At 35.2% G+C, this 61,284-nt stretch overlaps 5 protein-coding genes across 8 annotated transcripts; 2 read left to right on the forward strand and 3 right to left on the reverse strand.

The window, feature by feature from the left end:
- The first annotated feature begins 12,053 nt into the window (after positions 1 to 12,053).
- On the forward strand, positions 12,054 to 13,611 carry LOC121238494 (phospholipase A(1) DAD1, chloroplastic-like). The gene has a single exon (XM_041135382.1). The coding sequence runs from the start codon at positions 12,115 to 12,117 to the stop codon at positions 13,399 to 13,401; it is 1,287 nt and encodes a 428-aa protein (XP_040991316.1). The 5' UTR covers positions 12,054 to 12,114; the 3' UTR covers positions 13,402 to 13,611.
- Positions 13,612 to 24,648: 11,037 nt separating this feature from the next.
- Positions 24,649 to 35,440, reverse strand: LOC121238495 (protein VASCULAR ASSOCIATED DEATH 1, chloroplastic). Of its 3 annotated transcripts, none has more exons than XM_041135383.1 (18): positions 35,085 to 35,436; positions 34,050 to 34,109; positions 33,494 to 33,544; positions 33,156 to 33,221; positions 32,210 to 32,305; positions 31,965 to 32,105; positions 31,051 to 31,151; positions 30,776 to 30,957; positions 30,112 to 30,152; positions 29,867 to 29,954; positions 29,665 to 29,751; positions 29,438 to 29,492; positions 28,027 to 28,093; positions 27,191 to 27,290; positions 25,881 to 25,942; positions 25,741 to 25,783; positions 25,324 to 25,622; positions 24,649 to 25,094 (listed from the first exon to the last, which is right to left on the reverse strand). In XM_041135383.1, exons 1-18 carry the CDS (start codon positions 35,274 to 35,276, stop codon positions 24,846 to 24,848), a joined length of 1,980 nt encoding a protein of 659 aa, XP_040991317.1. In that variant the 5' UTR covers positions 35,277 to 35,436; the 3' UTR covers positions 24,649 to 24,845. The 3 variants fall into 3 exon arrangements, with proteins under 3 accessions (XP_040991317.1, XP_040991318.1, XP_040991319.1); XM_041135384.1 differs by having other exon boundaries at positions 31,965 to 32,066; positions 35,085 to 35,435; XM_041135385.1 differs by lacking the exon at positions 24,649 to 25,094 and having other exon boundaries at positions 25,356 to 25,622; positions 25,730 to 25,783; positions 35,085 to 35,440.
- A 2,300-nt stretch (positions 35,441 to 37,740) lies between these two features.
- LOC121238496 (beta-1,3-galactosyltransferase sqv-2-like) lies at positions 37,741 to 38,820 on the reverse strand. Its single transcript, XM_041135387.1, has one exon. The coding sequence runs from the start codon at positions 38,720 to 38,722 to the stop codon at positions 37,832 to 37,834; it is 891 nt and encodes a 296-aa protein (XP_040991321.1). The 5' UTR covers positions 38,723 to 38,820; the 3' UTR covers positions 37,741 to 37,831.
- Positions 38,821 to 44,088: 5,268 nt separating this feature from the next.
- Positions 44,089 to 49,994, forward strand: LOC121238497 (serine/threonine-protein kinase D6PK-like). 2 transcript variants are annotated; one of them, XM_041135388.1, is made up of 3 exons: positions 44,089 to 44,589; positions 45,522 to 47,017; positions 49,044 to 49,994. In XM_041135388.1, exons 2-3 carry the CDS (start codon positions 45,570 to 45,572, stop codon positions 49,921 to 49,923), a joined length of 2,328 nt encoding a protein of 775 aa, XP_040991322.1. In that variant the 5' UTR covers positions 44,089 to 44,589; positions 45,522 to 45,569; the 3' UTR covers positions 49,924 to 49,994. The 2 variants fall into 2 exon arrangements, with proteins under 2 accessions (XP_040991322.1, XP_040991323.1); XM_041135389.1 differs by lacking the exon at positions 44,089 to 44,589 and adding an exon at positions 44,606 to 44,805.
- Positions 49,995 to 52,539: 2,545 nt separating this feature from the next.
- Positions 52,540 to 58,183, reverse strand: LOC121238498 (nitrate regulatory gene2 protein-like). Its single transcript, XM_041135390.1, is given in 5 exon segments — positions 52,540 to 53,602; positions 54,865 to 54,886; positions 54,889 to 55,087; positions 56,453 to 56,637; positions 56,899 to 58,183. Coding segments are annotated over 5 exon segments (2,352 nt in total). The 5' UTR covers positions 58,058 to 58,183; the 3' UTR covers positions 52,540 to 52,815.
- Positions 58,184 to 61,284: the final 3,101 nt, after the last annotated feature.

The raw sequence follows: 61,284 nt of genomic DNA on the forward strand, positions 1-61,284 counted from the left end.
TGCTAATTAATTAATTACTACTATTCGAGTTCCCAGTAAACATGATGACCTGCTAACAACATTAATAACTGTTCTACGATCGATTGAGCTCAATTTTCCAAGTGCTAAACCTACTGACTGATCAAACGTATTAGATTAATAGCTAGCAAACAGATCGTACTATTCATCAAATGTGTTTAATTACTAGGGTTTCTTAGGCTATACATGATCATGTGATGACTTAATCTAGACCAATATAATAATAAATGCATACCCAATAATATATATGTGGAAATCCAAGTAAAAATCAATAGATCATAGAAGAACCCGTGATGAAGGACAAATTGAAGTACAAAAGAGGGTTTGAAGTTCATACATCCTAGATTTGGGGCTTTGCTCTGCCTCGTCTTCTTGGTTTCTCCTGCGAGGGTTATGGGGCTACCACTTTTCGTATTATAGCACCCCGATCTGTGGCTGCCATTTCTGTCCGTTGGATGAATCTATTAGTCTTTTTTTTTTTTTGCATCTTTATATGTTTTTGTCTGATCAGTTTACAGGTCGCTTCTCGCCGATCGAGGGTGCCAGAGTTTGCATGCTAAGAACTAATAAATGAACGACGCTGGCCTGTAAATTCCGGCTCACAGCTAAAAGGGTTTAAATCATTCTGATTTTTTTTATTTATTTTTTATTTATATATATATATATATATATATATATATATATATATCATTGGTGGAGTACTATGTCACCCACGTACGATATCGATCGGGTCTATGGATCTCTCTATAAGTCTCTACTTCGTAGTTTTTTTCCCCTACGAAAGATATATAGTCATCATGTGTTATATTGGATATATTATCCAAGCCATAAATATTGGAGGAGTGGAGATTCCCTAATAAAAAAACTACCATATATATAGCAAAAAATCGAGACTTTGACTCCATTTAATTTGCTAGCTCTCACCTGTGATATTAATAATTATCGAAGTTTAATGTCGAAGCTCGACCTAAAACAAAATGGCAAAGACTAGAAGTCGAAGACTCTAATAGGTACTCTATCTCATTTGATCCCCTCAATTCCTCACTTTCTATGTGCTCGATCCCTCGATCGCCGTCCACTCCATGGCCCCTCAGTCTCGCTATATGTCATTTCTCAGCACAATTTAGCCCTTATAATTACCGATTTACCAGCTTTCGGCATTCTCTTTATGCCAACAATGTATAAATCTCAAGTGATTTCTTGGGGCGTATGAGTTCCATGGAAGATTACACAAAAAAAAAAAAAAAAAAAAATGAGGCTACATACATATATATATATAGGTTTTTTTTCTTCTTTTAATTTCTTAACTGAGCAAGACGAATCTCATGTCCAGCCCCAAGTCAAGAATCTCTAAATCCACAATTCCAAGAAGGTCATCACGATCAACAATATATAGAGGATTCTTAATTAGGAGATATTGAGATCATGACATGAGAAATCTGTAAATAGTAATGAAATAGTTTGAGTTAAGATCAATATTTTATTAGGTTTTGAGAAATGAAAGAGAAAAAACTAAATAAAAATATTATAAAGTTAAAATATTCTTAGAATATAATTTTTTAATATAATTTTTGTTTTAGAATTTGAAAAAGTTGAATTATTTTTTTGTGTTTTGTTTGGAAGTTTGAAAAAGTTGTAATGATTAGATAAGAGAATTGAAAATTTAAAATTGAAAAGTATTTGAATTTGAGTGATATTTGGCAATAAAATGAGATGAGATAAGATGAAATGAGATGGGTTGAAACAGCTATCCAAACGATGCCGCTTACTGCTTTAGATTTACATTTGATTTTCTTTTTTTATTGGACGATTTTTGCTTCTGATTCTAAGATCTTTTTATTTTTTATTTTTAATATTGCAGTCAAATTTTACTTGAAATTTGAGGTTGATCACGTGGAGTTTTCCTGATCTCGAATCAGCATATCTAGACCAAATGACGGTAATGTTCTCTGAAATCCCACCAGCTGATACCCTTTCTTTCTTTTTCAATTGTGGGTTTTCACTTTACATGTGTTTTTTCTTGTTCTCTCTCAATTTTTAATCTGATTCTACTTTGACTTCAAAAGTGTGGAGTCCAAGTTAGAAGCAGTACTACTCCAGAATCGAAGTCAAAATCAGTACAATGCGAATCTCATTTAAACCCCAAATTTAAATTTTGAAATTTTAACCCGTTAGAGATCGACCATAATCGTTGTAGTTAAATATAAGAATTACTAAATTTTTAAACCGATGTGTAAAACATACCATCCAAATCATTTAAATGATAATATTTGATTAATTTATACAATTTAAAATTTAAATTTATCTTCTAAATCAAATTATGTCATATAAGCAGTATTTGATGTAGATATCTTAAAATAACAGTATTCCAAAGTTGAACCAACTAAATTAATAGTAATTTGGTTATGGCCTTTGCCTTAGCTAGGCCGCTATAGAATGATTGTACGGGAAATGATTTGTATGGTATGAAGTCCTTTGCACTCATTTTGAAAAATAGATAAATATAAAATTTATATGAAAAAAATCTTTTTTTTAATGTTGGATCTCATTATTTTTTTAAAATAAGTATGCAGAACTTGTACATGTTAAAATGATATTTAGCATTACTCATAATAGTACTGTTGAAAGGCTCTCGTAGAAAGGAATGCCCTAAAAATAATATTAATATAATTTGAAGAAATAAAACTCTGATAAACCAATAGTATTAATTAAGGATGGTAAACGGTGAGGATAATTTTTTTTTTTATTTAATCTCTTTAAAACCTATTTCCATTCTACTTTTAAGAAAGAGAGATGCAGGTAAAAAAAGTAGAAAAATAAATCGATTAGCACGTGCATTATCTATTCAAAATGATATATATATTAACAAAATCCAAATAAAAAAAAGATTGATCAATAATTTATATGATCTCAAAAAGGATCAGAAGAAATATTTTTAAAAAACGTCGAAAAAAGATTAATTGAAATAATCATACGAAGTTTTTTTTCCCCATTATTTCAATTTTCAGAAGTCGATGGCGAAGAGGATCGCATGCATGAACAAGTACCGACACTAGAAACCATGAAGCCTGGTACAACGTGAGGGACCCAAATTAGCTAGGGAGTGGAGTTGCATTTATCACATGGCGGAAATAATCTCGAATCGGACCACTTGGTACATGCATCTCTCATGTTGGGCTTCAATTTCATTTTCACTGAAATGAAGTACGCTTTTTTTAAATGCACAAAAAAATCCCAATTAATTATATATTAACGTTCGATACAAATGTGCATTATGTTGTAATGTTTTTTTAAGGAGATCATCTAAGAAAAAGTGTTCTCACTATATTAAGTTATTAAGCCACGTGTTGGTTTAGTAGTTAGCTAATTTGTATATAAATAGAATGTGGTACCTCTGTAAAAGATAGATTTTCAGTTTCTCATTCAATACAGTTTTGGAATATTTCTTTCCTTTCTTTCCTTTCTTGCATATTCTGAGATGGTATCAGAAGGTGGAAATCCTGCTCCCGAAAACTCTACTCGTACCAGTTCTTTTGTTAAAGATTTCTCAAACCCTTATTTTCTTCATCATGGAGAAAGTCCTGGATCTGTTTTGGTTTCTCAACCTCTGAATGGTGAGAACTATTATACTTGGAGTCGGTCGATGGTAATGGCCCTCAATGCCAAGAACAAGACGAGTTTTATTGATGGAACCTTTTCTTGTCCTGCAAATCGATCTAATCCGCTTTATGTTCAATGGTTTAGATGCAATAATATGGTTCTTTCTTGGATTTTAAATTCTCTTACGCAAGAGATTGCTGCAAGTGTTATCAGTTCTTCCATTGCTGCAGAAGTCTGAAACAATTTAAAGACTAGGTTTACGCAAGGTAATGGCCCGAGTCTTTTTCAACTTAAGAAGGATCTTTCGTTCTTAATTCAAGATCAAAGTTCTGTTAGTTTGTATTACACAAAACTCAAAGCATTATGGGATGAATTCTCCAATTTAAGCCCATTCCCAGTTGTATTTGTCAGCCAAGTTGTTCATGTGGAGCTTTGAAGACAATCATTGATCAACATAATAATGAATATGTTGTCCAATTTTTAATGGGCCTTAACGATTCTTTTACACACATTCGGGGTCAAATTCTCTTAATGGATCCAATTCCATCCATTGACAGAGTTTTATCTCTTACTCTTCAAGAAGAGAAACAAAGGAAAGTTGTTGGATCTTCAATCTTGTCTGAATCTACTGCTTTGTTTAGCAAGAATGTGGCCCCTGCATCGACTTCCTCAACTAATGTCAAGAATTATCAAAAATCAAGATCACGACCAGTTTGCCCTCATTGTGGTCTCACTGGACATACGGTTGACAAGTGCTATAAACTGCATGGATATCCTCCAGGGTATCGACAGAATGCAAGGCCAAGAACATCCTCTGTTAATCAAGTTTCAACATCTTTGAATAGCTTTGATGAAGCAGGTTCAAACTCCACTCCTCAATTCCCCTTTACTCAAGAACAATGTAATTAACTTCTCTCATTTCTTCAAAAGTCCTCACAACAACCAACATCAATGAATGTTGTAGCAAATTCATTGAGTCTATCAGGTATAGTTAACTCACTTGATCATGTTCTCCAAAAGTCAAATTCTTGGATAGTTGATAGTGGTGCTACTGATCATATGGTCAGTTCCCTTTCGCATTTCACTACAATTGTCTCCGTTGCACATACTTCAGTAAAATTGCCTAATGGTATCTGTGTTCCAGTAACACACATTGGAACAGTCAAATTATCAGAATCATTGATTCTTGATAATGTTTTGTATGTTCCTTCTTTTTCTTTTAATCTCATATCAGTCAAAAAGCTTACTGAAAAATCATGCTGTTTTGTTTTTCTTGTTGATTTCTGTTTCATACAGGACCAATACTCTTGGAAGACGATTGGAGTGGCTAAACAAGTGGCTGGGTTGTATTTGTTTCAACCATCTTATAAACATTCTACTGCTAATTCTAGTAAAATTTCTGTCTTCAATTCTACTGTAAACAATTCTTCTTTTGATCTATGCCATTTTAGGTTAGGCCATCCTTCCTTAAAAATGATCCAAATAATTCACAAGTTGTTTCCTGATGTTACTACTCCTTCCACTTTTGATTGTAATACTTGTCCATTGGCAAAACATAAAAGATTGCCATTTAATACCAGTGATTCTATCTGCAATAAAATTTTTGATTTGATTCATGTTGACATTTGGGATCCCTTTGCTGTTGAATTTATCACTGGTTTCAGATACTTCCTTTCAATTGTTGATGATTGCTCACGATGTACTTGGGTATATCTAATGAAAAATAAATCTGACACTCAATTCCTTCTTCAGTCATTTTTTAATCTCATTGAGACTCAATTTGATATTCATATCAAAGTTATTAGAACTAATAGGGGAAATGAGTTTCATATGTCAAATTCTATGCTTCTAAAGGAGTAGTTCATCAACAAATTTGTAGAGCTACACCTCAACAAAATGGTGTAGTTGAGCGTAAACACCATCATCTACTCAATGTGGCACGATCCCTACGATTTCATGCTAATCTACCTCTCAATTTCTGGAGTGAGTGCATTTTAACAGCAACTCATTTGATCAATAGAACTCCATCACCTCTGTTATCAAATAAAACACCATATGAAGTTCTATTTTCTAAGCCACCAAATTACTCAAATCTTAGAGTGTTCGGTTGTCTATGTTTTGCATCAACTCTATCTCATAATCGCTCAAAGTTTGCACCTAGAGCTCATCCTTGTGTGTTTATTGGATACCCACATGGAACGAAAGGGTATAAACTCTATGATTTGGAAACCAATGTTATTTTTCTGTCCAGAGATGTTATATTTCGAGAATCTGTTTTTCCATTCAAAACAGGTTATGATCTTCTTACAAAATCAATTGTTCTACCTGTCCCACAAACAGATAATGCAACTTTTGACTATCCTCAAACTCAGACTCCTTCCCATTCAATCCCAGAAAATTTTGAGTCAGTTTCTGTTTCAATTCCAATACATTCTCCATCAAATCCTGAGGTTCCATCACAATCTTCAACTAGAAAGTCTACTAGAATACATAAGCAGCCATCTTATCTTGCAAATTATCATTGTAGCTTAGCCACAACTGCAGAAGCCACTTCATCATCTAACTCGAGTGAAGATTCATCCTCAGGTATTCCATATCCACTTTCTTCTTTTATATCATACTCAAATCTGTCTACCTCACATAGAGCTTTCGCACTTGCTATATCCTCACATAAAGAACTTAATTCCTTTACAGAAGCCATTCAACACAGTCAATGGTGTGATGCCATGGCTGCTAAAATCAAAGCTTTAGAAGATAATAAAACTTGGACTCTCACTCATTTACCTTCTAACAAACATGTTATTGGATGTAAATGGGTTTATAAGGTAAAATACAATTCTAATGGATCTGTTGAAAGGTATAAAGCCCGCTTAGTTGCTAAGGGCTATACACAGCAAGAAGGATTGGATTATATGGAGACTTTTTCACCAGTTGCAAAGCTGGTTACTGTCAGGGTACTCTTAGCTATAGCCGCATCTAAAGACTGGTCATTGCACCAATTAGATGTCAACAATGCATTTTTGCATGGAGACTTAGAAGAAGTAGTTTATATGTCTCTTCCTCAGGGTTTTTATTTTAATCAAAATAGTGCTGCAGCCAAGGGGGAGTTCATGCCCACTGTCAAGTCAGATTCTGCTAATCAGCTTGTATACAAGCTCAACAAATCTTTATATGGCCTGAAACAGGCATTAAGGCAGTGGTTTTCTAAGTTTTCTACTGCTCTATTGAAACATGGTTTTATTCAATCTACAGCTGATCTAACTTTGTTTACAAGACAGAAAAATAATTCCTTCATTGCTTTATTAGTGTATGTCGATGATATCATCATCGCCAGCAATGATGATTCAGCAGTAAGTGATTTAAAGGAATTTCTTCATTCTCAGTTCAACCTCAAAGATCTCGGAGCTTTGAAGTACTTTCTTGGTCTTGAAATTGCAAGATCAACAAAAAGGATAGTTGCTTCACAGAGGAAGTATGCTTTAGAAATACTATCAGATTCAGGGTACCTAGCATCTAAACCTGCTTCATTTCCAATGGATCAAAATCTTAGACTCTCAAAAACAGAAGGAACACCTCTTGAAGATCCACTCTGTTACAGAAGGTTGGTGGGTAGACTTGTTTATCTGACAATAACGATACCAGATTTGTCATTTGCAGTTCAAATCTTAAGCCAGTATGTAGCAGCACCTACTGATGTTCATTTGGCAGCAACTCATCGAGTGTTGAGATACATCAAACACAATCCTGGTCAAGGGATATTTTTATCTTCATCAAGTGACTTGCAACTCAAGGCTTTTTGTGATGCAGACTGGGCTGCTTGCAGAGACACGAGGAAGTCAATTACTGGTTTTTGTGTTTTCCTTGGACAATCACTTGTTTCATGGAAATTCAAGAAACAGAACACGGTGTCGAGATCCACAGCAGAAGCTGAATATCGTGCGATGGCAACTACTACGTGTGAAATAACATGGCTGCAACACTTACTCAAAGACCTGTCTATTTCTCAAACCAAACCAGCTTTACTTTTCTGTGATAATGAGGCTGCTGTTTACATATCTGTCAACCCTGTTTTTCACTAACGAACTAAGCATATTGACATAGATTGTCACATTGTTCGGGCAAAACTCTTGGCAGGAACCATCAAAACCTTGCATGTTTCATCTATTCATCAAATAGCAGATATACTAACTAAGCCTCTTGGTTTTAACTCTTTTTCTAGTATTCTCTCCAAGATGGGTGTCATTGACATTTACACTCCATCTTGAGGGGGAGTATTAAGTTATTAAGCCACGTGTAGGTTTAGTAATTAGCTAATTTGTATATAAATAGAATGTGGTACCTCTGTAATAGATAGATTTTCAGTTTCTCATTCAATACAATTTTGGAATATTTCTTTCCTCTCTTTCCTTTCTTGCATATTCTGAGACACTATTATTCAACAATATTAATTGATTGATGTACGTACGTACGTAGCTTATATTTGAATATCTGATGAGGACCCTAGTAATTCTTGTTTTATATGATCTTAATAAGCCGTAATATGAATAGATTAGAACAGTAGAGACACATGAGTAACATATACCTTTATCTAAGCTGTAATCAAAATTGGTTTTGAAAAAGGAAGCATTTTGCGCGCAGAAGCTGGCAGTCTGGCCATGACCATGAAGAAATTCATTGCATAAAAAGGTCGGGCCGGGTGGTACTTGTTCTTCTTTTTAAAAGGGTGGCCAGGCAGGGTTCTGTGGGAGCTAGCTCGAATGCCATACATGCATGGGTACTGATATGATCTACTAAATATATATATATATATATATATATATATATATATATATATATATATTTCTTCCGAATTTCCATGTTGGAGGAGTACTAAATTCTGTTGGTCATGATTAAAATACTACTTGGGGTCCTCCAAGGGCCCACAAAGATAGTCTTATTGATTCACCACTTTCTCCCACATATTTCACGTCATTCTTGTGTGCATAATTCCCCAAGCGCATGCAATATGCTGCGATAGTAGCTTTATTTCCTTCAGTTTAATGCTCCGCGCGAGGATATATAATATATATAAAACGTGACGATGGAACGAGGGTCCTATCATGATCATGAGATCAATGATAACAACCTCTCTCTCTCTCAGTCACACACACACACAGAGATCGATCGATCGAGTAGCAAATACATGAACCTAGCTAGTTCGTAGCTAGAGATCAGACGAGAAAGTCGTGCACTGAAAGACCTGACGTCGTTTAAGGCACGCGTGGCCGCTTGTGTGACTTTGATATATAAGCTTATTTGGCTTCCATGCATGCAGTTCTCTCCCCATCATTTGATTTATTTTTAATATATTCATGAAGACTATATGTGTCGCATGAATCACATTCCTAGCTAGCTGGGAATGGGATTAGTTTCTAATTTTTTATTTAGTAGCTTTGTTCGTTCGTACGTAAGGGTCATGTGATCCTAATTTAACCACCAATCTTTTCATGATCCATATCAATCGGATATTAAGCTTTTCGATCCAAACACTTGGAGATCAAGCCAAAGTTTTTCCTCCGTGGGAAAAGAACAAAGCCGACTTTATATGTATGCGCCGGCCCCTATATATTACTTTCATCATGATTACCACCGGATTGAGGATCCTTACAAAAATCATTTGTTAGGCAAGAAAATTTTGATCGTTTCCACGTGGAGATCAGATGCATATCTGTTTTAGATAAGACTTGTACAAATTAAGGGATAAATACAAGTAACTGAAAAAGAGATCGAAGTGCTAACCAACCAAAATGGATTACTTAAATATAAATTCATAAAGTAACGTAGTTTTATGTGATCTGTTAGATCTATTTTATAATAAAAATAATTTTATAATATAACATACCACGTCATTTTATAAATTTATTTTTATGCAATTCTTTTATAATTAAAATATTTTTTAAAAGGCTTAAAAGAAAAACATAGTCCATAAAAGAAGACGCGAGGCTTGTTTAAGTCTGCTTAAAAGAATCGCATAGATGTTAAAACGGATTCTAAGCTAGTAGTTAATTGGTGGGAGAAAGATGGGTAAGTTTCTTGGCATAGTCATAGATACTAGAAAGAGACTAGATTGACGGCTCGTTCGATGGTGATATGTCTTTATCATTCTTTTAGGGAAACAAACCATATTGCAGACAAATTAGCTAAATTGGGCACAAGAGGTACAAAATATTTATTTAATACCAGAGACAGCCTTCCAAAAGACATTATGGGAGCTATTTGAATGGATCAAGCATGTTTACAAGTTATACGCGTGACATGATCAATAACATTTTTGTGTTATTGTTTGTTGTACAATTTATGCTTTATTTTGTCTTTTTTTATTGCAGGTCTTGTTAGCCCGCACTTTTGTGTTTTGATTTGTTGGGTATTCCTATTGGATTAAGGTTAGCAGTTTTCCTTTGTGTTTTTGCAATTCGTTTTGTTACCTGGATTTTAGAATTTAAGATGATATATAACCCTCAGGTATCCAATTGTAATTACGATTTTCCTCCATCAAAAGTGAGGATAATCAATAAAATTAGAGTTCCGTCCTCTTAAAAGAAAAAAGTGTACAAAGAGAAAAAGTAGGAGGGAGAAAAAATAGTAGCTAGCGCTTATAGGAAACCGAGAGTTGAAGTGAGCATATGGCGATAACACATTTATATATTGTAACGTCCCCACCCCCTGCACCCAACCACAGAAAAGGCAAAAGATATCCTATTTTCAATATCTCATTTTACTGTAGGAATTATATATAGAAACTAAGGCTGGGAGCGTAATACTGCATGCATGCCATAACTCGATGCTTCCCAGCTAATGGCGGCTCATCATGTGATGATCACTTGGTAATTAAGGACCATCTTAATTGTGTGAAATCAGAGAAATCTTCATCATTAATTCAACCTTTTCGATATTGATTTGCATGCACGATCTCTCTCTCTCTCTCTCTCTCTGTGGAAGAGTGAAGAGAAGTTTCAAACTTACATAATTTGCTTTGGGGGAATAATTGATAAAGAAAATGTTATTATTTCGGGTCCGACGTAGTAAAAGGAGATAACAACAACTTGATAATTAAACTATAATAATCCGTGTAAGGAGCTCATCTACAGAAAGTTTATGCATTATTATGGTGTAAATGGACCTTTGTTCACTCGTCATAAATGAAAAAAAATGTACATTCTAGAAAAAATGCTGGTTTTAATACTCTTTGTTTTTCTCTAATCAAGCAAGTATAATATTATTAGAATAAAAGATTCATATGATATAGTTAAGAGGTAGATCCTTTCCGCTATGTATCAAGAGAATACATCTAGGAAGAATAGCTAAGAGCATATATAGAAATAAGAAGATTGGTCTCAACCCACTGCGCAATTGAACACGCAAATTGATCTTGTGATCGATAGATTTGTTGAACTTTTCAATGATCAAAGGATTTTAATCCAAGATGAATATCCTCAATGATCAGTAAACTTTGCCCATCTGATGTGATGTTAGCATTTCGTTGGTTGTTGTGACCAGAAAATCAACATCTCCTTCTAAAATGATTGATTTGAGATGGAGGGAAATTGCTTGTTGTACTGCTTTTGATAGGATGATATATATGAATTGTTCATCTATACCCTTCAATGAGTATGCTTAATACGTAAAATATTTAATTAAATAAGATAGAGTGTAAAATTAGAATTTGAACAGAAGATGTTTTCTATGATATCATGTAAAATCACTACTTTATCTCAAAAGTTTAAGATGATATAAATGTATAAATTTAATTATTTGTATTATATTCTTAATAAACGTAATTATAATATTTTTATTTAGTAAATTAATTAATTTGCTAATAATCCAAGAAAGAATACATACTTCTTTCGTGTGGAAGACAAACACATACATATGCATAGTTATGCAGTCATGTATAAAAAAAGCAAAGAGATAAAAATAATAATAATTAAAAAAAATAGGGAAGAAGAAGAAGAAAGAAAGAAAGAAAGAAGGCTCTAATAATGGTTCGTACCTCGCCGAGTAAGATGAGCTGACCATGGGTACGCGTCGTATTGAAAGCACGTGTCCCTCGATACGCCCTCTGGTCGGAGAGACAACTTTCTCATATATACAATTTTAATTTTAATTTTTCTTTTTAATTCTTGGGTCCACAAAGGAAGTCAAATGTCCACTAAATGATCTGCTTCTCCTATTTTGTAGCGACTCTGCTTCTCTCTCTCTCTCTCTCTGACCCTCACATTTTTTGTATCCTTTTACGTCAACTGTACGTACTCTCTCTCTCTCCTCTCTCACACACCATCCAGGCACCTGCCTAGCTCCTCCTTCATGCACCGTCCAGGATACTCTCTCTCCCATTCTCTGCCTCTATAAATAAAACCGTCCAGCATTTCAGTTTCCCAAACTGCGACTTACTGGTGAAGTGATCCACCAAAATAAGCAAGCTTCAAAGACAAACAAACAAAGCTGATCACTAGGCAAATGAAGCTTGCTTTTGGTGCTATTCGGCCATGCAATACCCCACCTGTATCCAAATGCACGGTTTCCATGCACTACTACTCTTCCATCTCGGCCACACCCAACCACAAAAGCATCACATTCCCACAGTTTGAGGTCTCCTGCAGCTCCCTCAAGCACGACTCCTCACAGCGCAGCCTCGCTGCTGCTCACTCCGTCAAACTTGGCAAGAGGTGGATGGAGCTGCAGGGTATTAACAACTGGGAGGGCCTGCTTGACCCTCTCGACGATAACCTACGCCGCGAAATCCTCCGCTACGGCAAGTTTGTCGAGGCAGCTTATCGTTCTTTTGACTTTGACCCCTCCTCCCCAACCTATGCCACGTGTCTTCACCCCAGAAACTCGCTCTTTAGCCGGACTGGAATTGTGGAAACCGGGTATAAAATCACCAAGAACCTGCGAGCCACTTGTGGAGTCAAGTTGCCACGTTGGTTTCACAAGGCCCACCCCAATTGGGTGTCCACCCAGTCCAGCTGGATTGGCTACGTGGCGGTCTGTCAAGACAAGGAGGAGATCGCCCGGTTGGGACGACGTGACGTGGTGATTGCCTATAGGGGCACAGCAACATGTTTGGAGTGGCTCGAGAATCTACGTGCCACCTTAACCGATTTACCTAATCATCGCGACGTTCCCAAGGAGGATGGCCCCATGGTAGAGAGCGGATTTTTGAGCCTCTACACATCTAGAACCGACGCGTGTCCTAGCTTGCAAGAAATGGTGAGGGAAGAGATCGCAAAGTTGATCGAAACATACGGTGATCAAGACGAGCCCCTCAGCTTCACGATAACAGGCCACAGCCTGGGTGCGGCATTGGCCACACTCACTGCATACGATCTCACCACCAATGAAAAAGCGCCATTGGTGACGGTGATATCATTCGGTGGGCCACGCGTAGGGAACAAGGGCTTCAGGTCCCACTTGGAAGAGAGTGGGAGCAGGATACTTAGGATTGTGAACTCGGATGATGTCATCACCAAACTACCTGGCTTTGTGTTCAAGGATTGTGAGATGGCAAGGAGGCAGGGTGTACACGTGGATGGGCTTCCGGGATGGTTACAGAGGTGCGTGGAAGAGATGCAGTGGGTATATGCAGACGTCGGACAAGAGCTTAGAGTAAGTAGCAGGGAGTCACCGCACCACGTCATCAAAAAGGGTGATATGGCCACGTGTCACGACCTGAAGACATATCTTCATTTGGTCAACGGTTTTGTGAGTTCTACCTGTCCTTTCAGAGCTACCGCGCATACGTAGATCAGTGCAGCTGAGTAGATCAATCCAACCTAGTGATCTAATACATGGGGTTTTGAGTAATTTTGAGTCTTTTGACCCCATCGATCATATGCACATAATTAATTGAATTATGTGCACGTTGTACATTTGTTTGACACTTTTGTACGGAAAACTTTTTTCTTTTGTAAAGGGAATCAGACGATTCTTTACCCATTCATGCTATATTTTGCAATGTTATTCTTTCATCTCAGATAATAATTAATCCAATGGGACCCCCCAAGGCTCGGACCCAAAAAGTATAATCTTGACTAATTTGTATATTTGTTTTTCTAATTTTTTATACTTTTGTTCTTAGTCTTATCCACAATTCGTAACTAATACTGGCCAATGATCTTAAATGGTCAGTGTTAAATGATGCCTTGCAAATTGTCATGTTTTGATAGATTTTTTTTTTTTTTTTATATTATCAAATTAGAATTTGATCTCACTTAAATTTTATGATAACTATATTTTATTTTGCTGTTTTATTTCAAAAAATCAAATTAAAATATAATATTCACATTAGATTATTTCTCTTTTAAAGTTTGTAACTATCTAGGTGAAAATTAACAAAATACCCCACGTTCACTTGATAGTTAGCTACAAAGTATGCAAATGTGCTGCTTAAAAACTTTTAAATATATGTCAATGCTGCTATACATTATTCCGCAAAATACAAAACTTAGTGCTCGTTTGTTTTCAAAGATGAGATGAGATGAGATGAGATTAAAGTTAAAAAGTTGAATAAAATATTGTTAGAATATATTTTTTAATATTATTTTTGTTTTGAGATTTGAAAAAGTTGAATTGTTTATTTTATTTTGTGTGGAAATTTAGAAAAGTTGTAATGATGAAGTGAGATGAGATGAGATGAGATGAGATGTTTCCTGAAAACAAACGAGGTTTATGGTAATTTACATATATTACCACTGTTTTATAATTCCTATATAGTTCAATCTTCTCTTAATTGCAACATATGAAAATTTTAGATGTAAAATTATCTGTATTCATGAAAGAATGCAAATTTAAAATTTATTTTTCTTATTTTTTACTCCATTTTTTATCAGTTAGTTAAAGATATTTCTAAAATTCTCCAATTCAACTATTTATTTTTGACCTATAGTATTCGACTCCTCTAAACTTTTAATTCCGGTTTCGTCTCTAGCTAAGTACAAAGCGTCACTTATTCTCACTGCATGTGCCTATAATTTAAAAAAAAAAAAAAAGGGTTCCCAAAACTAGAATTAGTTTATGCTCATTTTTTTTTTATAAAAGAATATATTTTATTAGAAGATTTTAGGCATTACAAAAATAATTTTAAAAATTAAGCTTATTAGATGATCAAGTGGTTAATTAACAAGTAATCTGAATGACTGGAATATTGGAGTAAATGAATTTGAACGTTTTGACTCAATTAAGTTAGACGGTGGTCGCGTAGGGTGGCCTTCCATCAAATCAAGTTTGAAGATTTCCCAAATGTACTTATTTTAATTGGATGCATAAAACGCCAAGCGATGAACCGGTGAAAGTGACGTTTCCATGCATGTCAAACTCATGCATAATTATATAACACATTACATTATACTGATCTTGTCGTCATTACTTATACATGCATTTGGTTGGGGGGGGGGGGGGGGGGGGCCGATGTGGGGTTGGGGGATGTTTAGTATTTGTGTATTGAGATGATTTTTGATGATATGAGTTGGTCTATAAATAGAAGTGTTTTGTGGATCTTATTGAAATTTATTTAAATTTATGAAATATATTGAGATGAGTAATGCTATACAACACACTCATCTATTTTAATCATGCTAAGTGATATGTGGCACATTCATCCACTATTAGATGATAAAAAAACATGCAATAAATGATTATTTAATGGTAATAATTGTGTCACATCATACTTAATAGAATGAAAATGAGATTGTAGTATGATGTATAGAATTTTTCTATTGAAATATATATGTATTTGAATATATAAAATAGGTCGAGATATATTTTAACTTTTTATGTGAAATTGAAAAAATAGTAGATTCTGTCAATAATTTGTTTGAGATAAATTGAGATACAGTCTAAGAATAATTTAAAAAGTTGCTTTGTGATGTGAATTAAGTAAGAAAAAAAAAATACTTGATATAGTGGGTTAATTTTAATTTATGTTCCAAACCATGGGTCACAAAAATGAAATATTTTATTTAGGTTTTGATGTGAAGATAATTAAGAAAGCCAATAAATAAAAGAGAGAAAAAAAAAGGCAGAAAGAACAACATGAATGGAAATGATTACGACAAAGCTTGTATATTTGAACTTCATTTATATTAAAGTCGATCTCTGTTAAATTTCAGTCTTATTTTTTTTTTATTTTTTATTTATCTCTTCAAGTCTTGAATGTACATTATTATCCCCCATTAACAAAAGCATAAGTGGTCAGGTCAATCAGATCAACAATTTGCAGTAAAACAATCTATTTATTAGATTTTATAATTATTATTTTTATAACCATTTAGGCCTAATTTAGATACGGGAATGTATTATCAGAATATTTTATTATTATTTTTACATATTTTTTTATTATTATTTATTGTTATTTAATATTTTATTATTATTATTATTTTACTATTTACATAATACTTGAAAATATTTTATTTACTGAGACGCAATCTTAAAATAAATAAATTAAAAAAGAAAAGAGGAGTGAGGTTGGAAAAGTAAGAGGGAGAAAAGCTGAAAGTTAAAATGGTTGGATAGCATTATCATAGCAATATGGACGGTATAAAAGACCGAGTAGGTACAACGCGTTAGCTAGCGCTGATCTCTTCGGTGAGTGACTTTGATTCTTGAAGTTTGAAGAAATGCTGATCTCCACAGTATAATGTGATGTCATATCAATTAATATTAATTTATAAATTTATTTTTATAAAATATAGCTAAATTATTTCTTAAAAAAACCATTCAATAAATTCAACAGTCTTGTGCACAGAATAATTAAGAACAATGTGGAACATGCCATTTGCCACAGCCTGCTAGCTCTATATTTATAAAAAAGTCGTTGAGAATTTTATTACAAAACAAAAGAAAGCAGCCTTTTAATTTGCTGTATGTCCTCTCAAAACCCCACTTTTCATTCTTCTTCTATCCCCATCATTATCAGAATCTTCTTACTCTCAATGCTGACACTATCCTAAAGACAAAATATATATATATATATATATATATCCCTTTTTTCAAATCTCCTCTATTTTTCCCCCAGTACTAGAAAATGATCTGTTGCCGTTTGTGTGGTAAAGTTGAATGGTCTAAAGGTCGGTTCTCTTTTTTCTTTTTCTTTTTCTTTTTCTTTTTTAGATTTTCCTTCTTTACGTTACTAATTGGAATGGTAGTATTTATCTATTTAGTGGATTATAATCCTCTAGAATTATTGTAATCCAAACTCGGGTTAGAATAGGAGAGAAATTATGTACAGATGAAATTAATTATACTGTATTTATTGATATATTTTCGAATTCATTATATATATATATATATATATTTAAATATTCATGTTAAAAAAATTTTAAAGGATCCCACGTCACTCATCAATCTCGTGATCATTTGACACTAGTAAGTACGTACGTACGTTGATACACAATTATTTAAATATAAATCTAATACTATACCAACCGTAACAAATAATATTATAACTACAATAGCTAAGCATAGTTTCGTACGTCTTATATATGTGCATGCATTTCTTAATATAAAGAATCTTGGGTGAAAGTCTAAGCGGAAATGCCAAGTGTCTCCAGAGATTTCAATATTTTTTTTTACTTAGCAATTAAGAAAATATTTTTAATAATATTATAATATTTTTTAAATGTTTAAGATGATTAAAAAAATATATAAAAAATAAATAAATACACTTGTCGGAAGAATTTATCAGTAGGGCCGGGCTAGGTCCAGGCCCACCCGCATAATACCTCGGCTCTGCTCACTATTATTTATAATTATCTATAAATATATATATACATATATATATATATTAAAAAAATCCGTTAATAAAATGACATTATGATTTTAGCTTAGGTTTTATTTTTAACAAGAAATTTTTATTACGTATTGATTGCATGAGTGCTAAATTTATTTTAGAAAAAGATGTTGAAAACATTGTATCAAAACACATTTTTACACGATGGCAAGGTATTTTAAGTGTTTTTTATTTTGACATTGAATATATCAAAGGCACTAATAATTCTATCCCTCATTTTATTACCCATGAATTTTTGCAGACACCCAACTATAAGCAAAAAGAAAGGAAAAGAAAAACAGAGAGTTAATCCTCCACCACCACTTCCCAGTATAAAATTCATCAAGAATGAGTCTGGATCCATCCTTGTGCCCAGTGCTCCTTCCATAGCACTGGATATTGCCAATAGGTACACACTTCTTGGTAAAATTGCGCAACCTGCGACCTTTGCGTCAACGATTTTTATGCCTTTTGATCTATATACAAAAACAATTGCATCAAAAGGAACTGCTCCTATTACTTCTTAGTTTTTCCTCCCAAAAAGAAAATCTGAATATTTGAGAAAGCCTTTTGTTACAAATCTGTTCTATGTAGAACCAAATCGGTCTACATCAGCAGATTCCTTCAAAATTGGTTCCTCCTATTTTCTACCTAATTTTCACTGGATATCTGAAGATTCCTCAAAGAACCTTCAATACTATTCTAGTATCCTGATTCTCACCAACTCTCTTATCATAAAACCAATCTATGATAAGAATGATTCCACAAAATTAATTTACCACAGTGCTTACATACTCCGAGTCATTACAGAAGCAGAATGGGGAACCAATCCCTGGACCACCAAAAGACTCTCAGATACAACACTGAGTTATAATTATTTTGATTAAGTTACTGCCTGGAATCGCTTCATTTTTTTCAGGTACCTGATATGAGTCACTTTTGGTTCATCAACTTTGATACAAGATTCAAATAAACTTTTCCTTATTGGTTTCTCCAATGGTGGGACCGATATGGTTTAATTCCCCAGAACTTCCCTAAGCAGCTCGCAAGAGCTTTTACACATTACACGAATATTGCGGGTACAAAGTTAAACCGACATTCTGTAATGTTCCCTTATGAACTTCATTTTTGCAAGAATTACAAGCTTCCATGGATCTTCAAATGGAGTTATGAGAAAAATGCTAATATCATATCCCGTGCTTATTTCACAAAATGGTGGGATAAGTTTGGATATGCTGATAAGGTTATCAGCCAGATGATTAAGGATTTCCCTCAAGTCACCCCTGATCTACAAGATAAGAAGGAATTCCCAGCAATCAAGACTGGTTCACCTGTTCCTGAATACCCTTAATGATTCAGGCCCCTAATTCACCAACTACTTCAGCAAATGGAAAAGCCACTGGCTCATCCTCAAAGAAATCCTCTAAGTCTACCAAAGATAATATCTTAAACAGACTTGATAAAAAGAATTTAATAAAATTGCTGGAACAACAACTGTCTAAGTCCCTGAGCAACAAGTCTGAAGACGGTAAGAATTTAGAAGCGTCTTCAGTGGCTTCATACAGTAATTTATTTGGTCATGATTCACCAGATACCCCAAGGTTGGATGATGATTGACTACTACTTGAGATCAAACAAGACTAGCCAAAGTTTTTTTTTAAAGATATTCGTCGCCTTGTGCCCAAAGCAGACAGCTGGAAGACACAGAAACGACTGAATCCTATTTTGTCACCTTGTGCCGAAAGCAGCCAGAGACAGCTGGAAGACACAATGATGATACTCTGTGCCCGTGCCTAAACAGTCTCCACTGTTTGCTCACAAATTGATTTACTTTTATTGTTTTAATAATTGTAAATAGGATCTCCTTATGTTATAAAAGGAGCAACCTGCCATTGAGCTTAGGCAGAACTCACATTCGAGAGAAACCTCCTATCTTCTCTCCCTAACTCTGAGTCTCCTAATTTGTAAGTGTAAATCTGCACTATCTTGTGCCTGTAATTACTTTAAGCTTTTGTAATTTTAAAAGCTTATGTTAATATAAATGTTTATTGCAATTAAATTTGCATATACATACATGGATTTGGCCGGTTTAACCGCCTAATATTTTGAGCTGCATAATTTTATTATTGTGCATTTACTCTAATTGCTTCCATCTCCCATTCCTTCTCCTCTTCTTCAGTCCTTCTTCTCTTATTACCAATATATATATATATATATATATATATATATATATATATATATATTAAAAAAAATCTGTTAATAAAATGACATTATGATTTTAGCTTAGGTTTTATTTTTAAATAATACATCATAAACGACGTTGTTTAGGGTTAGATTATAATTAAACCTAACCCTTCCCCCATCTATTTTCTCTCTCTGTGTGTGGTTGTTCCTGCCTCTCACTGCTCTCAGCCCCTCCCAGAGCACAGTGGTGGTGCGATCACATGGCACTGTGCCACGTAGAGGTCGAGTCTCTTCCCCACCCCCAAGACAACTATTTCTCTCTATCTCTCTCCCTTCCAAGGTATTTCTCTATCATATGATATATATATATATATATATATATATATTTTCGATTTGTTGTGGATGTATTAGTGATTTTTTTTTTTTTTTTTTAGTATTTCCCGGTTGCTTTCCGTCATGGGTTGGCAGTGGGCGGTGGGGGATCGATGGATGGACTAGGGGGCCAATCCACCCCCCGGCCCCTGACATGCGAACGGGGCAACACACCCCCAAGGTGCAGGGCCGGATTTGGAGAGGCAACCCCCTGCCCCATGTTGGGGTCTAGGTGCGGGAATGGGGCAAACGGCCTGGGTAGCACCCTAAGGAAATATAAGAGGATGATAATATATATGTATCATTCACGTGTTTGACATTATTCATGCATGCAAATTAAAATGTAAGTACCAGTACTTGGACCGATCCAATGGTAGTAGATCATGAAGCATGAAGGAGAGGTACTGTACTAATTGCAACTCTCTCTATTTCCGGATGTCTCAATTAATAGGGTACGGCCACTCACGTACGCAGCAGCTTGCTTCTGTAGCTGATTACGCCAACCCAGACGAAGGATATTTTTCTTTTGGGAGAGAGGATCATGTGGCCGTGGCTACCCTCCCTCCCAAATTATGAAGACCGCGTGTTTAATATTTTAGAAGGAAACATGATATAATTTCACGTGTCGGAATTTATCACGGCCCTGCTCACCAGTGATCATTTATGTTATTATATCTGAGATCGTCGATCTTTGTTAGTACTGTAACCTATGTACGTAGGGGTTAATTGATCTTTGCTCGCTCCGCTGTAGCACAACTAAAAAGAAAAAAAAAAAAAAAAAGATCCCGACTTGCTCATTACTATTGATCTTTACATTATCATTGATTTGTTTTTCTAAATTAAACGTGAGGATTTTCTCTTCTTTTTTCTTTCCTAGCTAGCTTGTGGTTTTCAATGGAATCAGTTTTTTTATATATAATCGTTAGATACAACCGGCGTGCAGTCGTCTATGTCATGTCAGATTTAAAATGAATCAGTTCTTTTATATACAGTTGTTAGATACAATCAGCATGCAATCGTTTATGTTACGTCAGATTTAAAATGAATTGTTTACTCTTTCTCTAAATACACATGTTCTCTCTCATCAACTCTCTCTCATCAGCGCTTTCTCTCTCTCATCAACTCTCTCTATCTCTCGTTCCTCGGGTCATCTCTCTCTCATCAGCTCAGTCTTCTTCTCTCAACAACAACTCTCTCTCTCTCTCTTGCTCCTCGGGTTGTTCGGGTCACCTCTCTCTCATCAACTTAATCTTTCTCTCTCATCAACTCGGTCTTAATCTCTCATCAGCTCTCTCTCACAACCTAGTATTATTTCGAATTTGGAGGGTTTGGACTGAGTGGTTTCCACGTCAGCTCCGTTTGTATGCCGTTTGTACCAGGCGCTTTCAACAAGTATTTTTCCAATGAAATAAAGTACATGCATCATGTTTTACTCTCTCTCTCTCTCTCTCTCTTCCCTTTGTACTGCATGCATCAAGATGATCAATGCCTAGCTAGCTAGATTTTTGCGTATCAATAAAGGATTAGCCTTGATCTAGATAATTAGGGATGCTGATGATCACAATATACTAGAAAATATATATTAGATCATATTGAAAAGGAACATACAAGCGTGTACACGTACTGTATTAGCAAGGATGATAAATAGATTGCGGCCAAAAGAATGCAAAAGAAAACATGCATGAATGCTCACCCTCCAATGTGGAAAATGTGGTCATGAACAGTAATATATATCTTTGGAAGACAAATTCCAACGATACAAAATTTGCAATCTATATATTCTAACTCTAAAATGTTAAAAAGCAATAAAAATAGCATATCCCATAAAACGGTCTCAGACTCTGTCATCACAGCAAAATGAAACATATATATATATATATAATTGCGTGCATGTCTTTGTATAAATGAGAAGGAAAATGCTAGATGCCTCGCTAGGGCCTCCCGATGGGCTCTAATGTTTTTTTATATGGGTTTTTTTAGTTTCTTTTATATATATATATATTTTTTCATAATTTTAAATATTTTAAAAAATAAAATAAAAATTATAATATTATTAAAAAATACTTTCTTAATCATAAAGTAAAAGAAAAAATAATTTTTATTCTATTTCGTGATTAAGAAAGTATTTTTTAATAATTTTTTTTTTACTTTTTGATTAAGAAATTATTTTTTAATAATGTTCTAAATTTATTTTATTTTTAAAAAATATTAAAAAATCTATATAAAAAATAATCTAAAAAGAAACACATGAAAAAACAGAACCCAGCGGGAGCCCCCAGCATCATCCAAATGAGAGAGTTATTTCCAAAATAAACTGAAGGATCGGGTCCCATTTATTTTTGTGGTGAGCCGACGGAGGGAGGCCTTGGCTAGCTAGCTACCTGCAGATTCTTATGTATGCCTACACACTTTCCTTTCCAATGAGTAGGTGATGATCATTCCTGTCAGTGGAATAACGTGACCCTCCACACATGATAATATTTGGAGAGAGAACCGTATCCTCTAGCGAGTGCTACTTTTTCAAGGCCAATGAAAAAGTACCCTAATCTCTGCTCCACTCATGCAATCCTTTCCAAGGCAGTGATCCAGCATATCGAGGAAACCCTAAGCTTTATCTGAGTAACAAGTATTTTTAGATATTCTTGCATTTTTTTTTTTCTAAACATTATTTAAATATAAAATATTTTTTAGTTTTAAATTTTAAATTTATTTATTTAATCATTATCTAATTATTATTTAAATACAAAATTCAATACAATTTTTTCAAAACTTTCAAACAAAATATAAAAAATAATATATATTTTTTAAATTTTAAAATAAAAATAATATTAAAAAATTAATTTCAAACAATTTTTTAACTTTATAATATTTTTATTCAATTTTTTCTCTCTTTTTATCCAAAACCTAATAAAATATTTCAATCCAAATAATTTTATTACTATTCACATATTATTTCAGTATTATTCACAAATATTCTGAGATATCTAAATTGTGTTTGGGAGCTTAGCCTATCTCAAACTATTTCGTTACTATTTACAAACTAATCACTATTATTTTATTATTATTTATAAATTATCTCATTACTATTCATAAATAATCTAAAATATTCTTAACATACAAGCTGAGCGTACCCTTAGATTAGCATGCTGATGTACGTAGCCCCACAAGTTTACCGAGTTACTTTCTTATTGGTTTGGGAAAGGGTAATAATTAATGAAATTGATGGGCACCCAATCCGTAGGATATTATAAGCTTTTCGCCAAAGCTACAGTACCGAAATTTTAGTAATCATGTAGGAAAAACATGTCAAAACAAGTTTTTTTGTCCTGCTTTGTAAATAAAAAACGAAAAACATGTCAAAACAAGTTTTTTTGTCCTGCTTTGTAAATAAAAAACGCTCATTTGTCTTTTCAAAATACGTCTATGAACAAAAAGAGATTTCATCCGATCAAAGGGGAAAAAAAAATCAAGAGAAGAGCTTGATGAGGAAGTGGACGGTCGAAGCAATTACGACGCGTGTGCTGCGCCGCAACTTTAATTAATTGCCAAGAATTGATACTCTTGTATATTTTGACGTTGAACCGTCGATTGAAAAGCTTAAGAAGTACGATCAACCAACGACAAGTCCTCCTTTTACTCAAACCAAAACGTGGAACATGCCACAACCAAAAGGTTACGAGTCTTAATAAAGCACTTATGCTTGACATTTCGATGCAAAATGGTTCCAAGTAAAGAGCCGTCTGCATGGGAAAGTTTTTGGAGGTTTGAAAGGTCGGTGGCCTTCTGCAAATAATAAGCATTGGGATATCCCGGAAGGCTACCTTCTTTAACATGTGCACTCTTTTGATGCGTTCTCTGCCACAGGTTCTTAATTTTATCCTGCTTAAAGTCATTTAAGTTGGTTCCAAGTCACAACTATAAGTGGTGGGTAAGTTTTGGGTGTACCTTACTTAGTTGCATTTGATTGCAAGACTCGACTAAATTCAGTTTAATTTTAAGTTAAATCTAACATCTAAATACTAAACTCTCAAATTACTAAACTCATCTCAACTCAAAACTTTCTTATACGTAAAACTCACGTCCTTTTTCAACTTAACATATCTTTATACGTGAGACCCACAACCTTTTTCAACTTTCAATAAAAAATATTAAACTCATCTTAACATCCAAACACTTTAAACTCAATTTTAGATGGACCCAACATAACTCCATCCACTACTCAACTCACTATTATTCATAAAGAACTAAACTCAACTGAACTCAACATCCCCACGCAGCCTTCTTGTTATTGAGTTGGTTTCAGCTGCACCTATAAAAAGACTGATCATGCTTATTATCCTAACCTCGGAGGGGTTTCAGTCATGTTACTTATGACTTGATCTATCTTGAAAGAATGCCTATGAATACGAGTCAATCTATGATCACATCTAGATAGAAAGTGCCGAAATCTCCTTCATTCCTATCCAGTTTGGCTCAGAAAGGGAAAAAAAAAAAATATGGGGTAATTCAAATGACAAGATTATTTTACTAGAGATATATATGTTGTGCATCGAAACTCAAAAGTCATCAAGCTGTTCTACGACGCTGACATTAACTCGCTGCTATGCTTTAAACCGTGTTGCATTACATGGATCAAGGCATTCACATTAGCATTTGTGGAAGCTGATTTCCTCAAAAGTAGATTAACGTAGAAGAATGTATTAGTACAGGTGGATCTCGAGTCATTGGCTCAATCTGCATCTCACTTTTCTCCCTATGATATCAATTGTCATAACAAAGAAACTAGTACATTTTTTTTTTAAAGTTACAAAATAAGAAAAGGAAAATTAAATTTACCCAGACGAGAATGATAAGGATATACAAAGGACTATCTTTGCTTACTACGGTGCTCAAGGTCTTTCAGTTCTGCTTTCAGTAGTGCATGCTCATGTCGCATCCTCTCAAGCCGAGACTCAACCATGTACATCTCATCTTTAAGGTGGTGAATTCGCTTTTCCATCCAAGCCATTGCTTCGGAGGATCTTCCACCCACTCCACTGCCCATGCTATTCATGTAGTCGGCTTGGGGGTTCACATGAATGTGTTGAGGCCTAGCTAATAGCACAAGTATGCTCAACTGCAGGGAATAAAACAGAACAAACTGTGAACCTGTCTTATGGAGTAGCAATTTTTATCATATTATCCTTGCCTTATAATTTTGGAAATGAGTGTATGGTTACTTAATAAATGCTATAAAAAATAAATAATTAAAACATCATACTAGTATTTATGCCATAGAGTAAATGCTCAATTAGATTATTAAGTGAATAGCAGAAATTTAACAAGCTGGTTGAAAAGTACATTACCTGCATCAAGAAAATTACAGCAAAAATGATAATTGCAAGTACTGAAATATGGTTTTGGCTTTTCAAGGATCCTAACTTCACTATAAATTCTCTTAGCCAAGATGCCAGGGATGTAGCATCAACGAAATTTCCTTGCAAGAGATTTCCAACTTGGTGGTTTGCAACCGTGGGTTCAGATATCTGCTGCATTCTCATATGTTCACTTGATTCACATGACCTTTCAGAAGATTCTCCTGTCCTCGCTTCACCCTCCAAGTGACCTTCACCATTCTGAATCATGCTATCAGCAGCACCTCCCTCTTCTCCATTGAAAAAAATCATATGATTAGTTAACATTAAGTAATCATCTGCAACAGCCAAAGCATAAAATATCATGCATTGGAAAAACTACTGAAATATAACTCACAACAGCACAACCTTCTTTGTTTTCAAGAGTCTTTTGCTTCAACAATTCATGTGCCTGAAAGAGTAATAATTAGAAAAATTCTTCAATGGGCATTACAGCACTTACAGAACGCAAAATCAATAACCATGTACACCAAACAGAAAAACAATACCATGCTTATCCAGGTTGAGTATGCCTCTCGACATTCTTCAACGGTAGACTGCACTATTTTGCCTGTGACAACACACACCCATCTCGCATCAAATCAAGTCCATATTTCAATGAACACTTCAATCAAGACACTATTTTTTAGACCCTTGGCACAAATAAATTGAAATCACGAGAAAAAGAAAAATACACATGGATACATGAAGAAGAGAGCACGAATATTTTGGCAAGCACAATTTCAAAAATCTGAAAATTTAAGAAAAACATAAAAGCATTCTATTTGTACCAAATGAGGTATATGAGTAGGAGAAATCTAAAACAGACGACACTCAAATGCCTAAAGCATTCCTCAGGCTCGCACATGCACTAGGAATGCAAGATATCTCTGGCATACCATGATGTAAATATCGTTATACTTGAAACAGCTTTTTCACCTTTTTTACTGAGAGGGCCGTGTCTTCTGTTCTTGAGTTTTAACTTTTCACTTGACATAAGAGAGTCCTATTTTCAAGACACTATATTTTTTTCCCCTGAATAAAGGGTAACAATTTCAACTACAAGGTAGTATTTCTTAAAATCCTACAATCCTACGTATGCCAAATCTAGGGAGGCCTACCAAAAGCAGTAAACCATTCCTGCATTAGATAGGAAACGTGCTATAAATGTTAAAACTGCTTTGTTTTTGTTCAATGAAAAAAGTAAGTTCGTCCAAGCTTCAGGACACTGTTAAAGCAGGAAGTCCAGAAACATCTCTATTTTGCAATTCAATTGATAGAAAATCACTCCGTCCATCGAATTTATCTTGTCATTTATCTATTTACTGGCAATATTTTACGCCACCATTAGCACATATGGTATGACAATAAAAGCCAACCAAAGTACCTCCTAATTGAAATCACCAACATTTGTTCCATTTGAGTTGTGGAATGTAAAATCACGACTCACTCAAGATTCTTTGATAATAGAACAATATAAAATTCCATGCATTGCAACATTAGATTTATGAGGCAAGCAGCCACATCAACTAATTTTAGCCCACCCCACCTATATTATTTTTACCCTGATAACTACCTGACTTCTTATTGTCTAAATTAGTCAAGGTAAATTATAATTTGGCAGAAATATAATGGCGGATGCTGAATCATGTAAGCAATGACTAAAAGGAGCCCCCATTATCTGTGAAAATCCTCAAAGTGCAATGTTCAACATGAGGCACCTTATAATTAGTACTTGGAGGTGCAAACCTTTCTGTCGATACATATAAAATGCATGATGACAAACTAAAACAAAACAAAGTACTAGCACTTTACAAACCTTTAAATACAGTTTTTTTGGAAAATGCCACATTGACATATATACGCAACATGCAGCATTCTTTCGACCCATCAGCATCTCTCTCCACATCCCAAAGCCCCTGATATTAGATGCAGATAAAATTGAACTGGGTTTCAATGTCACTTTATTATCGGAATCTTTAGTAGAGAAAAAATATTATAATAATTGCGACAAGACAATACAGATACACATGGACATGATTAGTTTTTTTTATCGATACCAATTTACTAGATAAAGCATGATAAGTTTGCAAAATGAATGCACTATTATGGAAGAAGGCTATATGGACATTGATAACCTAGCTAAATAAGCAAGGAATTGTATTAAAACTTTTAGCGACTTCCTCCGCAGCTATCAGAAGGTGATCTTTTTTTTTATGCTTATGGCATACACCAAGGTGAAAATCCTGCCCAGATGGAATCAACCAACATACGATGCACACATGTTAGAAGCATGGATCAGAACCATAGGGTTTAAATAACAAGTTAAATAAAAATGAAGAAATAAAAGTGAATTGTAGTTTGCTAAGACCAAATAAATAAGTGGCATGCAGTAAGTTCGGACAATAATACCACAATAATGAATGTGTTAATCATGACCTCTTTAAGGCTTGTGTGACCTCTTTAAGGCTTGTGTGTGAAAGATGAGGAACACCTCCTTTCTATTTATAGATAGCCTAATTTTAATATCTTGCTCAAAATATTTATCACAATGTAGGATATTTCAGAAACGCATGCAGCATATAAATTACAGGAAAGTCGAATCATCCATACTAGACATGTCCAACAAGCTTGGTTATAGGTTATGGGTTATACCTCAACACGGAAATAATCTGAATAGGGCACATCACTGATTTCTTGTGATGTCTCGATGACCAAATGACTGGAGACATAAAAGTGAGAATATCAAGCAAATAACATACAATTTCGTAAAATCATACCTTTAGGATTAGATAAAGTTATCTCAGATAATTTTTCTTCAAGATCTAAACAGATATGAGGAAATATTTTTACCTATAAAAAAAAACAGATTGAGGAAATAAAAGAACTGACAAATATGCATAAGTAATAAAATAAGAAAAGATCAAAAGGTGCACTAGCAGTTCAGAACAATCATGCCAGCATAAGAAATACATGACACGATATTATGATCAATATATGGTGCTTATCTACCTTAGCCAAAGTAAGACTGCCTCACTATGCAGAACGTGCTTGAGTTCATATTACACAGAACTGGCATTATATATGTTTTCTCATCTTTAGATCTAACATCATTAAAGCAATTCCAGCTTCAACGAACATTCCTCATAAAAATTATTCAGTCATTATGTTCTTACATCTTCCTTGGTATCAACTGTTAACTTTTTATAATTTGCATCTTCATGCATGTAAATAAGGATCTCATGTTCATAATTTGATACCTTTCCTTTTCCAAGTGTTTTTTTTAACTGTTTATAGATTTTCCATGTATCTATTCGAACATTTTTTATTATCATGATAGTTTCTTATATACATAAGACAGCCACAGAGGAAGGCAAATTTGGATTGCAAAGGAGTTGGAAGACTCATAAAACTGCTAGCATTTTCTCCATATTATCCATAATCAACTTTACCATCCAACCATCCCACTGCATCAAATTCCATCCGTTTCTCCAATTTATGCACCGTAGAATTGATCAAGTCACTAGTTCTTAGTATGAGTACTTGCATGATGCGGTGCCCTTAAAAAATAGGCGAATATCATTTATCTCATATTTTGCATGTAGTAGAACTAATAGAACTTCCCTTTTGACTTGGCACTTTCTATATTTTGACTTGCTCATCTTCCTCCTAAAATAATCTTATACTTATTCAGAACCATTTTCATTACTCGTGGCTCAATCTCATTCTAAAGTAACAAAAATAACCACCACCAAAATGACAATGACATTGATAAAGAAGATAGTTTTGGTAATAGTAAGCTATCAAGATACTTATAAAATCAATATTCTCCATTAACAATTGATAGCAGCTTAAAAAAAATTAGCTGCTAAATCAAATTTATAAGATGAACAAATATAAATCAACACCTCTTCTTCATGAAATGCGAGGCAATACGGTAAAAATAACAATGAAGTCCTTTACTGAGATAAGTATGATAATTGCCTAAAAAACTCAAGGTTATTTATTTTTTATTGGCAACTCAAGGCTCTTTATTACAATATTAAACCAAAACAATGTTAGTTACCTGTTTCTATAAACTCGAAATTTCTGGATCTCTTGGCAGCTACCAAACTTTGCACCTTAACAGCAATACAATATATCAGTTACAACACACCAGAATGCCAAATCAAGAAATTAATCTATAGAACATTTTTTTATGAGGAAAAGAGAATGTACTACAGAAAAATATATTACAGAACATGTCAATTGTACAGGCTGACATGACAATAACAACAGTTCACATGGCCATACCAAAATATATTTTTATCGGATGTTGAAAGGACACGTCACGGGCATGCCCATATTTGTCATGAGGATACCAAGAGCTGCTCCGAAACTCTGAAAAGCATAAAAAAATTACAAGATAAAAAATATGAAAAACATCTGCTAAACATCCGAACTAAAAATATGCACATTTGAATCTAAAATTCCATAGGAATACTGCACAGGCTACCTTTATCTCCGCATCTTTTATGAAATGATTCGGTGAAACTAAAAGCATCATCTGTGAAAAAGAAACTAAAGAAGTCCTCTACTTTTATCTGCAATACATAAACTGAAGTTAACTTCAAACCAAATTCACTTGATGCCACAGTTAATCAAACCCAATACATTGGTGTGGTGAAACTTGAAGATGATGAACTTAAAGGGTGAAAAACACGCAATAATCCCAAAAGAAAAAAGAAAGTGCAACACTACCGGAATCTTTGATTCTGCAACCTTTGTATAAAATTCTGGTACTGCATGACAAAAATACAGCTCAAATAATCATGACACAGATAACAACTATGATTACACTAACAACAGCAGTACTTATCAAAGAAAGAATACAAAAAATAAGCAGAAACTTATCTGTCATGTAAACTTTTAAAATTTTAGCTTATAAGCAATATACAACCACCAATGCATGTGTCTTACAGATGTCTAGAAGTTTTTTCTTTGTTATGACATGAAACCTCACCGAGCCCCCCTCCCAAAAAAAACCAAGGGAGTAAAACCCCCAAGTATATGGACCCAGCCATCAGAACCTGTATTAGGTAATCTAAGGGAACTCCTAATGCAAAGTCGAATCCAGTATGTTGAGTCTATAGCTCGTCCCAAGGCCACCCTTTGACCACTAGGTTGTACATTGACAAGAATACACATGTCTGTCTAGAAAGTTTTAAGAAGATGAAGACGACAAACTATCAGTAGCTGACATCCAGTCAAACAATGCTGTGAAAACAGCATTGCTGGCATGTATTTTCAGACTGGAGCAACACAAGGAAAAATTATTATCAAACTCTATTAACTTAAACAAACAGGCTTAAATCAGTCAAGCGACACAACAAAGCAACATTCTAGCATTGAGGAAGAAACTCACTCTTGGGGGCAGCAATATTCTCGTGCTTCCATATCAAAGTCTGAATTGAAGATGAAGGTTCGGCATTTAGAACTGGTTCAGCATCCCCTACATTATCTTGCTGCTCTGAAGCTGTTGCTGTTACTGTTTCATCTTCAACATTGATAGGCAGCGAATCATTTAATACAGGAGGATCCTTATTCCTAAATCACATGCATGCAGTATAACCTAAATGATCCCCAGAAAGAAATCAACAATCCACGATGAAGTGTCACAATTGTTACTCATGGGAATACCTGTCCGGAGAGTCTGATTCATGGGCTGGGCTTTCAAAGCACTTGACCCTTTCAATTAGAACCCCTCCATTCTCCTGGCTGCTTGATTCAGATGCTGATTCCTGAGGTAGAATCAGGACATTAGAGCAAAGAATAAGAAGCCAACGCAATAGTGTGAAACTAACTGGGGTGCTTTAATCTCGTTATTTAGTAAGCACTGTACAGCTTAAATCTCATTATTTAATAAGCACAAAATTAAATCTCTGGACATTCATTTCAGGATACAGTCAGATATGTTATAAATTATTTGGATACACATGGACTTAGAAAGAAGAAATAATTACCAATCAGAACTTCAAGAAAGTTTGGAAATCTCATTTTTCACATATAAAGTTCATATTGCAGCAAAATAATAATAATAATTACAGATCAAAATTAAGCCGCATGTTCTGCTCAGACGTTAGAAGTACCAAGTGACTGCCTATATAATGTCACAGCGAAGCTAGTGCCATGTTTTGGTGTTCCATCTTATTCATACCATGACCTATATCTAACACAACAATTACTTTTTGAATCTAGCCCACATAGACACACCAAGAAACAAATAATCATAAGAGGCAGACTAATTTAAGTTAGTGATGCCATAAAGATCACAGTAGCTCCTCAGATCTAGCTGGGAATTTTAAAATCAACACGAGTGGCTCATCTAGGAAATTGGACAACACAGAAGGCCCATTGAGAGGATGATCCACTTATAAATATTCTCTCTAGAGAGATAAAAGGTGACAAAACACATTATATTTAAGAAGTGTGCTGGTTGGTGAAAAATCCTAAAAAAACTTCACAAACTGACATTAGTCACCATAATAAACAAAGTTATCATTCAACACCTGCTGTTACATATAAAAAAAAAAAAAAAATTATGTATTTAACACCTGTTGTTCTGTAGCTCCATTGGCACCATTGCTATGATTCAACCATCCATCATTTATGATCTTGAAAGCTTCATCACGGGACAGAAAAGATGCAAAGAAGTGCTGCCAAATAATAAGTGGATTAAGACATTGCAGCTGATACTGAAATGACAAAGATAATACCAAAAAAAATTCAGGCCACATTTTTATAGACATCATCTCTACAAAGCCAAAGGGAAGAAATGAAAGTCCATATCTAGCATTACCTTTTTGCCTCCGGTAACAATTTCTATGGCATTAGGGAAGATCCCTGCTGTCTTTGCCCTTCGTACACCAGTGACTTCATGGAAAGGGATTATTTTCTGAAGCATATAGTTATCAAAATTGTCACAATCAAGGTAAGAACATAAAGATAGTAAAACTCAATGGTCACTCATCTCATAAATAAATTACATTACAAAGGGTATGCCTATCTATTAAATGTTAGATAACTTAAGAAGCCTCCAGACAATGGAAAACGGAAACTAAAGTAACAGAACTCCTCATATCTATGTTAAATTGCAATTCTTGACTTTGAACAGCCTCCAAGATCCTGTGTAGCAGTGAAGTCTTGACTATGTCCCTCAAAATAGAAACTCTCAGTGGCAATAATCGCTTCAATCCAATTCCATCTGATAACCATTTTGGAGAAACAAGGACAAATGCAAAGAAGAATGATCTAGACACCGGTTCAAATCAAGGATCTGATTGGACCATATCTTTAAACATGGGGGCTATATTCTAAAATTTGTGCAGGGTTGACTCCTAAAGGTATTGAAACCTTGGAAAGGATGACTAAAGTCCTTACGTGCAGACTACGATATTTTTATGCATCAAATAGGCTGAGGAAATATTTAAAGAGGGTTGATTGAAGACCTTCCAGCACATTAGACAATGTCAAAAAGAGGCTCATGTTATCAATAAATCTTCCACTATTCATATTTTTTGTGTTGTTAGGGGCAGAAAATGCAAGTCAAATGGTCAATGAAAAATGCCACCTGTTTCCAAACCCAATATGGAAATACTATATGAGAAGAAAATCCAAGTAAATGTGGAGCGAAATATGGAAGAAATTATGGAAAGAAGTTAATGGAAGTAAATTGGAATCTTAACACAAAAATGAACAAGAAGGGAGCAGAATTCAATTAGTTGCAATCAGGAACTTCATCATACCTTTGTCTCAAATCCAAATATGTTCGAGTAAAAGCAAATATGGTGAACAAACAGGTACATATGACCCTGAAACCAATATATATTCAGAAAATTAGGAAAAATGCAGAAAATTAAGCATTAAAGCCTACCATCACAAAATTAAAATGGATATACAGAAGAAAGATAGGTGGGCAACAACCAATATGTCGCTGCTAACCAAAAAAGAATTAATGGTAACTTGATGCGTCCACCAAAACAATGAGATAAGGATATAAAAACAATGGAGAGAAAATAATCCACTTTCCAAAACCAGAGTCGTGAAATAAGATTAAAGACTGATTTATAAAGATAAAGATAACCTGAATAAGTATGTTCTCCTGTAAAGCACAATTAAAATCTTCAACAAGGACCTATAGAAAAAAAGAAAAGTGGCAAGGTTAAGCATGTTTTCAAATAATAAAAACAAAGGAAACCATTCAAAATTTTGAAAAATCTTGTACATATGTGTGTATGTGTGTATACATACATAGATAGAAAAATAGATAGATAGACAAAGAGAGATAGATGGATGGATGAAGAGAGAAAAATATTTTCCAAAGCAATATATAAAGACAGATATTAATAAATAATTAGTTTCAATATCTCGAATATCATGGATATCCACAAGATAACCATAAAAACGTGATAGGACTACCTTATAAAAACGTGATAGGACTACCTTTGCAATAATTACAAGGCTAACTTATGTAAACATTGGAAGTTCCAAGCCAAGATGCACAAAATATAACCCTACATCAGTATTTTCATAAGGGAGAACAAATGGACACCTTACTCAACAAAGAAACCATCAACTATGAAACATTAAAGAATTACTCCCTCCAAATAGGGGGGGAAAAAAAACCTTTAGTCACTCACATCATCGGGTGGAAGACGAAACAATTGTCGATACTCTTCACTCCTCAATAGTGCTGGAGACTGTAACAGAAAAGCACATAAATGGTGTGAGTACATGACATATATGGGCCAAACATGAAACCCAATATGCTATCAGGATGTATGCCTCAAAGTTTGTGCCTTATGCCAACAAAATATTTTTCTTACTTATAAAAAAAAAATTCTAGTCAGTAAACCTAATGGAAGATTGTTCCAGTCATCGTTTGACTCTCTCTTGGAAAATAATAAAAATGTATGGCACTAATAAAGCTTTAACCATACAGTAAATGTACGAAACATACATAATTTAAGGAAAATACATACGCACAATGGATAACGTGTACAAGATATACAACATCTCTTAATTGATTCATACAATCACCAAATGACAAGAAGGGATTACACTTCTGTAAATCATATTAGCCATTTTTTTAAAAATCTCTAACCTGTTGATGGGAAGATTGCTTGCTGCTAGATAGTCCAACACTGCTGCACTTTCAGCAAATTATATTCTACTGCACACTTATATTCCTTTTCCCCCCTTTTCTGTTATTACCATTACATTAAGGACACCTAAAATCTTCAACTCAAGATCACATGGGCCTTTACTTTCCGGAATCAGCCATTCCCAAGTTACGAAATAGACTTGGTATCACTCTTACAATTTTTTTTTTTTTTAACCAAATTCGGGAAACTTTCAGTAAAAGAGTTATCATCAAGTCGAAGCCCTCGCTAAAAAATAACGTAGAGGTGTTTTGCTTACTTGAGCTAATTCTATTTACGAAAAGGTCGCGTATTAGCATTTAGAAGTGATCACGTTTAACCATAAAAATTCCCAGAAACACCAATTCTAGAGTTAAACAATAGTTTCCTTCCATTTTCCTACCAATCTCTGTAACCAAAGTAAAATCCGAGTTACTTCTTATCTCACAAGAAGTTCAAGAACCATACACACAATTACTAAAATGTGCATATACACAGATATATGTATATTTGGAATTGAAATATATCCGGTACCTGAGCTTCGGCATCTTTGTAAGGATTTGGAGAAGAATTGGAAGAGTCGTTACGATCGGGTGTATCGGCGGAGAAGGAGGACCGAGCGATCAATGAGGATTCAGATGCCGCGTCAGCGGCCAATCCGGAAGGGGACGCGTCCTTCGGCTCGGAAACCTCGATCCTCTTCGCGCTCTCCGAGACCACCGCCATAGCAACAGACACAAAGAGAGAGAAATGGAGAGAGATCTGGGGCAGGATGGACGTGGAAAGAGAGAGCGTCGGGGATGGTGGTTGGGGGGATCGCTTAGTGGCTTTGGAAACGGACAACGGAAGCGTCGGTTTCCGAGTTCTTGGATTTTTTTCTTTTTTTCCCCTCAGCTGCAAGTCCACGTCACTGCTTAACTTCAGTAGGTTTTCAGACGGAGACGTCGACCTTCTTACACGCGGCACATTTGTTCATCTTCCTTCTAAGCTTTTCCCTCTCGTCGGTAGCCATTAGGCCTCTTTGGGTAAAACAAATTTTTCCCTCTCGTCGGTAGCCATTAGGCCTCTTTGGGTATAACAAATTTCATCTCATCTCGACATTTTTAAATTTTTATATAAAATATAATAAATAATTTAACTTTTATAAATTTTAAAATAATAATAATATTATAAATAATATTATAATAATATTTTATTAAACTTTTAATTATCATTTAAAATCATCTCATTTTATCTCAATATTCATACGAAATAATAGATGAGATCATAATTTTATAGATACTTGTACATAATCTCGATTAATGATTGAGTTGCTTTTTAATTGGTATATCCTTTTTTATAATAACATCATCAATTACAATATAGTTAAATTGATATATATGTCATTTTTATAGTAATAACAAGAGGATATATGAAATTAAGGATAGTTTTGATAGTGAGATGAGATAAGAAAATTTTAAAACTTTTCAAGATTTTTTATAATTTCTTTTCCAAATATCACTCAAATACAAAATATTTTTTAATTTAAGATATTCAACATTTTCATCTAGTTATTACGTAATTATTACAAGTTTTACAAATTTAAAAATAAAATACGAAAATTAATAAAACTTTTTCAAACTTAAAAAAATAATAATATTAAAGAATTATATTCAAATAATTTTTTAATTTTATAATATTTTTATTTAACTTTTTCTCTCTCATTTTTTAAAATATAATAAAATATTTTAATTCAAACAATTTCACTACCATTCACAGAGTTAAGAGATCATACTCTAAGAATACTATTATAATCTACATAGATCATGTATATCCTCTCTATAGAAATAAAAATGAATAAAAAATAAAGAGAGGGAGAGAGATATTATAGATCCAATCTAAAAATATTAGAGAGTGCACACATGCCACATAAGAATAAAAATGCAATAACACAATCTAATTATTTTTTCGATTTATGGATCTATGCAATGCAACGTACGTAGTTGTTTCGCTCAATGAGAAAATGATTCTACGAGATCAAACTCACCGGACTTAAGGAATGATAAAAGGGAATAGACAAAGAAATAAAAAAGAAAAGAGAGGGAAAGTAGTAAAAAAAATAAGTAAATAAAAAAGAAGTAGAATATATAGCCCATATTCCAAATGAATGAAAGAAAACGTGACTGGAATCACTGGATCATGGGAAATGCAAAAACTAAATATTGCAATTAATATTCAAACATGTTACAATGAGATTATACATGCTATATATATAGCACTTTAAAAAAAAAAAGTATAAGATTAACAGGGATGAAGCCAAGATTGCAGTTAAAGAAAATCAGGTTAGATTATAAATTTTTTAGGGGCCATAGTTATTTTTAAAAAAATCTACTAAATTTTCTTTTCTTCAAGCTAGAACAACTTTGCGTAAAATGACCAAAATGACTATATATTTCCACAAAGTTTGGTGGGGCTAAGAGTGTAAAAGATGTCATATGTATGGAAAATAATAGGGATCTCGTTCATTTTTCTTGTTCCAATTTTTTATTTCTTAGGGTTTTATTTATTTATTTATTTATGTAATGATTAAGAGAATGTTGTTTAATAATATTGTGAATTTTTTCTTTTTTAAAAAATATTTAAAAGTGTTAAAAAAATTATGTGAAAAAATATTTAGAAGTGTTTTTTTCACATTATTTTTTTAACACTTTTAAATATTTAAAAAAAAAGAAAAAATCACAATATTATTAAACAATATTTTTTTAATCGCTAGATAAAGAAACTAAAAAATAAAAGGGAACGAGATGCTTGAACGGGATCCCTAGCTAGCATTGCCCTGTGTATTTATATATTGTGACAATCTTAATTTGGAATCAGATGATCGATCAGCTAATTCCTCTAATTCAACATACGTATTATAAGTTGCTAAATCCTAATTAAATTTGATTCTGTCGCGTGCGCGCCACAAAGAATAAATACATGTAACACGAACTTAATTCTCATGTAGTATGTAATTAAATGATCATGTGATGATAGAATCAACGACGATGGCTTTGCGATGGCTAGCTGCATGTAAATAATGCTAATTAATTGAACTTTGAAGCACGCACGCACAATTGACAATATCAGATAAAGAAGGGATCGATTCATAGAGGCTTTCTTATAACGCATGCATTTGAAAGGTGGAAGGAATATTATTTTTGTCAAGTCATTGATTGAACTTGTAACGGCGCCGATCGAGACGACGCGACGCCCCTGCAGAAACTTTTGGAACGTATTTTCAAGAATATAATTACATCATTTTACATATGATAGAGTTTGGAACGCTTATTCATGAGTTCTTTGGTTACATTGAAAAACTCAAGCACATGCAGCCATTGATCCCACCTTTTTAATCGATGAACAGCTACCGTCTCTGGTATAAGCTCATGCGAGCACCTGCCGTTTGCTCCCGGGTAGTCATACATGGCCGGCTTGTTAGAATATCGGTTCTTTGCCTTATTTCCTATCTTCAACCATTTCCCAACCAATTTATCTTCAGGGCCATAGGTGTCGTTTTCGGGGATCTTAGAATTCCCTATCCACTCAACAATGTCCCACGACAACAAAAACCCCATCCCCGACATGTAATCCACGAAAGGATTCTTGCTACTGCATGGAATTACAAATCCATAATACATGTCTAACCTAGGCAACGGCTCGAGGGAAAATGCCAATGGTGCAAGCCTGATGAAAACATCATCGTCTGCCTTCATGACATAGTCATAACGCCTCGGAATGATGCGTGGGAGGGAAGAAAAATAAGTGTAGGTCTTGCCGCTGTTCATGTTCTCGGTGCAATTGAGGATGATAATGTCATTGAAACGAAGGATTTCTAGAGCTATGAATGCTCTTTGCTCAGCTTTTGTGAGGTTGCAGAAGACAAACTTCACGTCTATGTCGGCTAGGGGAGATGCTTGGATCCCATAGACGAGGCGAAGGAAATGGCGGCGTTCATACTTATCCGGGCAGGTTAAGATTCCAATCAAGAGACTGAACTGTTTATGCTGCAGATCAGGGGTTTCAGCAAGTTTGGATTTGGAAATCGAAGGGGATGCAACTCGGGCGTTGAATAAGACAAAGGAGAAGTATAGGAAGAAGAAGAAGAGGAAGAGAGAGGGAAATACGACTAGGATTAGCTGCCTCCTTCGCATTATAACTTTCAAATCAATTGCTAATTCAAAACCTGGGATATTGTTTTTGTAATGAGTTTGGCATAGACTAAAAGATCACAGGTACTTGATAAAATTGTTGAGGGGTACTTCAGGTGGGTGGTGATCAGGTCCATGCTTTGCATGTTCATGTTTTAGCTGTCAGCCCGCCTCTTTTGAGAAACCGTAACGCATAAAAGTCATGCTTTTCTACATGTCAAGAGAGGTGCATTTTGTGATTTTACTCGTGCTGCCTTTGCGAAGATCAGTTGCTTAATCTGCGGGAAGTATTTTGAAAATGAGAGAAAGAAACGGATGATTAATTTAACAACCACGCACACCATGCATGCTCAAAATTATTCGTGCAGCAGGTTGAGATAAATCTTTAGGGTGCTTGCAAGCTCTCAGCCTACTCTCAAGGAACTTTAAAACGTTATTCATCAACCCTTTCGGTTGAGACCCATAATTCTGCAAGGCAGAAAAATGCTAGTGGCCCTAGGAGATGACACAATGGTTGGAAGAATTTTGACCAAATATTTGACTGAAGCAATTGAATATACAGTAACATACATCGGATCTGACTTATGAAGCAAGCAACAGGGCTGCAGAAGCAGAAAGGCTCAGCAATATTCTGTGTGTCTGGAGATGCGTGTGTAGGTTACTATATATGTCGCTAAAGAACTTCAGTCTTTGTCATCGGGTTTTGGGCCTTAAAAAGGGTATTCTTTAATGTGTTTATTGGGCCAGACAAGCTTGAAAGCGTGGAAGTCAAAATGAGTAAAGTGATTTGTTTGTACTGTGTAAAACTTCGGGCGTATTTGAGTATTTGGTGGCTAAGCACACTATAAGCAGTGCGCAGGGCCCTGGTTTCACCCAAACAAACTGTCGATTGGTCCCATTTCAACAGTAAACCAGATATATAATTGCCAAAGGATCCCTGCCTCCACTCTCGTTGGTGCAGATGCCAGAACTTGGTGGGACTTTATACCATTTGAAGTCAGTTTCCAATGTCTCAGGGAAAAAAAAAAGGGTCAGTTTCCAATGCGGTGTGTCTGATGTTTTTGTTCTAAAACCAGGGTTTGGGCTCCCAGCACCACTTGGTTTGCTTTCAAAAACACAGCCCAGCCTTCTTTTTTTACCCCTTTCCTTTTACAGCGAAACACTAAAGTGAGGCAGCCTGACTAAAAAATAACAGAAATGAGGCAGTAGAAGTTTCAAAAACCCCCGGATCCCTATTCCTAGAAGTTATGAATTTTCAGTTCCAAACTTAGTTCCAAACTTAGTTCTGCTCAAAACCTTCCAACCTTATTGATTATTTTATATTTACTATTATTCCTCTTTCCTCTCTCTCTCTCTCTCTCTCTCATCAAGAGGAGTAGAAAAGCGAGGCTATGGCTCCTCATTTGGTGCAGTGTTCACAGCTAATAACTGATAACACTCGCCTGAAAAAGCCTTTTTTGTGGACCAAATTGAAGAGAGAAAGGAATCATGAAAGAGCCCACCTTTGAATGCCCCTTCCCCCTTTTCCTAATTCCAACGCCAAAAACCCACACTTTCAAACCTCTAATTTGGCCAACTTTTCAAAAAGCAAACCCCGCAAGAGAGATTGCAAGACTCCTCTTTCTTTTATTTTTCGGAAATGGGGATAATGATTTTAATCACCAACTATGTGAACTTCCGTGGGATTAGAGATCTCACATGACAGCTTATTGTCCAACTGATCGTGACCATCCACGACAAAAAGAAAAAAAAAACATTAGAACCAATCATGATCCACATCATCCATCTAGATTCTTGCCACGTCATCATTGTTTCATCTCGATTACTTTGATAAGAGAATATTTTGCCGCCATGTCATCTGATTTTTTGGCGTGTTATTTAATCTCCAAATTAGGATCATGTAATTTGCTAAAACTCGGGTCCCTGGGGAGCATTGGAGAGAGACAGACAAATGCATTTTTGAGTGCGGCCGTCACTATTCACAAACTTAATGCTTTGACTCAATAGTTGGTCAAGTTTTGTTGGGTATATTTTTCTTGGGAACCGTATAATTTTGTTTTTATGAATATTTTAAGTAGTAAAATTAACGATGCACGAAATTAGAGTGGCAGGACTTTACATCCAAGCCACTTCCTCTTAATATCAGTGTCACCTTCTGTTTTTTTGCAAACGTTTTAGCTATAAATAGAGATACGTAAAAATAAATTTATAAATTGACGTAATTGATATATATTAAATTATAAAATAAATTTAAAGTATTATGTAAAATTATATTAATTTATAAATTTATTTTATAAAATATTTTTAGGGGATAACTTTTTTTTTTTTTTTTAATTACGAAAAGGGTTGGAATTGGGTAGAGTTCATGAGTTAAACGTTACGTATTTGCATCCTGCACAAAGCACACACATAAGAAGTCATTTCATTTCAGTAAACAAGGAAAGACCTCCTAGTTTTCATGAATGTGACATGTCATGGTGGGTGGCTCCATTATGCTTTGATATTAAACATGATGGACACTGACTCATGGTACATATACACATATCATCATGGAGTCTTCATATTTATTGAATTTAGGTTACATTGTTAGTATGTTAATTAAATAATTTTGGTGAGTTGTTGATTAAAAATTAAATAAAATATTATTATAATATTATTTTTAACATAAAATTAATTTAGGATTACGAGACAAACAGAAAAGGAAGTGTAGCAGGGAGGCAGGAAAAATTGTCCTGAGCGGCTACAGAGATGGCGGGGAGGGGCCATTCGGCGAGGGAACTTTTCTCTTCCCCATCTGATTCCATATATCATTCGTCGCAATCTCCTCCACTCCTAACCGATCCCGACGCTGTCTTCTTTGTCAATTATTTGACTGCAGACGCTGATTGACCATGCACGCGCACTCCCTTCCTTTTCTTTTCTTTGAAATGTCCATTCTGACCGTTTATTTCAGGGGGGGGAGGAGGAGAAGCATTTGCCGACGTGGCATTTTTTTTGCGTATTTTTTAAACTTTAGCTTTTATATGATAATATTGCTTTGGGCGTATGATTTCTTTGTTGTCTGATTTAAATCCACTGTCCCGATCCACGCGCCTTTTCATGCCTTGTTACTGCTAGTTTCTACCAATAAGATCCAATTTAAGATCTTATCATGTGCTCATGCAATGCTTTTGCAATTCATTTAATTTCATATCATATTATAAGTTGTCCATATTTTTACCTTTTTTTAATTTTTTTTATAAAAATAATCAGTACTATAATTAGAGATGATAAAATAAATAACAGAAAGTATCGTTATTTTTTGTTACAATTCCAACAAGTAACTTTTTCGTACCGACGACATTATCATAGACTCACTCAAAGGTTACCAATTTGCTTTTGTTAGATTTTAAGAACCCAATCGAGCATGTAGGGATTATGAAGAAAAACTTTCTTAATGATTATAATCAAGTGTTTTCCAACTCAATAAATCATGCATGCAAAACCAATAGGGTCCCTCTTTTTCACTCTTCCTTGTTTGTTTAATTTATTCTAGTTAAAACCCAACGTAAATCATTACCCCCTTGGTAATTACACATTTTGTACTTTGTAGTATGTTAAACACTTGAAATTTGCCTTCTATCTTTCCTTCAGGCCCTTTTTTTTTTAATCTTGAGATGTTTAATAATATTGAGGTTTCGTTTAATTACACAGAGGAGATAATATAAAAATAAAATTAAAAGTTAAATAAAATATTATTAAAATATTATTTTTTAATATTATTTTTATTTTAAAATTTAAATTTTTTATTATATTTTATATAAAAATTTTAAAAAATTATAATGATAAGATGAAATTTTATTTATTTCTTATATTTTTTTGTTTTTGTTTTTTTTTTGTCTTCGGTAGCCACATCATTTGTTTATCATAGTATATTGCACCCACTTCTCCAAATACTACATAAGACCTACGGTGGTGGTCAAGATAATAATTACTAATTAGAGTAAATGAGGATTCCACACTGAGAAGTTCAAGTGGGTCCACTTTGGCCAATAAGGTGTCCCCACCTTTCATCCTTTGTGTTCACATCACGGTGCACCCAGCCTCTATTCACGACCCATCTTCTACTAAATATTCGTTTAAAATGGAAAAATGAGAGATAGAGAGAGAGTGAGTGAGTGACGAGAAATAAAATTAGGACAAAGCGATTCTGATCATGTCATGGACCTTATGACTCCCTACAACTTGAGCCTTTCTAGACGCTCCATTATGGAGCGTGACAATATTTTCTTTTCTTTTTTTCTTTTTATTTTTCAAAAGATTGATTTAATTTCTTTCAAAAAATGAGAATTTGAGCCATTTTGATACTAAATTCTAGAAGTGAAGACGCACTTAAATCAAATCCCTTCATTCATATTTCATTCCTAAAGTAAAAGGACTTGAGATAAGTGAATAGTTCTAGATTATCAAATATAATAAATAATTTACATTGACATTATTTTCTTGCAATATCGAAAAATTGTTATTGTTGAAAGATTCAGTATTTTCTTGATAAATTTTAAATGTGTATTAATTATTACCATCCTCACTATTAATAAAATATTAAAAACTATTTCTTCTTCCTCTTGCATATTAAATTACTTCAATTATGATAAATTCTCATAAGTCACAAATATATGTATTTATATTAGTATTTTGTTATACATCAGTTATTATTTATTTCCATACTTTATATCTGACAGTTTTTTTCATAGAATGTGAAGTTTGAAATAATAAATAATGATTGATATGAAAAATTGTTCTTTATATTATTATCGACCATTCAATTTTATTTACAAAAGCTAGCAATGACATCCTTATAGAAAGGTGGTCGTCTTGAATGTTTATTAATTTTTCTTTTAATCATTAATCATTAATTATTTTATTTTTATTTATTAAAAAATATAACTTTTAAGCCTTGCCTAACAAGTGGCACATGGAATGGTCAGTACTAGTGTGAATATTTTAATGATACAATGATGAAAGATCTACAAAGTAAGAATTGTAACTGAAAATCACATGCATCAGTTGGATTTTTAAAACATATTTAAGAAACAATTATAATATTTAAAAATATAAGGAGAAAAGATGTTATAAAGACGCACACGCACCAGCTAGTGCGCGTGGTTACAGCATAAGCCAAAAGTGAAGCCCAAGCCCGATCCGGGAGAACGGTCCAGGGAATCACGGTGACTACACATCAAACATAAACCTTGAAAAAGAAAGTGTAGCTCAAAGAAGGAACACAGCTGGTCCCGCCCCTGGGCCCATCCGACCCCACATCACCGTTAAAAGAAAAAAAAATTGGAAAAAATGAAAAGAAGAAGAAAAAAAAAAAAAAAAGGAGGAGAACCCTCCATCTCTCTCTCTGCATCTATCTTCCTCTTTGATCTCTCTGCCTCTCTGTCTCTCTCTCTCTCTCTCGCGTACACAGTGTTGCACATGAGTGTGGCTGCAAAAGCAGTACTACCCTCTACTGCTAGAAAAGAAAAAGCTGAGAGGAGAAAACCCACACCAAGAACATCGAGAACATTAAATAAAAACTATCACAAAAGCGCTTTTATACTTGGCAGAGCCACCCCCTATACCTTACCTCTAGACACAGAGAAGAGAGAGAGAGTGAGAGGATTGATTGTACTTTGGTGCGAGAAAAAACAGTGATTAAGGGAGCTCGAGCAGAGCTCTCTCACCGCTCGACTCGAGCTTTACAAAAAAATTGTTGTGTTATTGATTTTCGCCATCTTGTTATTTTAGTTAAAAGAAGAAGAAGAACCATAGCTTGTTTTTTTGTTGTTGTAGGACTGGGCGTGTCTCAGCCGTACGGATTCCGATTCTATTGTGTTTAATGACTGGTGGGTTCTCTCTCTGCTTTGGGAATTTTAAGTTTGATTTCTTTTGCTTTTCTGGGACTCCGAGATCTTTCTCTGCTCCGCTCTTTTTTTTGGATTTCAGATTCCATGCCTGTCTTCTCCTCCTCCTCCTTCTGTTTTTGTAATTTTCTGGGAGTTTTGCGAAAAAAGGGAAGAGATTATATGGGGAATGTGCTCTAATGTCGTTACGAAAATATGGTGAATATGTCATTTTCTGCTTCTATCAGCTTGTGGGTTTTGTTTTTCCTCTTTTTTTTTTGGAAAAAGATTGATTAGAGTTATTCTGCGAATTTTGTGTGGTATAGTATATCGTTTATGTAATATAATTGATTGCGCGTGAAAACTTAGCGACTTGATGATTTGATGAGTCTCTTATCTGATTTTAGTTGCATGATCTGGTCGGTTTCCTGAGAATTTTGCAATTTGGGATTTTCTGCTATCTAGTTTTGAAGTACAAGTCTCTAAAGGGTCATCGTGGTTTTTGGATTTTTTCTATCATGCTTCTACAAGCTCATTTACATTACGTAGTCGTTTGCCCTTTCTTTTCTTTATCGTGTTACTATACGTAGTAGTTGAGGTGATTATCTTGTAATTTAGGATACCAACATTAACATAGACAGATTTTGGTTTCTCGTCTTGTAAAATGCTTTCTTGTGAACCAAATGGAGGTTTAGGCAAGGTATTTAGTTGTTTGTGTGTGTCTCATGGATCTCTTTTGAGTTCATTTATATATGATATCTGTGCTTTTTATCAAGTAATGCTTGCATAGGGTGGAAGTGAAGAAGTTCTATGAGAATGGTATTGCATTGATTAGGAAAAAGTTTACATTCACGGGTAGTCCGTGGAATGATAATGAAAATTATACGGTTTCAATGTTAAGCACCCACTTGACTAAATCTCATTCTCATTTGCAGAGTCATTCGACTAAATTTTTTTGATGTAATGATACACGGTTTAAGAACATGGAGAAGTTTCCAGAATCAAAGGCACTTGCTGGAAAAGTGCGGATTGCCAGTGAAGTCTCAAAGGAACGTATGACTTCAGTAGGAGAATTTGGACAGCTCTCAAATGCATGCCGGCTACTTCAGCTATCAAATGCACGCGAGGTAGGTCAGCTTTCAAATGTGCGAGAGGTATCAAACGCACGTATTGCCCCAGTGAGAGAATTGGGTCAGTTATCCAATGCACGTATGGCTTCTGTAAAAGAAGTGGGTCAGATTCCAAATGTGCGCATGGTGTTGGTAAGAGACGATGTGGGCAGATCTGATGCGAGGGACTCTCAAGATTCAGATTCACCTGCACCTGTAAGAACATGGAAAGGAAAAGCGTCTTTGCCTGAACATGAAGAACTTGTGCCTTACGCCCTTACATTTTTTAAGGGCAGTGAGAAGTCTTATGAGGAAGGTGGTCCTAGTTCATTTTCTGGTGCTAGTCATCCCCCTGAACCTGTTGATATAGATTTAATGAGAACAGTTTACGTACCAATAGGTCAAAACAAATCTGAGGCTGGATGCTTAATGAAGAGCTTGTCTATGAAGGGTCCTTTTCTAGAAGATCTTTCGATCAGGGTTCCACCTAAGAAACCCGGCCCAGTTGTTCTTTCACCTACTGAGAGTTTGGTCGAGGAACCAAATGACGTGGGTGCATTGTCTTCACCTTTCTCAGTTCCCCGTGCATCACAAAATACAGAAAATTCTCTTCTTCCCGCTGATTCTGAGGAGAAGGAATGTGTATGGGATGCTTCTTTGCCTCCAAGCGGCAATGTAAGCCCACATAGTAGCATTGATAGTATTGGTGTTGTGACAGCTATGAGTGTTGTCAATAGCTGTGCCAGTACATATAGGAGTGATGCAATCATGAGTGATGGAATGCTTAGTTTGGAGAGGAACTGTGAGAGTACAAAAGGGAGCATTAGAGGGGATTCACTTGAAAGTGAAAAAACTAGTGTTAGTCGGGCAAGCGATAGTAGTGGGCTTAGTGATGATAGCAATTGGAGCAACATTACTGGGAGTGCTAATAAGCCTCACAAAGGAAATGACCCAAGGTGGAAGGCTATCCTTGCCATCCGATCAAGGGACGGAATTTTGGGCATGAGTCATTTTAGATTGCTTAAGCGGCTTGGTTGTGGTGATATTGGCAGCGTGTATCTCTCAGAGCTGAGTGGAACTCGTTGTTATTTTGCAATGAAAGTAATGGACAAGGCATCCCTTGCGAGCAGGAAGAAACTGACTAGGGCTCAGACAGAAAGGGAGATTTTACAGTTGCTGGACCATCCATTCCTTCCAACTTTATATACACATTTTGAGACGGACAGGTTCTCTTGTTTAGTCATGGAATATTGCCCAGGGGGTGATCTGCACACTTTGAGGCAGCGGCAACCTGGGAAACATTTCTCGGAGTATGCTGCACGGTATGTCTTATAATCATTTAATTTCCCTCATCTGTGATTCTGTCTAGCACTAATTTGTTCTCTGTTCTTGTGTCGCAACCTACCTTCTCATATATGTATATCTTTAGGCTGTGTGATACCATTCCATTTTGTTTACTTTTCTTTATTTTCAGGGGAAAAAAGCTTTAATGTTCATGCTCTTGCCACCTTGAGAGTTCTTGAATGCATGTATAATTAGGATTATGAAGAGATGCTTTATTTTTCATGCCTTTGTGGTGGTGGTTCTTGTTTCACGTGGTTTTCAATGTATACATGTTTGCACTTGTGATGCTCTCTTATGTTACATGATGCCTCTCTTTTACAATGAAAGCCTCCCTCAACAAATCTGGGTCTCTGTTTTACAATTGAAGTCATACTTCTTGCTGCTTTAGGGCCATTGTGTTTCACCATAAGGTTCTTCATTCTTTCATGCTATCATGCCCAACTATCGTGAGTAACTGAGTAAATTATTTCCCTCATCCTGATGAAGCTCCACTTTATGGAAATGAAGGACAATAATTTGTCTTGTCCTCAGTGGCCGTAGGTTTTAATCTACTTTTCCTGACAATCATGTGCTTTCACCTTCTCTACGAGTTCTGAAATCTGTAGAGTATAGGTACATTTCTGCTGCAATGTATTGCCTTGCATGCTTAAATGAGAGCTTAGTTTTGTTTGGTAGCCAATCAGTTTCTGTATCATACTTCTATGTTGGAAGTATGGGTTGTAGGAACTAGGCCATGAATACGCTTGAGCAACTAGTTTGATTGTCTTTGATCTTCCTTTTAAAAGATGGGTAAAATTTGAAGGCAGAAGGCAGAAGGCAGACAAGGGGCTGAACAAAAATAGAATGATGAGGCTCACCAAGGTAGGTTAGTCATCTTGGGTTGGAGACCTTTATGATATTGTCCATTTAATTGCCTCAGCTTTTGGAGTGGTTTGTAATACATGTAGTATAGCCGCAGATAAAACAAAATGATGAGAGAAGACGTGTCCTATGTAGCCAGCGTATATGATTTTGCTTATTTCCTATCCGATGATGATCCACATTAATGAAACTATTGAGTGTTGACCTACTTACCCATGTATTCACTGAAATCAAATAAATATTTTAATTAAAACGGCCCACTAGTTTCTTTAGTCTTTCTTATGTTGCTGATGAGACTATGATTTGGGGACATGCACCTACTTATGAAAAAAATGATCTGGGGACATGCACCTTGGAAGGAGGCAAAGCTAAGCTATGACGTGGTATTAGCTTCCTAATCTAGAAACCTCGTGCTTACCTAATTCCTGCTTTTCTCAATTCTTGGCCCTACATTTCATAGTGGCAGCAATATCATCAATGCCTGGAGAAGGAAAAATAGGAGACTTTTCTGTTACTTAATAAAAAAAAAAAAAATGATATTATAGGATGCTGTGTTATACTTGATGAAGTTTGTGAGGGTGTACCATCTTCAGTGCTATAACAAGACATCTTTACAATTCCAGTTACAATTGTGCTATTCCACTTGAATACCTCTTCTAAACGCTTTCTACATGGGAAATCCTCTGTTTACCGTCCAAGCTCCCGTGAAGAGATTGAAACAGATCTTTTAATTGTTGTAGTACCTTCTACTACAACCAAAAAAAAAAAAAATCTTCTTATGTGGATCAAAAAATTATTCTTCTTACTTATAAAAAGAAAAAAAAAATTGTTGTAGTACCTTCTGTTGTATATAAAGCTATAGTTCAGCAAAATAAGCATTTAACCATTTACATTGATCAGTAGCATTTGCGTAGTCACTGATTTGCATCCATCACTAGTGTCTGGAATGTTCTCTGCTGGATGTTTATTATAAATTGTTGAAAATCCCACACCCCTTCACCACCACCACCAAGTAAGAAGTTGCTGATTTAAGCATTTGTCGTTTTGTAGCACAATAGTGACGTGTTAATATAATATTATGCTGGCCTCATAATTCTTTTCCGTCTGACAGAAATATAATCATTTATTTCTTGGCATTTGCAGATTTTATGCTGCTGAGGTTCTCTTGGCCCTTGAGTATCTTCACATGCTTGGAGTTGTCTACAGGGACTTAAAACCTGAAAATGTGCTGGTTCGTGATGATGGCCATATAATGCTTTCAGACTTCGACCTTTCCCTAAGATGTACTGTTTCACCGACCCTGATAAAAACCTCTTTTGATTATGACCCTTCAAAACGGTCAGCTGGTGGTGCATTTTGCGTTCAACCTGCTTGTATCGAGCCTTCTTCAGTATGCATCCAGCCTGCTTGTTTTATTCCACGGCTCTTCCCTCAAAAAAGCAAGAAAAACCGAAGACCACGAGGTGAGCCTGGGTTGCTATCCAGGACGCTTCCAGAGCTTGTTGCAGAGCCTACTGCAGCACGATCTATGTCTTTTGTTGGAACCCATGAATACCTAGCCCCAGAAATTATAAAGGGAGAAGGCCATGGCAGTGCAGTTGATTGGTGGACATTTGGCATTTTCTTGCACGAATTATTGTATGGCAAAACCCCATTCAAAGGCTCTGGAAACCGTGCCACACTGTTTAATGTGGTGGGGCAGCAGCTCAAATTCCCAGACTCACCAGCAACCAGCTATGCGAGTCGGGATCTCATCCGGGGCTTGTTGGTTAAGGAGCCGCAGCATAGGCTTGGGGTGAAGAGGGGTGCCACTGAGATCAAGCAGCACCCCTTCTTTGAAGGTGTTAATTGGGCTCTAATACGATGCAGCACACCACCAGAAGTGCCAAGACCAATGGAAACCGAACTTCCCGGGAAGTTTGGAGCAGTTGACACAGTTGGGGTTGTTGGTAGTAGCAGTAAAAGGATGGTAGGAACAGACGTGAAGTCTGGGGGTAAGTATCTGGACTTCGAGTTCTTTTAGTTTTGGAATACAGGATTGACATGCTTTGTTGTATTGGTATCATCGGTTAATCCAAAATGAAGTTTCATGAATTATTTCATTCTGCAAATGAACTTTAGCTAACCTGCCTCATAACAGAATACTACCAATCCAATTAGAAAATCGATCCTTCTATGTCCCATGGAGTACGATGGTTCCACCTGTCGGGTTGTACCGTGGTCTGACATCGAAATCATTATAGATGATCCCAAGTTCCCAAACCTAATAGTTAGTAGAAAACTCATTTTCTTGTTAGAACTAGTGTTTCTCTTTTGAGAAGTTATTGAAGCCAAGATTTTCAGTCGCAACTTATAAATAATTTATTTTCTTTATCGTTTTTGGTCTGTTATTGAAAAAAAAGGTGTTATTCAAGCAATGCAAAGGAGTTTATTAAGGGTGCATCGTGCATGGTCTGCATGGCACATATTCATATTTGGACACACAACGAGTTCGAGTTTGTTAATGATACTCCGACCTTTCTTCTTTAGTGGTGTCGTAATACTGTTACCTTCTAATACAGCGTTGCTGTAACTCCATGAATTGTTAGCTTCCTTGCATTAAATCACGTTGAAGGTTTATAGATTAGGCTTCTAAGATGAAAAAAGAATCTATCTTTCGAGAAGCTTTGGATTATGGTCTCTTAGATCGAGTTAAAGGTAAATTACACAGAGTTGAAACTGCCGCCATTGCAATGCCAAAAAAACCCATATATGACAAAACAAGATGGAAGGCCGAAACAGAAGCCCTTGCCAAAAAAAAATGCATAAACAGAAGAAACATTAAGTGTCAAAGCCCGTGATCAGTGACTTAATTTGTGAATAAAATTTTCAACATCAACTCTTGTCACTTTTCTTCTTGAGATTTGTTGATGACCAAATGCTTGAAATACATACATAGAATCAGAATGCAAGATGGAAAAAGCAAATGAGGGAAAGGTAAATTGCTCTGTTTAGAATTCGAAAGTGTAATGCCCCTGACAGTATTGTATTAGAGGGTCCAAGGAAATGAAAGGAAGGGGGACCCAACAAACCCACCCAAAATGATAACCCTTTAATTGGAGTTTCAAACAAAAATCTGTTCATCATGATTAGAAAGAATTGAATAGGACCACAACACTCAACTTTCTTTTGCTTTAGGATTCGTTTATTTTCACAATTATTTGTCAATTCATTTCATCTAATCATTATAATTTTTTTAAATTCTCACACAATAAAATAAAGAATTCAACTTTTTTAAAATTTTAAATAAAATAATATTAAAAAAATATATTCTAACAATATTTTATTTAATTTTTAACTTTAATTTCAAATCATTTCATCTATAAAAACAAACGAGGCATTAGTTTCATCAATTTACTTAGGATTTTGGCCCCCTCTTATCCACCAAATGGTTACATGCATTATGCATATGAAATCCACACCTTATCGTGTTACTCTTTTTTCGCCCTTTTTTTGTAACAATTTACTGATCATGAACCATCTATTCGTTTCTTGAAGCATAAAATGCCCTTTCGGTGATGACAATGACAGCCCGAATCAAACCTACTTTTTATGGAAAAAAAAAAAAAAGAAAAGAAAAAAAAAGAGAACCTTTTATTTTTTCCATTCGAGTAAATCTAAATTGGGTGGATTTTATAATTTTTGAAACACAGACTTTGTTTCCATTGCGTTAATGTGGGACTTACTGTTAAGTCTCATACTGCTTAAAAATGATTATTGTATTGCCTTGACCTCCTATATAATGGTTGGCCTAGGAGACCAAGGCAATTCATTAACTTGAATTCAAGTATTTAACAAATTGTATATATTTATATAAATATAAAAAAAATATTTTTTATTATAATTTGAGATGGTACGGAGCAGCGTGCGGGGTGGGGCCCAACTAGGGTCAGCCCGCCCCCTGCCCCCGCTAGTGGTTCTTCATGCGGGGTGGGGGCCCCCGCCCCCGCATATGCGGTGCAGGGTAGCGGGGGGCGGGCCCCTGCTGCCCACCCCTACTTTTTTTCTAACACCGGACCGAACTGAATTGAACCGGTTCATATAAATATATATTTTTAATTTTTTATATAATTTTTTATATTATATATAATTTTGATATCTAATATATATAATTATATATAAAATAATCTTGTATTATATGTTAAATTACTAATTAAAATAAAATTAAAAATTAAAATCTTATATAAATAATTATATATGATCATTATAGTCTATAGTATTAGTAGTTATACTAATACAATATCACTACATATTATAATATACTATAATATATCACTATATTATATATTATAATATATCACTATAGTCTATAATACAATATAATACAATTATAGTATATATTATAATATACTACAATATATTATTATTATATTATTATATACTATAATATATATAGCATATTATATATGTTATATATATAATATATTCAAAAAATCAGACCGAAACTAGTAAAACCTGAAATACCGATTTAAGAGTTAACTGATGCAGTATCGATTCTTCAAATCTCAAAATCGGTGTATACCGATTCAATTCTAAAGTATGTTTAAAACCGGACCTAATCGGACCGGTTATAGTCCTCAATAATAAACTATTCATTACAGAAAGTAGAAGGCGTATATTTATTCATCTGCAGAATTTGTCAATCTCTGGTACAACAATCCCAGCAATTTACTATACAAAGACATTCTCCTTTCCGCCAAAAAAAAGGGCGACAAAATCACAAAATTCCTCGTATTTACAAGTAGAATAGAACACCCAAAACTAATAAGTAATAACAGTAACAATAATAAGAGCCCGCCAAAAAAACAAAAAACCCAGCCCTTGAGGATTCCCAATTACCTCAGACACCCATGCGCGCAGAATGATCGTATGCAATCTATTTGATTGCGTAGGAACGGATGCAGACTGTCTGGAGTGCCTCTGTAAATAGCGCAGAAAAACTGGTTAATGCCTGAAAAACTCCTGGCAATCCCGTCTGAAGATTATTTAGTGTCATTGCTCTCGTCACCTCGACCGCTTTGGAATGCCTCAGCATCTCGTCTTCCACCCGTCTTTGGCAGGCTACAAGCTCAGATTTCTTCTCGGCAAGAGGGTCACGGGCATCCAACATCTGCCCATTTTCAGGTCCGGGATCAGGAAGCCCAATACCTACCATGGAGTATGAATGGTAGAACTTCTTTTCTATGTTTCTAACAGATGAAGCCTTTTTCTCAAGCTCCTTTGATGCAGTTTCAGTACGTTTTTTCATCTTGAGCTCTTCAGTTTGTTTTAAGGTTATTACATGAACAACGTTGACAAAGCTCTTGATAGCTTCAGAAGCAACTGTGTCAGGAACGCGATCAAGGGCAAGCTTCCACTCGTCACAAAAGGCATATACTTCGGAGGTTTCACTGTTGCCATTTGTGTTGTCATTGTTAACCGGTAAGAGGGTGAGCTTGAACCAGCCATGGAGGGACTGGATAAAGTCCCGCTGAAATGTTATGAGGCGGCAGAAACTGGAGTGCCAGGCAGAAACAGCTGATTCAAGGTCGCGAGTTGCCTGCCGGTGTGATTCAGAGGTTGCATCACCCTTGGTTGACCCGTTCACAAGGCCGCGAACTTGCTGCACAATGTGGTTCTGAACTTCATGGTACTGGTTCATTAATCTCCACATGTACATAAACCTGCACACAGTATGGCACAAAATAAAGACGTGTCCCAACTTGTCAGTTCATTATTTCAAGCTAGATGCCTACAAGCTGCTCATCACGTCCCATATCCCATATCTACTCGCATAGAGCACCAAAGCTAAGGTTTTCTAATATAGTTCTAATCGCATGTCTACCAAGAAGTCCCACTTGTACAGCATAGCTAGAAGCTACCACAGAATGGACCCACAGGTAAGAAACAGAAGGATCTCATATAAAAGCAGTACATGGGACTCTTTGATCATTTGCATTAACATAATTTTAAAAGAATGGCAAAATTAATAGCCAACCAACATTGCTCCTACAAGAATCATCCCGTAATCATCATGCTATTTATAGTGGCCTTGTAATTTATCATAATGCCACCATACCAGCACTACTCACAGTTTGGTATAACGACAACAATGATTTTTTTGACTTGGGTTAATCAGCGTCTAGCAACCAGTCCATTCCTCTAGAAACAGACAATTGTGGGTCACACATCACAGTGAAGTCCAGCGTACCTACTTCCACCCATCAATTATGCTTTGGCCCCAAAAGGGCCTACAGATTAAAAAAAAAAAAAAAAAAAAACAATTGGAGAGGTGAAGTTAAGGCCACTGTCCAATTTCAACAGGTAACCAGCAACTGAAAAAGTCCAGGACAATAAAGCACATGTTGTTACAGAGGAGAAGAAGCAAGTGGCACAGTGGATCACAATGCTTCAATTAAAGTACCAAAGTCAAGATTCTTTTTTTTGATCGGTAAGTACCAAAGTCAAGATTCAAACCCTCAATGTGAAAGTTGCTCACTCTAACATCATAGACCATGCGTAATAGCAAAATGCACAACTCTACCATACTTCCTTGAAAAATTCAGCAATTTCTTAATTGGCTAAAAATCTTCATTACCTTTACTACCATACTTCCTTGAAAAATTCAGCAATTTCTTAATTGGCTAAAAATCTTCATTATCTTTCGGCATGTCATAGTGGTTAAATTTAAAAAACTCAGAAATTGAATTTAGCCACATATTCAGTATTTAAAACAAGATACCTCTTGGTATTTAAAACATAAAAATCACTCAATTGAGTTTATGTGTTTATCTTGATCATGTTACTGCCAGCATTAGGAGTGATCCTATCGTCATACACCAACCACAATTTAATGTGACAGTCAATATGTGAATCATTCTCATTGTCATGTCTTTCTATGCACAGAAATAAATTCACCAAAACAAATGGAAAGAGAAGACATTACCCATGACAGAGTTCAACAAGCTGGGAACAAGATCAGAGTCTCTAAGACCGATGATTGCAGTTGATGTGGTAGAGACAGCCTGAGATGAGACAATAATTAGTGACTGCAGTCTCTTTAATGAAGCCTTGGTCTTGTCTAACTTGATTTCATCCTCTCCTTTGTATTCCTGACTCTGCAGCGTGGACAGCTTCTTTTCATGTTCAATCTTCACGCCCTCTCTAGACTAAAATTCATAGATAAATTGTTACCCGCATCAGCACTTACTGATTTCAAAACCATATGGTTTTAACAAAAATTAAATGCAACAGCAAATATTCATCATTCAACGTGCCCAGAAAATGAGCATAACCACACGTGAAACCTCGTGCCAATTTAAATCACCTACACTTCCATCTTTTGATAATTTAGACATTACTTGCCGTTCATGGTAGTAAACTCTGGGGAATAAAGGCTCTTTGTTGCAGCCACATAACAAAGTCAAGAAATTTAATTCCAAAAGTTTCATAGACAATACATATTTTATATCTCTCCGGTGAGCGGACAATTTTTTGTTAACCCAGTGTTCCTTGTCCTCAAGGGTCCATCAAATACTCACCAAATATTTAGATAAAAAAAATTCAAGGAAGAAAAAAAATCAAATGCGATTCATGTATATAGCAAGTCATGTTGGTGGAGGGCATTGTTGTCATTAAGAGACGAACAGAGGTTAATTAATCTAAAAGATTCCCACTGCCTATCAGGTGCATTATCGTCAATTTACACTACACCCCAAAATAGCAAACGAGGGCAATTACGTTATATAGACTGATATTGCGGGAAGCTTACGCTACAAACAAGGGGCTGCATATCCTAGTCACCAATCTCATTCTATTGAAAAAAAAAAAATAATAATAATGTTAGATAAGTCTTAGGTGTACTCTTTTTAAAAAAAAATGAAATCTATTATTAATAAATTAATTTTTTTATATAAGTTTTACTGTAGTGAAATGTTTAAGCGCCATGTAATTAATTAGTAAAATGCAAGATACAGTAATGGAATTCTTATTAATTTTTTTGAAAAAGAGTAGGATCTACTGTTAAATTAGTTTTTTATCATATGAATATCGTATTTACTCATTTTTTTCAAAATGATTGCATAACGCTTACACATTCTATGGCGGCAAATATTATTGTTCTTATTTATATTTTTAAAAATGAGTGTGCGTTGGCACTGCAAATTTAATTTCTAAAACAAAAAATCTACAAACTTCCGTCATTATTCCACTCTTCTGTAATTACATTACGCTACGTGGCAGTATCGAATAACGTTAAATCAATCTTCTATAAAAATATTAAAACTTCAAAAATATATTTTAAAATGTGATTCGTATTTCGCGGTGGTATATAAGATTTAAAATTTAAAATATTACATGTAGAGTCTATTTTTTAATTGTCTTTATAGACTTCGCATTACTCTCAAACAATACTGTTAATGTTAATAATGCTGAATGATAAATAGTCTAATTTTAGAAGGAAAAAAAACCCATAAAAATATATGATAACGGATTAGTTAAATAATATTAGGGTTATTGAGGGAGAAATTGTTTACCTTGACTTCTTCGTAGAGCTTCTTCTCCCAAGCCAAGAGCCGCTCCAAGGTGGAGCAGAGGCTCTTTGGACCGCCCGGTTCATCGAGCGAACCCGCATCGATCCGGTATTTAACCGCAAGTGGCGGTTTTGAGGTCCAGTTCGAGCTCAGGTTGCTCAACACACTACTTGAATGGTACACTGTCTCTGAAGATTATTAGTCAGCATTTGTTAATCAAAAGCTCATTATCTAAATTTTTAATTCTCAGTTTTGGGTGCTGAGAAAAAATGAGGGAAAATTTGACTGCTCGTGATTAAGTTTACCAGTTTGACAGGGTTTTGGATCGAATTTATTGAGATTTTGGGATAGTTGGAGGGAAATTAATCTTTCCTACATTTTCTCGGTAATTAAACATTTAATTCGAAATAAAATGATTAAGAATTAAAAGAAAAGGGGAAGTCTCTCACTCTTCAGCTGCCTGAAGCTCCGATCGAGCTGAGCCCTGCCAATCTCCAGCATCTCCGAAACCTGGTCGCCGGCCGCAGCGGCGTTCTCGAAATTCTCCCTAATAGCCTCCACGATCTCCTTCAAGTCCCTGTGTCTCACCACCATCTTCATGTTATCCGATGATCTCTCCCCGGTCCGATAGCTCCCCGCAGATGACCCTGCGTCCTCCGACTTCATCATCGTCGGATACTTCCGCGGAGGCTCAGGCTCCGTCTCCGCAGCTACCGACGATGCCCCGAAGTTCGACCGGGTACCGATCTCGGATCTCGAATCCCCGTCGCCGTCATCTACCAGTTCTTCTTCTTCGGAAGAGCTAGTGGTGCTGTAATGGTCCCCCCATTCGCTACAGTGAACCTCCTCTCGCTCTCGCTCAGCCTCTGTGGCCGGCTCGGTCTCCTCCTCCCGGTATTTTTTCTCGAAGAAATCGTACTCTCTCTCGGTTCCTTCGTCTTCCTCGTCGTCGTCTTGGTCCAAATCGTGTTGTTGTGGACGGTCGACTCTTCCACTGTGGAACTCGGTATTCCGTTGGTTGAAGAATTCGGAGTCTGGAGGGGAGGGAGGATAGAAGTTCTCCCAGTTCCACACGGAGGACGCCTGGGACGGAGTGCTGGAGTAGGTGGAGTTGGCCTGGTAGGCGCTGGGGAAGAAATCGCTTCGCGGAGAGGAACTAGCAAAGCTCGACTCGGAGAGTATGTGGGGGAGTTTCGGCTTCGGCTTCGGTTTCTTGAACGACGTGGTTCTTCGAGGAGTAGGGGCGGCAGAAGACGAGAGGATGTGGGGGAGCTTAGAGCTGGCGATAGTGGGAGACAACGAAGGCGGTTGCGGTGGTTGATGGAAGGAAGGGGAGGGGGACGGGACACGTGGGGGGACGGGATTGGAGGGAGTTGGTGGAGGTGGTTGGTGGAGGAAGACGGCCGGGGTTTGGTCGGATACGGAGAGCGGCTCGCCTTTGGCGAAGGAGTAGAGTGCCGAGCCAGTGAGGCGCAGGGAACGGACGTAGTCTGCGTGAGCCGCGGCCAGGTGATGGCGAGCGTAAACCGCGTTTTTCATTAGGCGGCGCCGCTCCTTGCACCGCCGCACCGTGTCCTCGTTGTCGAGCTTCGACGCTGCGCAACCCATATATAGTATATGTTGTCTATCAACGTAAATACAAAATCGAATTACTGGTTTTGAGTGGTGTTGCTGGCGGTGGCGAAAAACGAGTGACTCAGTGAGTGAGTGAGGGCGAATTGGAGGGAGAGAGAGGGAGAGGTGTTTAATATATGGTTGGATTCTGGTGCACTGTGGATACCTTTTGCAGTTGGGTAAGGCTACTGTACCGCCGAGCGTTTACCGCTAGACGTACCGTCAAAATTTTTTTTTTTAATATATTTAAAAAATAAAAAAATATATTAATATATTTAAAATTACTTTTTTAACTATTAAATAAAAAAAAAATTAACCAACAGCCGATTAGGACTGTCAAACTAGAGCAACAAAGAAGCTTTTTCAATTAGAAAATATTATTCTTACCGTTTGTTTTTATTGCTGTGAGTTTTTTATTTTTTATTTTTTTATTTAATGATTTAATAAATATTTTTTAATATTATTATAAATATTTTTATTTTTTAAGATATTTTTAAATGTGTTAAAAAGTACATATAAAAAAAAAAAAATTCCAAAATCACTAATGAGAGCTCCGGTGGGAGCTCCAAGCGGTGGGAGTAGCACAATCTTTCCAATTTGCTTGCCTTATTTATTTATTTTTTAGATTTGTTTTTACAGATAAGTGAACTCACTGAATTAGTAATATTTTAATGAGGGGCAGTTTAATTAATTTAATAATAATAAGTTGCTTAGGTCAATCACTTTCAAATCTCATTATCTTACAGAAAATAATGAATTATTTTTTTAATATTTTATTAAGGGGTTGTGATAATTTTATGTTAATTTGGATTTAATTAAATATGAATTGAGAAGACTGCCTACTGTTTTAGTTACTGCTTTGCCTGTATGAGAGATTGGGAGACGGAGATGGAAGATTTGTACCGAATTGTGTGGGGGCCTTGTTGCTTTGATTTTGAGTCAAGTCCAGCAATTGCATTGCTGGATTTTTTTGTTTCTTTTTGCCGTGAAAATGGTTTTCATTTTTCTGTTTTGCTTTTTATTTATTTATGTATTAAAAGGATGGAATTATGCTGTTGGGTGTTTATGATATGGTAGATGGAATTATTGGCATGTCTGCTTGGTTGTAGTTGATCGTTTATAAAAGCCTCCACTGACTGTAGATCCCCCTGTTTTCTTTGTTGTGTCTGCGAAAGGGCTGCATTTGCAAGAACGAAAATGTCAAAAAGCATAGACTGAAAGCATACACAGTCAGATACCAGTAGATATTCCGCAATAAGTGGGTCCTTTTGTAAGGGAAAAAAAAAAAAATCAATAAAAAGAGGGAGAGGTGAAAGGCAGAAGATTGAAAACAGTGAAAGGGTTTCCTTTTTAATTTTTTTGGCCCAATCTTTCCATTCCACATTGTCTCATTCCCTGGACCCAACTATCCTTCCACCACATAATCACCTTTTTTTCTTCAAAAAAAAAAAAAAAAAAAGACTTTCTTCTTCTCTTTTCTTGTTCAGATAAAAGCTTTACCGAAAAACAAACACCTATAGATGGAGCGGATCAATTATATAAAGTATGCTGGATAATAAAATTAAGGGAAATACTCTTAAACACAAATACATTATACAAAAATAATCTCACGTAATTTGATGTGATTCATCAGAATATATAGTTATTTTTACTGTAAAATAAATTTAAAATAATGATACCCACACGATACTCTTCATAATACTATTTCACATCACAGTAAAATGAGGTAAAATAAAAATATTTTTATAAAATAATATTACTTTTATCAAGTATTTTATAATAATACCCTCATTTTAAAACATGAATGTAAAATATATTATGCAAAGTATTATATATTTATCATTTTACCCTCAAAATACAGGACCAAGAAAGAACAGGTGCCTGCCTTATTCATTCTAGTACGGGTAGGCGTACCCCAAAATCACTTCAACAACATAGAAACAATGTGACAAAACTGCATCAGAGAGCACAAGTACAAAAAACCCTAACAAGATTTTCCTCTACTTTGAGGGAACACACACATATATTATAATGGGCAGAATCTAAAATCTGCTGTCTGAACAGTGAACAAAAGCTTCGGTTCAACAATAAATTTGGGTTTTATAAGCATCAAAAGTCCAAGCCAAACAGACAGACACCAAAAGGTTGAGAGAGAAATAGAGGTGTAGGCATGTACTGTAAGATGGAAATCCAAAGGGAAAAAAAAAAAAAAAAAAAAAAAAAAAAACCGATCAAATGGAAATGTTATCTTCAAAAAAGGTTGGCACTGTGATCATTATTATATATTATTATTATTATTATTATTATTATTATTATTATTAGGGTATAGTACAAGTACTGCTACTACACTAGGACTAGGTTAGTCCACTATTTCATATTAGATCATGAAAATTATCCAACATTCCATGACAAAGTGTTCCTTTTGTCGTGGCTCCAAATTACCCATTCTCTCGCACATACCTCGGGATGCTTTGGAGGTGGCTCCATGTCAAAGATAATGGCTCAAGAATAATTGATTTTATTACCATTAGCTTTAACTGACAAAAGAAGCTTAAAAAAAAAGTCCTAAACGACAACCGCTCGACCAATTAAATCCATTTTCTAAACTGAACTTACCATTGGCGTTGCATTTCGTAAAATGCTGTTTGTTTCAGGTGGTCCGAAAATTACCAAACGCCTTGACTCACTCACTCCCAACATCTATGATCGATCTATTGCATCGTCAAATTACTAATTAGATAGGACAATGCTAGGGCTGGGGGATCCCGTTCATTTTCCCGCTTGCTTTTTTTTTTTACTCAGTAATTAGGAAAATATTGTTTAATAATATTATGATTTTTTTTTAAATTAAAAAAAATTATGTAAAAAAAAAAAATTTTTAAAACTCTTTTTTCACATCATTTTTAACACTTTTAAATATTTTTTAAAAAAGAAAAAATAGTATTATTAAACAACATTTTCTTACTCACTAAGTAAAAAAAAAAAAAAAATAGTTGGAAAATGAGCAGGACCCCCAGCAGGATCCCTATCATTTTCCAATTAGATAACATCTTACTAATTAGATTATGTCAATGTCACTAATTTTCATCATTTTAAGTTAAACGGATGACATTTTTAAATTTTTAGTAACTAGGAAGTGCAATGTATCAATTAGTTTTGATAGTTGGAACTTGAAAGATTCAATATGATAATTTTGATTGTTTGAGATGTCATGTATTAAT

Source organism: Juglans microcarpa x Juglans regia, chromosome 7D (assembly GCF_004785595.1).
Source record: "Juglans microcarpa x Juglans regia isolate MS1-56 chromosome 7D, Jm3101_v1.0, whole genome shotgun sequence".
NCBI lineage: Eukaryota > Viridiplantae > Streptophyta > Magnoliopsida > Fagales > Juglandaceae > Juglans > Juglans microcarpa x Juglans regia.

Bases quoted from the DNA above. Each gene is read 5' to 3' on its own strand.
- LOC121238496 (XM_041135387.1), bottom strand. From the start codon at position 38,722: ATGCGAAGGAGGCAGCTAATCCTAGTCGTATTTCCCTCTCTCTTCCTC.
- LOC121238497 (XM_041135388.1), top strand. From the start codon at position 45,570: ATGGAGAAGTTTCCAGAATCAAAGGCACTTGCTGGAAAAGTGCGGATT. The intron at 47,018-49,043 runs GTATGTCTTATA...TGGCATTTGCAG, and splicing joins TTCTCGGAGTATGCTGCACG to ATTTTATGCTGCTGAGGTTC.
- LOC121238494 (XM_041135382.1), top strand. From the start codon at position 12,115: ATGAAGCTTGCTTTTGGTGCTATTCGGCCATGCAATACCCCACCTGTA.
- LOC121238495 (XM_041135383.1), bottom strand. From the start codon at position 35,276: ATGGCGGTGGTCTCGGAGAGCGCGAAGAGGATCGAGGTTTCCGAGCCG. The intron at 32,306-33,155 runs GTATGATGAAGT...TATATGCTTCAG, and splicing joins TATTTGGATTTGAGACAAAG to AAAATAATCCCTTTCCATGA. The intron at 25,943-27,190 runs GTTTGTAAAGTG...GTGTTGTCACAG, and splicing joins CAAAAAAACTGTATTTAAAG to GCAAAATAGTGCAGTCTACC.